The sequence below is a fragment of the Acomys minous genome (genome assembly GCF_964271855.1).
Source record: "Acomys minous genome assembly, chromosome: 9".
Taxonomy (NCBI): Eukaryota; Metazoa; Chordata; class Mammalia; order Rodentia; family Muridae; genus Acomys; species Acomys minous.
In genome coordinates this window covers 101,068,517-101,140,605 of record NC_140490.1, presented here as the reverse complement: position 1 = coordinate 101,140,605, position 72,089 = coordinate 101,068,517, and the positions used below count along the sequence as shown (strand labels likewise).

At 39.6% G+C, this 72,089-nt stretch overlaps 1 long non-coding RNA gene across 1 annotated transcript; it reads left to right on the top strand.

The window, feature by feature from the left end:
* The first annotated feature begins 11,562 nt into the window (after window positions 1-11,562).
* LOC311605284 lies at window positions 11,563-71,080 on the top strand. Its single transcript, XR_014781879.1, has 3 exons — window positions 11,563-11,716; window positions 12,804-12,948; window positions 70,974-71,080. It is a non-coding gene; the product is annotated as an uncharacterized lncRNA (long non-coding RNA).
* The last annotated feature ends 1,009 nt before the right edge of the window (window positions 71,081-72,089 follow it).

Sequence of the window (72,089 nt, the reverse complement as noted above, 5' to 3'; positions counted from 1 at the left end):
GAAAAAAATTAGCGAAACTACACCCTTCACGATAGTCACAGATAATATAAAGCATCTTGGTGTAGCTTTAACCAAGCAAATGAAAGACTTGTATGAAAATTTTTTTTTCAAGTCACTAAAGAAATTGAAGAAGATACCAGAAGATGGAGAGGTCTCCCATGCTTGGGGATCGGGAAGATCAGCATAGTAAAAATGGCCATCTTACCAAAAGCAATCTAGAGATTCAATGCAATCCCTATCAAAATACCTATACAATTCTTTACAGACCTTGAAAGATCAATTCTCATCTTTATACGGAAAAACAAAACACCCAGAATAGTTAAAACAATCTTGTACAATAAAAAATCTTCCAGGGGAAATCTCCATCCTGGATCTCAAGCTGTACTATAGAGCAATAATAATTAAAATGGCATGGAACTGGCATAGAAATAAGCTGGTTGATCAATGGAATTGACTTGAAGACCCAGAAATAAACCCACACACTTATGGGCACTTGATTTTTGACAAAGAAACCAAATCCACACAATGGAAAAAAGATACAATATTCAGTTCTGATCTAAGTGAATGTCTACGAGCAAAAAATGTGAATAGATAAATATTTATCACCATGAACAAAATAAAGTCCAAATGGATTAAAGACCGCATTGTAAAATCAGATACATTAAATCTGTTTGAAGAAAAAGTGTGGAAGATCCTTGAACTCATTGGCATAGGAGGCAACTTCCTGAACAGAACACAAATAGTTCAGGCACTAAAATCCACAATTAATAAATGGCACCTCATGAAGCTGAAAAGCTTCTGTAAAGCAAAGGACACTGTCAACAGAACAAAATGAAAGGCCTCAGACTGAGAAAAGAACTTCACTAGCCCTATGTCTGACAAAAGGCTAATATCCAAATCATATAAAGAACTCAAGGAATTAAACACCACCAAACCAACCAACCCAATTAAAAATGGGGTACAGAACTAAACAGAGAATTCTAAACAGAGGAATATTGAATGGCTGACCTTTAAAGAAATGCTCAACGTCCTTAGTAATCAGGGAAATGCAACTCAAAAAACTACTTTAATATTCCATTTTACACCTATCTATCAAAATGGCTAAAAGTTTCCTAAAATTAACCACTTGGCAAGAGTTTTTTTTTTCAAGTAGTTTTATTTTTTAAAAAATATTAATCATGGTCTCTGGCTGTTTCTCTCAGGAAAGTCTTTTGCTGCTGCAGAAAGTGACCTTGGCATCACTTTAGGGTCATTTCCCTTTATATTGTCCTAGGGGAAAAGATGATACCCTGATCTTCACTGAACTAAAGCCTGTATCTCTATCTAGATAACTCATTTGTTTATGCTCTAACATTTTGGTGTAACTGGGAACTTGTAGGAGCTAGAGAAATCCTGATTGAGTTGTTAGACGTGGGCCTCACCAGGACCCATGCCCCATTCCCATGGGAGCGGAAAAGCAAGTCAATCCAAGTCAAATGTCGATAGTGTGTGCAGAAATGCCAACCATAGCTTTCTCCCCTTAGATATTTACTGCCTGAAGACTGCTCTTCTGCAGAGACCGCTACCGCTGAGATCAGCTAACCCTGTCTTCTTGGTCAGCTGTATGTAGTAAATCTGCCTTCTTGTTTAACTACATGTAATAACCCCACCCCTGTCAGTTGTATGCAATAAACACTCTGAACTTGTGGCTTGCTGAGGCTTCTCCATCCGAGACCCCCAGCCCATCTGATCCCAGCTTTCCTGTGCATTTGTGCATTTGTCTTTTCTTCATTACTTTGCCATCCCAGCTGGGCCAGTCCCTGGAGCTAGACAGGATGTGGCAGGGCCTAAGAAGCAGAATGGATGACAGATCAGGATGTGAGAAGGAGCTACTGGTCAAACAACAAGCATGCTACTTCAAATATAGTGATGATAATTAGCTACATTCAGGGATAGATTTAAAAGCAGATCTAAGAATGCACTGTCTGTGCTTATGTTGACCTCTTTTCAGACCTCAGAGAAGCAGGGCAGATCAACCAAGTATTCCTTTAAGTACTTTTTTTTTTTCTGACAACAAACTGAAACTTCAATGAGATCATGAGACAAAACATGGTAGTACACTCATGATACTGCGTGAATTGGTTTCCAGTACAATGGCCCATTCAGAAGGACTGGGCATTTGGCAAACTGGGTTATGACAGATTATAGTGGTTAGTGGTCCTCAGTGTGAGAAACATGGCAGATGTCATCCAGCCTCTGCCTGGACAACTAGCAATGAAAAATACACGGCGATGCAGATCCACATAAAATGATAAAAACACTAGTCACGAAGTACTTTCAGGACACGCCCTTCTTCATTCTGCACTGTTTGCTCATCCGTTGGTGTCCAGCCTTCCAGAGCAAATGTGTTTTCTGATGGCTCTCCATGTGTAAGCCTAGTTATAGAAGTTAAATAAGCTGTTGCTTGCTACCCAGAGCTCCCAGCATGAACAGCTAGAGCTCCTTGTGTCATCTCCCGCGTGGCTGCGTATTTCCACTCCTACATCATTTTGATGGGTCTGTGGACAACTCTCCTGAGGAACATCATATAGCGTAGAACAATTTCATATCCTGAGCTCTGTTGAGAACATGAAAGTGACATTCTTTACTTTGGAAATTATTGTTATTTTGGACAAGGCAATCTTTGGGGCTATAACCAAACAGCCAGGATTTTGTGTGTGTGTGTGTGTGTGTGTGTGTGTGTGTGTGTGTGTGTGTGTGTGTGTTTCTTCAAACTTCCAAGGCCTCTTCAAACATTTCAGCAGTGAGAATTCTCTCTCCTCTACAGGGGAAAAATCTGCTAAGTCCCTGAATTTTCTGTGTAGTTTTAGACCATGCAGTGTTCCGTCTCCCTGTCTCCCTGTTCACATTTTGAATAATACGTAAGTTTGATAATTAAAATATCAACCCTGAGATCCACATTCAAAGACAAGACTTATTTCTCCTCATCCCATGAGCTTCGGCTGGCTGGGAGAAAGCAGCCTGCCTTTTTAGGAGCAGTGTGACTGAAATTTTCTTCTCAGCTTTTTTTTTTTTTAATGTTCTTCAGCAACCGTGCGTTGCTGCTTTTGATCTCCTTAGATGGGGGAGGGGGCAGGAGAATGAGAGAGCTAAGAAGTAAGAGAGTAGATGCCCTTCCCTTGTCCTTAAGCCTGTGAAATGCCTTGATGTTCCCAGAGAACATCAAAACGTTGCTTTTGTCTCCTGGGCAGATTGGTGCCGTCTTCTGAGCTTTTCCCGAAGTCTCATCACAGCATTCATGATTCAAAGGATACCGCTGTCCGTTTCCTCAGAGGCCTCTTCAGATGCTGACCGCAAGGCCCGGATGTGGGGTGGCTCCTGCCATACGGACATTTGGCAGAGGTCTGTTTTCCTGAGAGCAAGATCTTTTTCGGGAACTTAAAAAAAATGCAGGTGAACTCTAGCAAAACAGGCCCGCTCTTGTGTCTCTGCCCTTGATGTCTCTGGGGACCTCCAGAACCATCTGAATAAATGTGTGCTTTCCCAAACCAGAGCTTACTACTCTGGGACTCTGGAGTTCCTACTGAATCTTGTTCACTTGACTTGAGCCCTAGAAGGAAGAACTTTAGCTTCTGCCACGTGTAGGGTGGGGCTTCTGGACTGAAACAGCCCTCTCCAAAATTGTCTTTCACAAATTTATCCTTAGTTACTACTTCTGCAACTTTTCAAATTGTTTCTTAGGGAGTTTAGAGCCTTTGAACCAGCTCTAGGTCACATAATTAGAAACTGCTGCATGCTGGTCCCACAGCTCACTCAGGAACTGGACAACTTTTACTCAGAATCATTTTAGTGATTTTGAATAAAAGCATTGAATAAAACCCAACCTGAGATCAAAATTAACTTTCTTAGCATCCTAATGACTATACTTTCATGAGTTAACTGCCATTTTAATCTTCCTGGAACTAAGTGTGTTTATATCTTGTTACTTAGTTATTAATTCTATTTAAAACTCATTTTAAAGAGCCCAAGGATTCAAATACTATATAGTCTTTGAAAATCCTACATATTTCTTTTTAATTTTTTTTTCTAAAATTTAATTTATTTATTCAGGTTAGAACTCAATTGTTTTCCCCTCATTTGAATCCTCCTGTTCCTCGGTCCCTCCCTCTTTCATCCTATTCCCCTCCCCTAGGTCTGCAACCAAAGGGAACCTCCTCCCCCACCATATGGTCACTGTCTATCAAGTCTCATTTTAGTACCCTGCTCATTCTTTCTCTAAGTGCCGCCAGGCCTCCCCACCAAGGGGAAGTTGTCAAATATGGGGCACCAGAGGTCATGTCAGAATCAGTCCCCACTCTCCACACAACTGTGGAGAATGTCTTGTCCATTGCCTCGATTGGAGTAGGGGTTCAATGTTTACTGCATGTATTGTCCTTGGGTGGTGCAGTAGTTTGAGGAGACACCCCTGAGTCCAGATCCACCTGTCATGCTGTTCTTCTTGTAGGTTTCTAGGATCCTCTGGATTCTTCTCTCACCTAGAGTCCCAATAGGAAGTCCTCACATCTCCTCCAATCTCCTGGTAAATGAAGACATCCCTTTTGGGATAGTGTCCAATTATAAGGGAGTATATACCACGCGAGTCTTTTTGCATCTGTTAATTCACTCAGTATGATCATTTCTAGTTCTATCCATTTGTCTGCAAATTTTGGAGTGAAAACCCTACACATTTCTTAATTTTGAGCAGAAAAGAAGAAACTTGGAGTAATTGTATCTGATTTCACGGCACATTACAGGCATATAGTAACTAAGACAGGACAGTTCCAGCATTAAAACAAACACACAAATGAATACACAGAGTAAAGAGCCCAGAAATAAATCCATGCATTTATAGAGACTTTTTTCTGAATCAAAATACCAAAAAATACATACTGGAGAAAGGATAGGAACTTCAATATATGGCTCTGGAAAGATTAGAAATATTTAACTATTTAATACTAGAATTATTAAACTACTATAATACAAAAGGAATACTTTAATTCATCAGTATGGGCAAATATACGAAGAGCACAGAGAGTAAAATCAAAGGGTGGAGAACATATTTGTGAACTATTCATCTGAGAAAGGATTAATATGCAGAATATAAAAGGAACAAAAATAGCCTGGTAAAAGGAACTGATGACATGCAGAGATGTTTCCCAAAAGTAGACACAAATGGGACTGGAGCCAAGAACTCAGTCATGAGCACTTTCTGCTTTGGACTGGGTCCAGGTTCAGGCCCCAGTGCCCACATCGGGAGGCTCACAACTACTGGGAACAACAGACCCAGACCCAGGAGATGGTTTTCTGGCCTTTGTGAGCTCTGCATAAATATGTAGACAAGCAAGCGCATGTACACAAAACACCCTCAAGTACATGAAAAAAACACTCAGTAAAAGGAGCTAATAAGTAGATAACAATCAAAACCACAATGAAATTGTAGTCAGGATTATTATTATTATTATTATTATTATTATTATTATTATTATTATTATTATAAATCAAAGTAACAGCTGCTGGTGAGAATGTAGGGAAGAAGAAACCTTTCAATACTGATAGAATTAATATAAACTGATGCAGTAATTAGTATAAAAAGTAAGAGGTTCTCAGAAAGACGAAACTGGAAACAGCATACGATATACTATACCACTTCTGGCATATATAAGGAATAATATTATGAAAGAAATATCTGCACTTTCAAGTGCACTCCTGCGGGCCTAGTCACAACAGTCAACTTATAGATTATGGGTGTCTACTGAAGGATAAAGAGAAGAAGAAAAGATATATAGAGCAGAAAACAGTCTGGTTACAAAGGAGAATAAAATCCTGCAATCTGAAGCAAAACAAGTGAACTGAAAGATTGCTGAGCAACACTAGCCAGACACACAGCAATGAATACTATGTGTTCCCACTTATTTAGGCTGAATCAATTTGCTTCCAAAGGATAAAGTGATGATACAAGCTAGTGCAGTGGTTCTCCACCTTCCTAATGCTGTGGCTCTTTAATACAGGTCCTCACGCTGTGGTGACCCCCAACCATGAAATTATTTTCATTGCTACTTCATAACTATAGTTTTGCTACCATTATGAATCATAGAATGAATGTCTGTGTTTTGTAATGGTCTTAGGAAACTCATATGAATGAGTTGCTTGATTCCCAAAGGGGTCATGACCCATAAGTTAAGAACCACTGGGATCTTTCTGCTTCTGGGTTAACTCACTCATTATGATCATTTCTAGCTCAATCCATTTATCCACAAAATTTGGGAATTCCTTGTTTTTAATAGCTGAATAGTATTCCATAGTGTATATGTACCACAGTTTCTTTATCCATTCTTCTATTGATGGACACTTAGGCTGTTTCCATGTTCTGGCTATTATGAATAAGGCTGCTATGAACATGGTTGAGCAAATTTTCTTGTTGTGTGCTGGAGCATCTTCTGGGTATATTCCAAGGAGTGGAATAGCTGGGTCTTGAGGAAGCCCTATTCCCATTTTTCTGAGATAGCACTAGATAGATTTCCAAAGTGGCTGTACTAGTTTGCATTCCCACCAGCAATGAAGGAGTGTTCCTCTCTCCCCACATCCTCGCCAGCATGTGGTTTCGCTTGAATTTTTGATCTTAGCCATTCTGATGGGTGTAAGATGGAATCTCAAAGTTGTTTTGATTTGCATTTCCCTGATGATTAAGGAGGTTGAGCATTTCTTTAAGTGTTTCGCAGCCATTTGGTATGGTATATACTCACTTATATCTGCATATTAGCCCAAGGGGCATGTCCCATGAAAGCCTTCAAGTACCAGGAAACTGGGACTATTGGGACTCTAGATGAGACAAGCATGGGAGAATGGCAAAGTAGAAGGATCCAGAGGGTCCTAGAAGCCTACAAGTAGAACATTATGATAGGCAGATTTGGGCCCAGGGGTCCCGCTCAAACTAAGGCACTAGCCAAGGACAATACAGGCTGTAAACTTTAAACCCCTACCCAGATCTAGCCAATGGTCAGAACATTCTCCACAGTAGAGTGGAGAGTTGGATATGCCTTTCTCACGTACTCTGGTGCCTCATATTTGACCATTTTTCCAGGAGGGGGAGACCTGGTGGCACTCAGAGGAAGGACAGCAGGTTACCAAGAAGAGAGCATATACAGGGGGAGGAAGTCCCCCTCAGGAACTGTCATAGGGGAGGGGAATAAGGGGAAAATGGAAGAGAGGGAAGAATGGGAGGAGACAAGGGATGGGATAACCATTGAGATGTAACAAGAACAAATTAATAAGATAATATATATCTTGGAAAAAAAGAAAGAAAGAAAGAAAAAAGAACCACTGGGATAGTGGAGTGGAAGGGTAAGGGGATGAAGTTAGAAAAAGAGCATAAGTTCTCACGTCTCCACAACGTTGTGGAGGATATTGTAGTTTAAAAACAGCCTATACTATATTTTGATAAAGAATTAGAAGAAAGATATTTGAAGACGCTAAATACAAAGAGATTATGTCTGTATAAAGACAGAAAAGCTAATTACTTGGATCTGATCCAACGTTGCATCTGCTGAATTAATCACACCACACCCCCCCAAATATGTACAATTATCTTCTGCCAAAATGAAAACAAATAGGGCTTTCTGTCTAGTTTGCTGGGCTTCAGGATGGAAGAAAGGGATGTCTCCTTGAGCCCTCTGGCAGGAGGATAGTTGGGCTAGGAAAGCAGGAGTTCCAATCCTGACAACATAACTTTGACGGTTGTGTTCCCAACCCTGGCACGCCAATAATTTCCAAATAAGGCATTGGTCATGGCACATGTACAAACATACATCAGCACATGCCACCCACTTCCCGTGTGCTCTCTGTCTGCTTTGTGCATGAAGGGAAGTGTAGTGCTGGTTTCCAGGGAGTTCGTTCAAATAAAAAAGAGATTCTTGGCTTTAATCCCATATAAATTACCTTTTAAATCTCATGAGAATAAGTTCCCATCTCCATATATAATCAAAAAGTCTTGAACCAAACTAAACTCATACCCAGAAGGGAACAAATCCCTGGGAGCCATTTTCCACCAACCTGTTTTTATCTCCCCAAATCCATTCTGCTTCTTAGTGGAGAGATTCCTGTGAGTGTATGATTCAATTTCTCCAGCAGCTCTGATTTCTGAGACATATTTTAGAACCAGTCACACACAGTTCAAATCTTCTTACTCACACAGCATTTTTTTTGGACATACTTGTTAGTGTTCTTCAAAGCCATTTTCTTCCTCACTCCATTCCCCATTTTCCAAATCCCTTTCCTTAATGTTTATGCCTTCATTAAAAAGAAATCACATACTAATTAAAAAATATAGACAAACACAATAATAAAGTACATTCATGATTCTGCCAGAGATGTTGACTATGAATGTTTTTTAGAGTACTTTAAAATATTCACTTAGGATTCATATGTTATTAATCTACCCATAGGAACTACATTTTAAATGCTATTATGACCAAGTGTGTTCAGCCAATCCAACAGTGTTTGACTGGTTGTTGCAGATTCCCTTACTATAAATATAGAAGAGAGGGAATAATTGGACTTAAATGAATTGCATATATGTGGAAAATACATATGAAGGAATTTGGAATACTCATTTTGAGCAAATGTTAATTTTTACCAAATGCTTTTGTCCCATAGTTGAGCACTTTTCTTAACTTATGTTCTCATCCTTCCATGTTTATGATTTTTCCTATGGATTCTGTTTTCTTCCAGGTGGACACAAGCATACATATCACCCTAGAAACTCAATTTTTGACTTAATCATGAAAAATATCATGGACATTGTTTCACATAAAAGAATTCAGGCAGGTGTAACTAAACTTCTTAATTTTACAATTAAAATATATCTATTTATTCATCAAAATAGTGTGCTATTTGGGCAAATTTATTGATTGCTTATGGTAAGCATCCTTGTGGGAATGACACAGTAGCTGTAGATGGACAGAGTGCAAGATAGTTTACTATAGCCGATCACCCAACTGTAAAATGTTAGACATCACTTCATATATACTTCTATCAAGGTCAAATACTCAAGACCTAAAGGAGGCAATTTAGGATCTAAGTTTTAAACTATGATTTTTACTTTTTGAAAATATATTATGAAATAGTAGCTTTAACATTAGTAAATGAAGTCCATATTTTTGAAGTGATACTAACAAAGGAATTCCAAACTAAAAACTTTTCAGCTTGGACTTTCCATATGAAATTTGTGATACTTTTGTTGTTGTTGCAGTTGTAAAAGTATAACACTTTCTTTGATCACCTATGTTGTTTTCATGTCAGGTAAAAGATGAAAGTTTAAAAAATTAATTGTAAGATATCTTCTTCTGTTGTTTTGATGTTTCTTCTAAAACCAATAGTAACACTTCTGCAATATAATTATTTAAGGAAGATGAGGAAATGCCTTGTACATGAGGAGACAGCACAGGTATAACATCAAACAAACAAACAACAACAAATCTAAGTAAACAAACTACAAGAATGACTTCCAGATCTTTTGTCACACTCATACCCAATGTCAGTGATTCTCAGACTGAGAGGGTTTTAGTTCCCATGGAAAATTTACCATGTTTGGAGACTTTTGTTGTCCTACTTAGGAGTGACTACTGGTGTCTAGTGAATCAAGAGCAGAGATATGTCTGCTAAGTGCCCTATTATATGCAACATAGAAACAAGCATACAACCAAGAACCGCCCAGCTCCAGATGTCAGCAGTGCCATGGCTGTGTGCTCTGTGGCGCAGCCATGCTACCTGATTAAGGAATAAATAACTGAATCTGGATGTTAGCTTTGAAGACTAAATTGGAAGGTCAGAATCCTGTCCGTCCATGAGCTTCTTTGGAAAAAAGGTGACTTGGTGCAGCAAATATCTATGTTGGGCAAATTATGTTGGAAATAAAGTCTGTTTACCGTGGAGTTCTGAGACATATATAATACTCCTTAGTATGGAAGGGTCAGTTATAGTTTGGTTTCATGTCAGCCTAAGGCATGTCATAAATCTGGAGATTGTCTTAATCTTGTGGAAAATTATCTTAAAGACTTAATCTTAATTCTCTCTTCTGTGTTGTTCTGAGAGCATAGTATCTATTTTTAGTAGATATGGAGACATATGTAGATATTGATTTTACTATATGTGTCCATTGCCTAATATTACTTGATTGCTTCATTAATACATTTATACCTGGGTAGTGGCCTGTGATTTTTTTCATTAGATTTTCTTTCATTCAAGTTAATTTCTCATTTGACCTTGGGGTTACTCTCGATGATTATTAAGACTGTCTGAAGAGAGTGTTGCTGTTATTTATGTTACATAAAATGAATAAATGGCCTTACTGAGTTGTTCTGAGAAGGTGAAGTCATAGTAAATTCCTGAGAGCTTCTATGAACCAATGTCAGATGTCAGAAAATCTTGCTCTTCCACGTTACTGATTAGCATTAGGAAAATATTGTGTACTTGCTGTGAAACAAACTCAATTCCAAACTAGAGGTCAAAGAATAGACCTGATGTATGAAATAGCTCACCTCATCTTTTTTTCTACCCATAATGATTGGTTCATGAATGGGCACACAATCCAAACAAAACTAATCAGAATTAGTCTTTGGGCTTTCCTCCAGGATATTTTGGGAAAGGACTCTCTTTCCTTTTGGGTAGGATAAAGACCAGTCTATGAATGAATCTAGGTAGCAATAAACAGAGTCAAAAGATGGTAAGACAGAAACTTGACTTGAAGCTCCTGGAACCAGCTGTGTCCAAAGGCATAGTTACGTGTAAAAGTTCCAGTTCCAGTTCTCTTTTGTACGTTAGCCACTTTTAATTGAGTTTTGGGCACTGAAAATGAATTACTATAGCTTACCGTGTTGGGGAAGCCAAGTAATTTGAATAAACATACTCACTTGAAACTCATTAAAGTTAGGTAAGCAAACACTGTTTTCTATTCTATAGACAAAGATATCATAATTAAGGAAAACTGAATGTTTAAAGCCATGGATGGTAAGTAGCAAAGAACAAGACTGGCCACAAATAGAGTGGCTAGAGTCTTCCCTGAGATTCGCTCACTTTATTTAGGTTTTTAATTGATTCAATGGAGAACACGAAGAATCTCAGTCAGATCTAGAAGTATCCTAAGAAATATCATCTCCCAATTTTAAAAATTGGGAAAGACTTTAAAAAAAAACACACACAACAAAGTCACTGCCCTAAGGTATCATAGTAGTCTAGCTACTAATATATGGTAGGCAGAATAGTGTGTGGGGGTGCATCTGTTCTTAAGTTTAAAAGCAAATGTACCACGGATGTGGGGTTCATCCCCTTAATACTATGATAAAAATTCTGGAGGACAAAAAACTTCTTGTTATCTTACAGTTGCAAAGGTTTCAGTATATCATAGCATGGATGCATTGCTTTGGGCCTGACGTAGTACTATATGTCATAATGGTAAGAGTGTATGGAGATGCTCCTCACCTCATTGTGGCCAGAAAGCATATAGGAAGGGGACATCGACAAGCTATCCTTCAACTGTCATGCCTCCAATGATCTGTTGCCTCCAATGAGGGCCTATCTTTCACTAACACCCTGCAATACCATCAAAATATGAGCTCATCATTAAGTTAGGCTATTGTTTAGGCTAGAGTCTTCATGGTGCAGTTACCTCTCTACTGCTGACTATATACCAACTGGAGATGAAGTAAGACTCTAACATAGAAGCCTTTGGGGGAGGGGAACTTTATATACCAACCTTAAAAATGGTTCATCACAATTTTTGTTCATAAATGGAGAGATAGGGGTAAGAAGTTATCATTCTATCTTCAAACTGTTAAAAAAATGATTTTAACCATTGAATTTTCTGAGTCTTGGAACTTTTTAGAGTAGTCAGTTGGATTTTGGTAGGTGATAATTGAGAATATGCTGTTTTCTGTAGTCCAGTGCCAACTCAAGGATCTAGACTCTAGAGTCTAAGGAAGGGGGCACATCTTGGGCAGCTGCCTCCCAATGAAGTGATAATCAAGGCTTTACTCATTAGTCAATGCTCCAGTCACCATGACGCCACATTGTGAATCAATTTGGACAGACCTGGGTGCTGACTGCATAGGTTGTATTTAACTGTGGCATCATATCATTTTTATTATATTTTTATGGTATTCTTAAATACAGTGAAAAAACACTCTTGTTAGTACGTGTATGTCATCTTGGAATGAATAAACATATATAAATTGAGATCAGACAATTTCATATATGCCAACATTAGAAAGTCTTATGAGTACACAAAGACCACAAAAGCATTTAAGACATAGGTTCTTAACTTTCTTTAATGTATGACCATTTAATACAGTTTCTCACGTTGTAGTGACCCACAGATATAAGATTAATTTCAGTGGCACTTCATAACTGTAATGCTACTGTTAAGAACCGTAATGTAAATACCTGTTATGCAGGATGTGTTTTATTGCTTCATATTGACCCAGAGGGGTTATGCCCCGAAAGGTGAGAACCACTGGTTTAAGAGGTCCTAGAAGCAATAGCTTCACGACATAGCTTCATGTGATAACTCGATATGCCTCTTACAGTTTTCTGCTCCTGTCTCTTGGGAGACACAGTGTGACTTCCCTATTTAATAATTGCTAAAATGAGAAGATGTGAGCATCACCAACTTTCTACTGCTAAATGAGAAGAAATATGTGTGTCATCAGAATGAGATAAAAAGATTAAAAATATTGTTTATATGCTGTAATGGAATAGTAATAAGTGGGAAACTGTGTTTCATTTATCAACAGGGCATTTCAAGATACCCGTTTTGAGCATTCATCCTGTATGAGTGACAGTACAAGTTGCGTGGTTGCTCCAGACAAGAGGTTAAAGACTGCTCTTTAGTCATGGACAGCCTATAGAACTTTCACTTTTTCTGCAAGCACCACCCAGGTAAAGTCTTTCAAATTCTGTTTTATAGCCTCTGTTGCTATTTGTGTCATTGTATAGTACAGTTTGTTTCTAGTAAGCAAACTGGGCTTGGAAGGGAGGTGGCAGCAATGGTTAATCTTTTGCTCTCATTGTAAAGTGAGAAAAATTTGAGATTGCTTTCTGCCTGGTGTTCATAGAAACAGCATGGAAATCAGGTCAAAGAGACAGGTGTTAGAGAAAAATGGCACCAAATAAAAAGTTGCATTAACATAACTTTGTGAGCTGCTTCACCAAGAACAGCTTCACCAAGAAAGGTTCACTTTCTCTCTGCTCTACTGGCATGAGAAATTCTCTCATAAATCATCTATCTACTTGGACAGTTTGTCAAATAATGTTTTAAAAATATTTTACAGAGATTGAAATTTCTAAAATCAACATTTTAAACAGAGCTAGGAAAAAGTTCAGTCTTAAAGGGTGCAGTGCATTTATACTGAGGATTTTTTTTTTTTTTGCGGGGCAGAATCCTTATTGATTGATGTATCCACCTATTTCATCAGGTTTAGCAGACTTATGTCCTTATGGATTTTTCTAAGATTTTTTTTCCTCAGCTAGGTCAAATATATGAACATTTTTAGACATTTATTTAAAAATCTCAAGACTCTTTGATGAAGGGAAGGGAGGAAAAGAGAAGGGGGGACAAAGTAGTGATAGAAGAACAAGAGGAAAAGGAAGAGGAGGGGAGAAGGAAGAGAACAGGAGAAAAAGGATGAAGGAAAAGAGAAAGAAGAAGGAGGAGGAGAGGAAGAGGGAGAAGAAGAAGAAGAAGGAGGAGAAGAAGAAGAAGAAGAAGAAGAAGAAGAAAAGAGGAAAATGTGGTGATAGTGGAGGAGGAAGTTGAAAAGGAGGAGGAGGAGAAAAAAAACAACCAAGACATTTTTTTACTTGCTTTTGGCAATGATATGGTGGAGGCAGAATGAATATTTTTGGATCCTTGCAGTTACCTACATCCAAATCTCTGGAGTCTGGTTATGGAGAGATTATCATAGCTTCTTCTGGTGAGTGCAATGTGATCAGCCCGATGTATCCAAGTAAAGAATGTGAGCAGGCAAGTGGGAGATATGACAAGGCAAGTGGAAATTGTAGCATTGAGGTTGCTTTAAGGCAAAGAATTCAGACAGCCTTTGGAGGTTGGAAAAGACAAGGAACTAGATTTTCCCCTAGAGCTCCTGAAAGGAACACAGTTCTTGTGACACTCAGGTTTTAGTTCAGTGAGACTGCGTCTGTACTGCTGACCTCCAGAATGGTAAGATAACACGTTTATACTGTTGGGATTTCTGACCCTAGGTTTGTGGTAATTTGCTATAGTAGCAGCAAGAAAGTTATAGAGCAGGGAGTATCCTCCAGCATCCATCTACTTTGATAATGCAAACCATTGGCTTGGGACCCAGAAACTTGGCAACACTCAAAAGCTTTTTTTTTTTTAACTTGCGGCATAGACCACAGAGAGGTAGGTAATGTGAAATGTGGTCCAAGTGTTAACAAAATGCTTAATGAAAGCTGTTAACTGACTTGTTTCTTTAGCTATTTACAAAGTTGTCATTCCTTTGTGATCAGAGGAGCCATCATTGTGAATTTGGAGAAGAGCGTTTCCTCAACACTTGGTACTCAGCAGTCCTGGCCGAGAGAAGCACGGCTACCGGTGTTTTGTTTACCACCCAAAGCAAATTAGGTTGAATTGGCAGAAATCTTAATTGGCTTCTCAACACCAGAAAACCTCGAATTTCTTATGATGCCCTAGTAGAATAGATCCAATATCCTCCCAGGAATTGTCTAATGTCTTTATAGGGGGAGCTTCTAGGGCAATAGATACCTGTGCTGCCTACACTTATATCTGGGAGCCCACCCCATTCGTTCTGGTCAGGACCAAGGTGACTGTGACTTCCTTTATGCTGTCGTATGCATCATCTTCCCGAAACATTTAATCACTCCTTAGTCACTGCATTTAATCCCTGCCTTAACAGGAACCTCTTATGTTTATTATGTTCAATTCTGACTCAGAGAAATGTCTTTACCATTTATTCTGTTTGCTTTAAATGCTCTCTGGGCAATAGAACAAATGGGCAGTGCATTCTCACCTACCCACTGTACAAGTCTGTGTCTCTTAGAAAACCCAGTAGTTATCTTATTCTAGTATGTGCTAGAAGATGTGATTTTAAAAAAAATCATCATTCTTCATTATCTTTGGACAAATACCACCATGTTAATCTAATGCACATAAGGTTAAGTGAAGCAATTTTCTCTCTTCTGGTGAATTTCACATTGCTTTTCCTTGTGCAGCTTAGTACTGAGCTCTCTTTTAAGCAGAAACGTCTCACTGTTAATATCCTAAGCTCACAGCTCCCCCACCCTCACAAATGAAATTTTTTTTCTTCTTGTGGTATTGAGCTGTGGTGTAGACTGTGTCTGAAAATATCTTTTGTTTCTGTTACCCTTCTCATTATAGCCAAAATAGACTCCAGTCTTTCTACACCGTATCCCTTACTTCTGCACTATTTTCAGGCTTGATTATAATTATCATGCATTTTCTATTACAATTCAAAGTTTTGAAAGTTGAAGAGGCCAAAGGTACTTCAGATCTCTTGATCTGTCATGCTTACTTCAGTTAGTGTTCTTTGTGAAAACTTCCTAGGAGTACCGTTTGTGGACAAGGACTATTTATTTGAAAATTAAAAAAACTTGGATATTGAAATCTCTACTCTACTCTTACTAGTTGTATGCATGAACAAATTTCTTAGATGAGTCTTCCTCTTCCATGTCGTGGGGATTAGATTATTATTTATATCATTCTGGGCATGTCTGCATATTTATATGCATGTACACATGGATCCATGTGTTTAGGTACTATATGTATATCTGTGATATGTTCATGTATATGTCTCTGTGTATTATGTATGTGTATATATGTGACATGTGTATATGTGTATACATGTTTGTGAGTCTATGTTCTTTAGTATTGATTGACAATGCATGCTAGGAATTATTAAATAAACAGCACTAACCAGTTATGGCCACAATCATTGCATATGACACTGTATTATGTCAGATTATCTTATATAGTTCCCAGGATGATGAATATTCACTTCAGCCTCTCCAGTAAACGTTGGTAAAATAGGAAATGATATAATCCTAGCATGATTTGAACTTTACAAAATTACCTTGGTCCCTAGTGATCATGACTTTATTTCCTGACTGTTTACTAACCTTTTATAACTTAAAGTTTTGCTAGGGATCCGTGCGATGTCTTTGGCATACAGTTTAAAGAACTGAACTTCTTTTACCTTTTTGAAAATGGAAACATTTATTTGCCCTTTACTCACCTGCCAGCAAGATATCTGTTCTCTACAGTTCTTCAAAGTTGACTATTTATGGGCCACTGATGTCACCCAAACCTTCTTTTGGTCTTGTGGAGTGGATACGTCTTTGGTCTTCAACATTCTTTGAAATGTACATTTTTTTTTTTGTTTAAAAAAAAAAAAACAACCTCTTTTTTTTTTTAAACCTACTTGGGCTTTAATTTTTTTCCTCACAATATTTGCTTTCTCCTTTCTAGTCTGACAATCAACTTTCCTCTCACCCATCTAGTAATCAAAATTCTCCTGATTAAAAATTAAAGAGGTCCAATTTGAATTATTGGCTTAAGAAAATGAATCCCTTGGTTCTTGTGGCTGAGGAGTGAGAGGTCAGTTCATTTGAGTCATTACTGAATGCAGAGATGCAGGCGCGTATGATCAGAACTCCAGTTTTCTGGCCGTACTTGAACTCCAGTTTTTTCTACGTGTTTCCCCGTGGTAGAGAACATAGTTCCTGATTTTATTTAATTCAGAAATCAAGTCATTTTCTTTATCTATCAACGTCCATGTACTAAAAGTCAAGTTGCTTTTCTTTTGGGCTCTGCTTCATGCCCATGGACAGAGATGGCTTGGGCACTATGGATACTTACAGCTTCATGAGAAGTGGGAGGATTTGGAGTAGCCTATGGAATTATTATGTGGTAGGCCAGGGGAAAAGCTTTGTTTTCTGCCTGCCTTCTGCAAACTTTACTGTCTTCATAGCTTTCTGTTGCTACTTATGTACCTTCAGAAATCAACATTTCACCTTATTTGGTAATTTTTATGTGACAATGTTTATTAGTATTATTTTTATTAGCTGTGATTGAATTTTGGTACTTTTTTTCTTGATAAATGTTATTTTTACATTATTTATCTTTGTATAACAACTAGATAAATACCGGCATGATCTCTCAGCTACATGATCATCATCTTCCATGGTTGGACGCTAGGGTCTGTGTGGCCAAAAGCCTAGAGCTAGGTGCTTTTGCAGTGGGTAAACATGTGGCCATACTGTGTTCTTTGTGAATCTCTAAAGTGCGTGTTTAGACTGGACGATGTCTCTAGCTTCGTTTGTGTACAGAATTGTGACTGTAGGGTGCTCTGACTGCTCTTCTGGGTCCAAAAGACCCTGCCATTTCCATCATGACAAACAATACTAATCAGTGGCCAAAACTAAATTCTGGAAAGTCACTAACATTACTCCTCTGTTTATTGTAGGATGACATTGCTAGTGACATGTTTCTGGGACTTTGATTTTAGCTGTTCATGACTTCCTGGAGCTATCTACAAACCCTCATCATCTACAAATATTTATCCTTTTATCTGTGCCAGATTTGTGACTGATGACACAAAGAAATTGCCCATACTGCTTTTGGGCTGGAATACATGTTTTACCAACTGCTCCTTCTTCCAATACTGACACCAATTTGATGTGTTCTTTTCTTTTATTTCTTTCCTGGTCTCTTTATGATTTTTATTATCCCTGACTTCTGGATTTTTGCAAAGGGATATATTTTTTATATCAAGTAATATTTTATATAATATGGTTCATTCAAAAGGAAATACCTTTCTATGAATCTTATTTTGACAAGGTAAAAAATGTCTATGAGTGGTATTGACTTTTTTTGAGCTTGGAATTATGTTTGGTACAATAGTTTTTAAGCAATTAAGAACCTAACTGATATATCCTACTGTCCCCTAAGTTACTGTCTACTGTAGACACATTTTGCATTGACTTATGCTTAATCTTACTTATGCATTTCTGTCTGTTATTTTTTTCCATTCATTCACTCTAGAATCCCATAAAAGAGACTGAGAAATCTTCAATGAACATATTCTTGTCTTTATTTAAGTAGATCAGATCTTATTTAAATGATTGCAAAATAAAAAATTGTCCCCCCCCCCATTGATTTAGGAATATGTGCTAGCTAGTAAGTGGACCCATGGGTTGGGTTTGTGAAACTCCATCTCAATTGTAATATCTCTGGTAAGAGACACCCAGTTTTAGTTGTGACTGGTATTCAGCTTGACTGAGTATACCACATGTTCAGATCTATTCACAGCTATAGAATATGCCTGTGTGTGCTTCTAAAGACCTCCTGATCGAGGAGGCAGTAGAATGGAGTTGGCAGCCCCTGCCTGGTAGAGGGGACTGCTGCTGTAGGTCCACCCTATTAGGATATGGATTTTGGATTAGGATATGGAGCCAATTGTTTTTCTGGTTATAATTCTGTCACTTTTTGTTTGTTTGTTTGGGGGGTTGTTTTGTTTTTGTTTTTGTTTTTTTTTTGCTTTTTTCGGTAGGTAGGTGCATAAAACATATTTGATACTGAAAGCGTAAAATTTAATGTGAAGTCCCACAGCTTCTGTTCCAAATGCCTATTTTAACTTTATAGATATTATTGAGCTGTATGGACTTTAGCTTTGGTTAATTTGGGTATGTCATGTTTTATGATAAGATTTATATAATTAAGAAAGAAATAAAACATTACTGTTATATCAGATTTTGGTTCACATAGAAATATTACTTCATGTTTAACCTCACACTGGACTTCAGAAAAAACAAACTTTTCTGCCAAGATATTGTTACTTGGTATTTTAAACACCGTAAATGCAGAATATTTATGGATACCATTAACCAAGATAATTGCTATTACTTAATTTTAACACACAATGACGTGATTACAATAAGAGCTTACCTATTTTTAGGACTTCTTGAAGAACAAAATTAAAAATATGTTTTAAGTGGAAGCAGTATCCTTGAAAAACACGTAACAGTAATGTCATAGCCAAGCCTCGGGAACAAAATGAAAGGAACTGTCATTTGCTATGTTTTATTGCTGACTGGGGAGCCAAAACCAACCATACGTAATGGAATTTCATTGTATGGCAATGGAATTTCCCCCAGAGTTTTATTAAAAGCTTTAACGTAGTTTGAACTCAGCAAAGTAAATGCCGTGTCCAAGGTCTGAGTCAGCATTTTAAGCAACTATGCTAATTTCAGAGCTCAACAATGAGAAAAAAACATTACTCTTAAGGGCGTTTCCAATTTAAAACATTATTTTGGTTCCATTACTTTTGAACTGTTGTGATAGGACCTGAGTTATACTGGTCCGGGTTATACTTACGTTTTCTCTGCAGTGTTGAGTTGGTTTACTTGTTGACTGGCCACAGAAAGAGGAGCAGCCAGGTAATCCTTGAGGTAATCAGTGGTGACTCCAATGCTGGCACAAAGTTTAGTATAAATCATAACTAATTATTTTGCATTAGTGTCATGCTTTTGTTTTAAAAGGATAAACCACAGACTCCCTAGTTTCTTTTATAAAGAGGTTTTGTATATCTACATACATGCATATGAATGGAACACGAAATATGTGAGAAAAATCCATTTTCAAACTTCCCTCGTCTTCATCTCCCCCTTTAGAAGTTCTTTATTAACAGCATACTGAGTCTCATATCACTGACCTTACCCTGCACTGAGCCTGATGAAATGGCATGGTTGAATATGTATTAGACATGCCAAGGCTGCCTCAAAGGTGATGACCAGGATGCTACATAGTTACATGGAGCCCAGTTGGAGGCTGTGCACACTGAAGTTTTGAGAACCGTTATTGCACAGGTTCTTTGTCCCCAGTGACCTGATGCTGAAATTCCATTGTTTTCTTACGTTATTCAAATGGCTGCTTCCTTCCGTGAATTGTTTGGATACATGCTAGTGTAAGGTGCTCGGTATTCAGAGAAATAAAACCCATCACAGAAATGAGAGTACTGAGTTTTGTTTAAAATTCTCAGTAGTTAAAAGAATAGGTGGAGATAGAAAGATTCTCTTTGAGTACAAACGTTCAAATTATCTCACTTAAAATATGATCAACACTCCTAATTTTAATCCTTGTATATCTTTGGCCTTTTCCATTAAAATAGTTTCCTGGCATGCTAAATTAAAGATTCAGGAAATAAGCAAAGAACATATTTGTCATTAAATATCATTGTTTGACCCTTGCTCACGTATAACGATCATCTTATGAACTGTTTTCTCATTGCTTTGTATTTGTGACATTCGGAAACAATGCTTTCTCCCACTCACTCGATTTCCAGCAGGTAGCCTAAGAGGATTTGCAGTCCTGCCTGGTTTATGATTCGCATATTATTGACTTTACTCTGCAGAGAGATGAAATACAGCTTCAAATGCAATGGATGTAAAAGTTAAAGCCCTTCTTATGTCATTTAGAGATTGTTTTTAGATTAAGGATCATTTGACCTTGAGTTACAGCGGTTGCTTTATTATCTGATCATGGTGCTCCCAATAAGAGCTTGCTGAGTGCTTTCAGCACATTACCTGCCTATGTCACTCTAAAGCTTCTTGCTACAGAAGATCTCACAGCAGGGTTAGAGCCAGGTAAAGAGCTCGAATCAGCAAGCTATATTTATCAGCAATAAACAGCAGCCCCTGAAAATGTTCTACCCAGCAAATTAATCTATACAGCCATGGTTCAAAGTGTGTGACTGTAGAGCTGATTTTATGTTTTAAAAATAATTTACCAGTATTATTATGTGCAGCTAATTGTCTACTTCTAGAAAAAGGAATTCTTCTATAGCTTGAAGTTCATATAAATAGATCGGGGAAAGATGATATATTAATAGTAAAACAATATACTTAGACCCAAACTCTACAAATCCCAGAAAGGAAGTGATACCTGTAGCAACTTGAACACAGTTGCATAGATGAGGTTACATATGATTTGAAACAAAAATAAGGAAGGTTGTTTAGTAAGACTAAGAAGCCTTCAAGCTCAAGCTGAACCAACAAGGACACCAAGATCAATGGTCCATTGATGATAAGGAGGACACAGCTACATAAACTTGAACCTAAAGGTGACTCTTTGCAAACTAGAAGTTAATTGTAAAATGTGGCCACTGAAACACCAGAGCTTTAGAGATGGGATGGAGTAAGTAGCATCACTCTTCTCTACCATGCATAGTACCCTGGGATAGATCCAGCAGACAAAGTATAAAGCAAATTAAGAGCAATATTAAAATGTGATATTTTTCTTTGCATATTCTCCACAGTCCCTTGCTGCTGCCTTTCCTAGCAGAGCTCCTTGTGTGTCACTGGTTGTTATTTTGTATTTGTTAACAAAAGTGAATTTTAAATAATATTTTAGCAAATGATGACCATAGCATGACCTTGGCTGTGGGCAGCATACTAGAGATAAAATGCCCCTGGGCTCTGTGAAAATTTTACATAAGGCAGGACCAGAGGTTTGCTCATGCCATGTGGTCATTGAGATACATCTCGCTCTCTTTCTCTCTCTTTCTCTACACAACTGAGAAATTCTCACAGCTCTGGGAAAAAGGACACAAGGCAAACATGAGTCAAACAAACTATTAGGTGTTGTTTTTCTTAAGTACTAATATGCAATAGTGTCTCATCTTAGAGAATGGTTGTCTGTCTTACAGAAATAGAAAATGACTTCATATATTTTTTGATTACCACTCAAGGACAGTATTTTTAGATATTTTTCCATACCACCATAGAACATTTATCTCAACAGCAGTGTATGATAATGGACTGAGACAATTGTGTTCAAATTATTGTAATAGAGTTATACCAGACTCATCCGGGCTATGAAAGTAGTGATGTAAAAATAGACTGGTCATAATAGGTGACTCAGCCTCGTGAGGGCATGTGCTTTCCAAGGCAGCAATGGGTCTGACCAGATCAGATTTTACCTCCTGCTGGATAGTGGTCCTTGGCTGTGTGTATGGTCATCAACTGATTCGTAACAGACGGTGTTTGATTTACTAGCTGTACTGTGGAAGACAAAAAATTATAAATCCTATTTCTATAGCTTTATATGGATGCAGATAATATTTTAGTAGAGGTAAACCCCTGTGTGTGTGTGTATGTGTGTGTGTGTATTTATGTTTGTGAGTATTGAACATGTTGGAGGTTAAAGAACAATCTCTGATGATATTGTAAGGCGATTTTTACCTTGTTTAAGACAGAGTCTTTCATTGGCTAGAAGCTTTGCCACTTAGGACAGGCTAGCTGGACCACAGTGCCCAAGGATCTACCTGTCTCCCTTTGCCATCTTGCCATTGCATGACATTGAACTCACCTGGGTCCTTAACTAAATTCTGGGAACTTAAACTCAGGTCCTCAAGCTCCAGTGGAAGAGAATCTTAAAGGCATGTGACATCTTTGTTAAAATGGAGGAAATACCAGTGACCTTTATTCAAATGATAATTCTGTAAAGCAGTGTATGCAATTATGATTACAGAGTCTTGGAAATCATGGAAATTGTCTCTTAATGGATACACTTTTCAAAAAGACTGATTTCATTTTTATTTTTGTGTTTGAGTTTATGGTATGTGTGTGAGGGTGTGGGGGTACAGGATAGGGCATTGGGCCTCTTAGGGCTAGGATTAGAGGTGCACTTGGTCTGCCTCATGCATTCTGGGAACTGAACTCAGGACCACTGGAAGAGCAACAAGTGCTCTTAACTGCTGAGACATCTCCCCAGACCCCGTTTGCACATATTGTTTGTGACAAAAAAATTAGTCAGGCATAACAACTAAACTAGGTGAAATATGAATCTACCATGAAGGAGATAAAAAAAGTGTGGACAATCTTCTACAAGTGGTGGTGGGAAGAAACATTGTGACAGTGGAGGAACAAAGATTGAGTTTATAAAACAAATCCAAGAAGTGGAAAGAAGGGACCACAGTGTGAACAGATGGCAGGGAGACTACACTGAAGCTGATAACCATCGGAGGCAAATCTAGATCAGTTAACTCCTTAGAAGATGGCCACTAGTATGACAATGATGCAAAAGCATCATGACCGTTCATTTTGAGTATACATGAAACAGAGTAAAATGGAAGGGTCTCTGTGGTTCTTGATTAAGGCTGAGGATGAAAAGCAAGACACTTCTGTAGAGTCAGTAGTAACTGGGAATGAATGCTCTTGCTATCTCACAACTCTCTATAGAGAAAGAACTTTATTTAAAAAACATGAGGATATGTCACAGCTCTGACAGTACAACTGGGATCTGAGAGCCCTCATACAAGTTCCATGCACAAGACAATGACGAGAGCCTATGAAAACGGAGACATCAAGATCTATGTTCAGTTGAGCCACTTAGAAGTAATCTTTGAAGAGAGCCCCACTGCTCTTACAGATAACACTAAGCAAAGACAGATCCTTTTCTAAGATCCAAGCTTCCCTTCTGTAAAATGGCATGGTTGCCAAGGATGTCTGCTTAGCCTGGAGGTACATCTCGATAGAAACACGTCTACTTCTTGCTGCTGAAATGTGTCTTGGTTCATTAGGGCTGCTGTTGGCTTCGAGACTGGGTGGACTATAAGCAACACAATTTGGTTGCTAACATTCATAGGAGCTGTGAAGTTCGTGATCCAGACTTGTCCTTTGTTAGTACATGGTGGAGCCATCTCCCCAGCCCCAAAATGCACTCGGTAAGCTTCAGGCATGGGTTATTTAGACAGTCTGAAATGTTCAGATTTCCCTTTAAACTTTCCATCCCTTTTAAAATACAAAGTTTTATAGGTTAACTGCTTTTGTAAATACACCTTTGAAATAGGTAAGAGATAAAAAGATGGTGGAACTAGAGATTTGAGTCATATCTTCTAAAGCAGTTTGGGATTCCTTAGTTTAAAAACAAAGTCGGATTATAAAACCATCATCATTTATGACCTAGCTTGAGGGAGCAGGCTTGAGAGTTAGTCTTTTCAAACTTAAGAATGCATTTATCCAAGAATCTATTTTTATTGCTGTGGTGTGTGTGTGTGTGTGTGTGTGTGTGTGTGTGTGTGTGTGTGTGTGTATGTGTGTGCACGCTTGTGCGTGTGTGTGTGTGTGTGTGTGTGTGTGTGTGTGTGTGTGACTGTGCAGGTGTGAGCATCCATGCATAAGCAGGATATCAGGTGTCTTCTTTCCTCAGGATCTTGCTGTCTCCATTACCCAATGCTGGGACTTAATGAGTGAACAGAAATGTCTATCTTTTGACATGGGTTTGGGGATCCATTAAAAAAAAAAAGGGCCATCACCCACCAAATTATCTCCCTGGCCTAGAAGAAAATATTTAGAGGTCTAATATTTTTTTTTATTTCTCTACAAAAAACAATGAATACTTAGTCATTAAACTTGGAAAAATGTGCATCAAAGAAAATAAATATATTACAAATAATTAAGTATTCGTCTATGCTTTATGAGCTTTTATTATTTGAACATATATGTACCTAATTTTCTGGGTCTTAACTATACTTTAAAATTTTTAATTGTATATACAGTCTGCTGAAAAATGAAAACAGTACAGAAGTACATGTAATATGAGGAGATACGTCTCTTGTCTATATGCACAGCTTACTACTCTGTTCATTGTAAACTTTGGTTCCCCTTTGAAATGTGACCTTATAGACCTCTCCTTTTTCACTGACGTATTTAGGTGTATCTGTCCATGCACATAATTTAAATCTAATATATGTATACTATATATTATACATGTGCCAATATACATATCAATGAGCAAACTTGCATATTTTGTTTTTTCACTTAGTATTATATTGGGAGAACTTTTTATGTAATGAAAAAACAAAAGAAACTTGTTGTTCATTATAGAGTTGTTTCTTAATTCACCAAATCATAGCAACTGACTTTAAAATTTATTTAACAGTTAACATTTAATCAATACTACTATGGACAGCATTTTACTTCTGTCCCTTTATCTTTATCTCTTTAAAAAAGGTTCACAAATTATAATAAGATAAAAGGATATAAACGAATTCAGGACTCTAGATGTAAGTTTTCACCTTCTATTTTTAATGAATATAAGTCTAGGATTTCCTGGACTATAGAGAAAGAATTTTCTTTTTATGCTTTCTCCTAGGAGTTTATCACCCGAAGCATCCAGAGTCAGAAATGCCACCGAGCATTGGCTGCTTCCAGCTTCGGCTGCATACTCCAAACATCTGGGGAGTGCTACAGTGCTTTGATGCTTGGCACTCAGCCTGCAGACACTGTGATTTAATTGGGATGGGTGCAACCTGAACACCAGTGTTTTAAAGGGCTCCCCAGGTTGTTCTAATGTGCAGCAAAGTTTGGAAACTGCTGCCATAGTGCATACAGTCACTGGAAGATTCCCAGACACACTTGCCCAAGAGGTCAAAGGAAGGTCACTGGCAATGCATGGGTTTCTTCACTTGTTATTTGGCAGAAAGGGGATTTCTTACAGAGGTGAAACATTCCTGATAGTATTCAATACTATTAATCACCTTGACTCTCAAATAAAATAAATCCAACTAGAAAAATAGGATCAATCCAACCTAATACTCTAATACTCTCTAGCAGTGGATTTGTAAAAGCGTCTTCCCAGGCGACTGCTGGAGTGTTTGTAAAAGAGCCTTCGCTTTTTTGCAAATTGATTTTAGTCTTGGCTGCGGTGTTTGCTTGTTTAAGCATTAATGACTTGATTTGGAAAGAAATAGCTTCCTGTATGACCTGGATTAAGACGAGTCATCTTTCCCTCTGCCAGAAATTGTGTACAAATGGCTTCATGTAAACAGCGAATCCTGAGACTTTTTTTCTTTTTTAAACACTCAAACAGGCAAGGTGACACACATGGCTTAAGGGCTAAAAGAAACATGAGAACCGTTATACAGAGTTACAGTTGCAAGTGCTAAATGTCCCTTGGGACTGCAGGGAAAGCTTCCTGTTCTTTGTAGATTGGCCTATTATTGGAATACATTTGCCCACAGTTAATCCTTAAAGTAATTAAATGGGAGGAAGCGATTAAATCACCCAGAAAACAGTGACTGCTGCATCTAGAGACTCAGGCACAGGACGACTTTCATTATTGTTGAGTAGTTAGACTTGAGCATGAGTTTCACAGTCTTTCTTAAGCTACCTACTTGCTCTGTCATGTGTATGTGTGTGTGTGTGTGTGTGTGTGTGTGTGTGTGTGTGTGTGTGTGTGTTCTGGGGGGTACAATGTGTTGAGATCTAAAACAAATCTCTGGTATAAACCTGGAATGTATGTAAAGTCTTAGATTCTTTGGTTGAACTACAGTAGGCATTAAGTTATATAGTGCTAAATTCCTTTAGAAGATGTCTATATTCAAAATATATCTATAAACACACACATATATGTTCTCCAGTTTCTTGTAAATGGGAAAGTTGTGTAACTAAACTGACCTGCCATGCAGATCCCAGAACCTTAATTTTTGGGGGATAAATTTTAAGCTAACAGCATCACTTACACTTCTATTGGATTCAAGAAGACTGGTCATTAAATTTATCGATTATCTTTCTGTACTAGGGATTTTGTCTAGGACCTTGTGAATGTGATGGGCACTCTATCATGGAGGTCCATTCTTAGTCTTCCTTTTACTTTCTATTTTGAGATAGAGTCTCTCTAAATTGCCCAGGCTGACCTTTGAACTTTCCCAATATGAACTTGTATTTCAACACCCTACACACACACACACACACACACACACACACACACACACACACACACATTTTAAAGGATTGTTTCCCAGTGTGTAAATTGCTGGCCCAAGAGAGTGAACTGCACATAACACATCAACACTACACACTGAACTGAAGGATGTTCAGGACTGTATTCTCCTAAGAGAAAGTTGTTTGGAAAACCAACAATGGTCTATTTGGTGAGCAGATGAGCGGGCCACTCCAGAGTCCTTGCTATTCACTAACATTTATTCTCTCATATTCTGGGCTTCTATACTACCCTCAAAGCATCTTTTCACTCAGACAGGGCTATTTGAATTCATGGTAATAGATATCTAAAGTATGTCATTAGTTACAGCATCACCACCTAAATTCAGAAATAATTTTCTATATTTGTTAGTCAGCCTTCTCTGGCCAAATGCCACACAAAAGGTAATGTAGGGAGAAAGGATACATTTGGCTCACAGTTCAAGGTGCTCTAGCCATTACAGTGGGGTAGGGAAAACACAGTGGCAGGAATATGAGGCATCTGGTCACATTGCAGCCTCGTTCCAGAAGAACAGGAAAATGAGAGCTTGAGCTTAGACCTATCTCCTGTTGATTCTATCTGAGCATTAAAGAATGCCGTGGCCTTAAAAAGCTAACAAGTGGCTGATTGGATTTGAAAGAGAAAGACTTAAGCCAGCATTGTATAAAGCTACTAAGATATTAGTGTTTTCTGTTGTAGCAGAACTTAAGTGGACTTGTGCCTAAATCCAGGGATTCACATGCAATGAAGCAGAAGAGAAAGTCACCATTCAGATACAAATGCTGTTTATTTAATCCAGTGATGCTCAAATCTGGGATTGGCACATCATTTTGCCTGGGCTTGGTCAGCTGGCTGTATTCAGGTAGCTGGCTGGCCTCAGCTATGATGTCCAAGTTGACTAGCATCTCCATCCATGCTATTTATTATCCATGGGCAAGCCATATATATAAACCAGAGCTTTCAGAACATTGTGTTTTTGGGCCCCTAGAAGGTAAAGAGATACTGTAGAAATTCCCAGGGTCTTGCTTGAACGTAGTGCAAATCTTGGTTTTGATGCATTTTATTGGCCTAAAGAAATCCAGTCCTAGATTAGGTTCAAAGGAAGGGCAATGGACTCCATCTTTTTTTTTTTTTTAACATTTATTTATTTATTTATTTATTTATTTATTTATTTATGAGAAGTAGTTTAAAGAACTTGTAATTGTTTCATTTTCTATAATTCCCTGCAAAAGTTTCTTGTATATACTAAGTTTTTACTACATGGCTGCTGGATACATACGTGAGTGGATAGGAGTCCTGAAAAACAAAGATAAAATGTTGGCACAGCTGCTGTTGGAAATGAAAAAGGGAACCAATCATGGGTAAGTAAAAGAATTGCTGAATGGCACAGACCGTCCAGCTGAACTTGAAATTCATAAGTCTGTGTGAGAGCCAATTTTGTCCAACTGCATTTGGTAGCTTGGGAGCAAGCCCACTGAAACAGATGGCTGGGTTGATCTAGGTGAGGGGCTGGGGCGCTCGGAGACTAGCAGTGGTGGGAGGTCACAGCTACCACACTTGGCTCAGTGTCTCCTCTGCTCTCTGGTCACAGGAGATCTGACTGAATATGCTCCATAGAACAAGTTTAAATCCACGACCCGAAATAGTCTGTTCTACTGTCCCTATATGAAACCTGAACACTAGACTTCAGATCATCTAGCTGATACTGTCTACTATGTGACTTGAGCCTCATGTAAAACACAGGACACACACACACACACACACACACACACACACACACACACACACACATGTATACACAAACACACAGACATGCGCACAGATACATACACACAGACATACACACATATACACACACACAGAGACATACACAGACATACACACACACACACACACACACACACACACACACACACACACACACATACTCACTTGTCTTTCCATGAAAAGCATGCAGAAGACTCTTCAGTTTTTCAGTTCTGTCTTCCTCCCTGTGCAGTTCTCTTATAAACTGCTACAATTTTCTTTTTTTTCTCACCCCATCACACCCTGTAGTCACTCTAGCCCTTAAGAGGAGCTAGTCCATGTATATCTAATTTTGCCCAGCTCTAGCCCGAGGGAATTTCTTTCTTCTCCTGTATCATTAGATCCTTTCTTCCATTCTTCACCACAAAATGCCAAGGAAAGGATGTGAGGAGGGAATTCAGACTATGTGAAAAGCCTGAGATGGGGGTACAAATGGAATGGGAGGGAAGAATGTACTGGAAGACAGCTAAAAGAACAAGGAAGAGCTTGACTTTATAACATTTTATATATTTTTTATCTGTCAGACCAATCTTACCTTCCATTTTTTTCTTGATATTTTAGAATTATCTTACTTCCTTGGTCTTCATTGGCAAACACGAGTGATCCATTTTTCTCTTGCCACACAGCTCACAGCCAAGTCCTAATCTTAGTTCACATCTGTCTTTATTAATCTACATCCCCATGCATGGGAAGTAGCCAGTAGGGGAGAAAGGAAACCAGAGAATCAAGACCCCAATGCTTGGATAAGAGACACAGAAGCAGAAGGGGTCAAGGACTTGGCTGGTGGGTTGACAGTAAAATTTCCTAAGATGATAGGTAGGGCCTATGGGAAGCCTCAGTGGACAGAGGCTTCAAAAGAGAAAACAGTGATGAGTTGGTGCCATGGAACCAAGTGCTGGGATGAGCAATTGAAAGCTCACGCAGTACTAAGGGGAACTGTACAGAGGTCATATTAAGGGTCCTATTATCTTGACTTGTAACAGAATTACTTTATAGTCATTTTGATATTCCAATTTGAACCTCTCAATGAAACTCTTTAATTCATTCTTTAATCAACTAATGAATGATGAGGAACAAAATTAGATACTGATATGTAAAGATGCATTAAACAAGATTCATGCCATTAAATATGGTCCTTGAAAGGCAAAAACATAAAGTTAGTTGGGATTAAATCAAAAGTCATAGGTAGTGGTAAGCCAAGGTTCTGTGGAGTGCAGAGTTGGAGCTAGGGTTGGGGCAAGAAATGGGGCCAAATGGGAAGAGAAAGGAAGAAAAAGGAAGGCAGTGGGTGGCCAAATAAGAACAGGATACTATGACACAAATGCATGAAAATGTCATAGTGAAATAAGTTATTTTGAATACTTTAAAAACAGCACAAGAAAAAAGGTCAAAGAAGACAAGGAGGGAGAGATGTAAATGTGACTTAAAATAACAGCTACACAGGTATCAAAGTGTGTGTGTGTGTGTGTGTGTGTGTGTGTGTGTGTGTGTGTGTGTGTGTGTCTACCATTGATTGAAGTTTAGTTGAAACTCCAGTTTGAAAAAGATTTCATTCTTTCCTTTTGCAAGGGAAGCAGAGCCAAATGCATGCTCACTTTCTGGCAAGTGAGCCTGTGTAAACTTCACTGCTTCCTAAGCTAACCCTCTCTGCAGCCAGAAGGACACTTGTGCAATTGCCTCTATTTGCTCACAGAAAAGCTTGGAGGGAACCAGCATCAACACAGCTCTCTTTGGACACTTGAAAGTAGCCTTCCACCCTATTTATTTGAAAGGATCCTGTGTCTTAAATGTCAGGACAGGCTAGTTGGAGAGTTGTTTTATTATTGTGCAAGCTGTTTTTTAAAAAAATGTCTCACAAGAAATGATTGGTCTAGCCCTCTATTTTAGTGCTAACCACATGTGGAGACAGCATTGTGTAGTAGACATTTGGCTGAGAACATGCAGTGTGCAAGGGGAGACTTGGCTGGTCATGATGTTCTGGTCAACGTGCATTGTTAGGAACACGATTTATGCGGCTTCCACCTATATTACTGAGACAGCAAGGTCTCCCCTATTGAAGCTTGCAGAATACATTGTGTTGTTTGCAGTTGTCAGTTCTGCTTGTGCTCAGTTATTCATGCCCCTTAAAAGTAGAGACAAGGAGAGAGCCAGCCTTTTATCTGGCATCCATGGTCATCCTAGACAACAGTTAAGTAGTTTCAGCAAGTGGCCACCAGCATTTGGGGAACATGAGGATGAAGTTTGTGAGTAGCAAGCACCTAAAAAGAGTGAAATAAAGAAATGGGTTAGAATTTGATTATGAATGTGTTTTTCAGGTTATAACTTCATTTTTAAAGATTAAAAAAACGTATAACGCTCAACTCTGGAAAGAAAGTATTTTTTCCATGGTTTTGGCTATGTTGCTGCAAATAGAAGGACAGGGACTCTTCTGGAAAGCCCAGGCACTGATGTGTTAAAGAGGGACTTCTACCCACCAGGAGCTGATGCACTAAGCATTTTCACACTCACCTGAGCACCCATGAAAGCTACATCTTCATGGAATTTCTATAATATTCTTTAGGAGGGAAGGCTCAGCTATATGATGATTTTATTGGTTTCATTGGCCAATTTAGTTCCTAGTCCAATCAATGCTCACTGAGTACCTACACTTTTCAGTCCCAGGCCCTGGGCAGATCAATGAATGAGAAGGATAAAACGTGTGGTCTCATTAAACTCTGAGTCCAAGGGCACAGCCTGGGAGAACATTACAAGAACAGACTGCAATTATGAACATACACTGTGAAGGGTAAATACAGTATTTTAAGAGCCCCTGTGGCAGAAAAGAAGGAAAGTAAAATGGGGTGAATATTAAGAGTACTCAAGAAAAGACCACTGTCTGTGCAATGGAGCTGGGATAGAAATGGCTTTATCTCTTTGGGAGAATTCAGTAAAAGTGTATTCGGTTCCGGGAACCAGAGAACAGGAGGTAGCAGGCCTCATACGTGATGGTCACTACAACTTAGGCAATAGTAGAATAGTTGCAATTCTTTTTTTAAAATAATTTATTCAGATTACATCTCACCTGTATCTTCTTATTTCCTTCCTCCCTCCCTCTTTCACCCTATTCCCTTTCCCAAGACCTCTGACAGAAGGGACCTCCTCCCCCACCATATGACCACCGCCTATCAGGTCTCACCCAGATAACCTGCTTCCCTCTCCCCTGAAGGGATCTCTGGCTAGGTTTACTGCATGCATTGTCCTTGTTGGGCCCAGCAGTTTGGGCAGGCCGCCCTGTTAGGACAGCATCTATGGAACACTGGAGTTGACTTTTCTCGAGATTTTTACTAATAACTTGATTACGTCAGCAGCTAGGCCACAAGTACAGCGTTCTCATGTTGTGAGTCTTAATCACAGTAATAGAGACAACTTGGGTTGCTTAGTTTAAATATTCATTTCACGTCATTGACTTTTATTATATTTATCTATTGATAAATTCATACACATGAATAATACGTTCTGAATTATTTTCATTCCAATAGTAAATTTATGACTGAACAGGAAAACATTAAGGGAAGACCAAACAGTATTAGCTGCTAGCTTTGTACGTCTTCAAGAAGTCGTACACCATGAACAGGTCCTGGAATTGTTTTTTAACGTGTCTGTGATATTAGTCAGCTATCACCACAGCAATGCTGCATTTGTAATGTCATAACTTCCTAAGAAGAATGACATCAGGGAACTCGGGGTAGAATTTCATTTACTGTCTGCAGCAGATAGTGAAGAAGATAATCTTAACGCGACAGGAGGAAACACATTTTCCTTGCTTCAGTGCTATGACGGGTGAACAGTTTTAAGAAGCACACGTGCTGGGTTTAGGTATCTGCCATGGAGGTGTTAGAAGTGGCGTTTTTCTCTCTGGCCCAATGCTGAGTATCAAAAATGTAATTAGATACATTTTTGATGAAAGAGGTAAAAAAAAAAAAAAAAAAAAAAAAAAGATGACCTCTAGCTGGGATGTAAGTCAGGTGAATTCAAAACACCTTGGCACGTTGTTACAAAAAGCGGAAAGAGGGAACGCAGGCGTTTCACGTCTAAAGAAGGAAGAATTCACTGCCTAAAGGCCAACACAGCATTGTATGCATGGGGCCTGCCCTGGAGTGTGGTTGCTATACTAAGCGACCCTCCATCAAAGAAAACCAGTTTTACCTATCCCAGCAGATACCAGTTGCAAATAGATTTTTCTTGTTTAAGAAGCTTCCCCTTTTCAGCTCTGGCATTTTGTGGGCTCTGAACCTCTACATGTCTTCTGCATGCTGAGTCCGTAGGTGTGGCAGTCCTACTGTGCCTGGAAGACACTGTTTCCTGGAAGCCATTCATACAATCTCTTTACCTTCTCTCGCTCATGGATCCCCGAGCCTTGGGGGAGCTCCTTTGGGACCGAGTGTTCCAAAGTCCCCTTCTCTCTGAACATTTTTCAGTTGTGAGTCTCTTTATTAATTTCCACAGGAAGAATAAGCTTCTCTGATGAGGGCTGATAGAGGGTCTGATCTATAGATATAGTGATATACAGTAGACATTAGATTGTTTCTATGTTCTTTTTGTAGACTACCAGCACAGACTTTCCCCTAGGCCCACGACCTACCTAGTCTCAGGTTCTCGGCCAGTTTAGTAGTGTGAAATATAGGCTCAATCCCGTGGGGATGAATGATATCGTAATAACAAAAGCTCATAGTTCAAATTACGACTACTTCCCTGTGCATACAGTAAATTACGGGAATAGATCCCTTTTTCTGCTTAGTAGCTTGTGAAGCTGGTTTATCGTGTCAGAAGGAGTAGCAGCATTTGGAGAATTCTTATTGTGAAGCTTTCGGGCCACCTGATATCTCCTCCCTGTGCCCTCTCATAACAAGAACATCTCAACAAAACAATCCGGTTTTTGTTGTTGTTGTTTTGTTTTTGTTGTTATTTACTTATTTATTTATTTATTTTGCTCAGATGACCCAGATAACTACCTACTTTAGCGAGAGCTGCTTAGATATTTCAGCGATAAATGGCTTATTTCCACGTGTCACCTGGATGCTTCCCTTAGTCAGCTGGCCCACGTGGCTGGGAGAGCCCCAAGTGTGAGATGCAAGTGTCAGTGAGGACTTCGCGGCTTCACTGAAGAATGCCAGCCCAGCTCTACCTCCTGGATGCCCAGGGAAGCCCAATGCAGACTTCCCTCAGCCTCTGGTACCCCTTCAGTTAGATGGATTACCCATGTCACATGACAAGAAAGCCTCCTTCTGTCTTTCCAGGTGATGTTCTATCGCATGTGGCTGTAACTGTGTGGCTTTGAAGGAGCAATATTTCAGCAAGGATTTCTTAGATATTGCACGCGCACTGGAGGATATAAAAGAAAATAAAGACAATATTTCTTCTTCAAGATGCAAGTGCTTGGTTTATATGAACCCTTCCAGAGCACTTGGATGTTTTGCTGTTGACCTATTTGCAAGTGTAATCAGAGTTGGAGAAGGACAAAATTGTTTGAGAGATCCACAGGCAGGTGAAACGTATAGGTGGATTTCCTTTTGTTTCCTCACAAATATATAGTTAAATTTCATGAAATTTAGTATTTTAGAAAAGTACTCCCAGTAAAATTAAGTTGTATGTGTTTATCTCATTTAGAGGACAATGTAGAATTTGTGGTTCTATACTGGAAGACACAGATAGTGCTGCTTATAAAACAGACACATTTAGAAAAATAGTTATTTTACTTTCTTAACTGAATGTGTATATATACATATACACACATGTATAAACACATAGATATCAATGTATGTGTCTATGTCTATGTGTGTGTGTATGTGTGTGGGGAGAGAGAGAGAGAGAGAGAGAGAGAGAGAGAGAGAGAGAGAGAGAGAGAGAGAGAGAGAGAGAGAAAGGAAAAAGAAAAAGAGAGACAGAGAATCTGAGGGCCAGAGCCAGTGAAATAGATAGAGAAAGAGAGAGAGAGAGAGAGAGAGAGTATTGGAGTGCCTGCATATGTGTATGTACATCATGTATGTGCCTGGTGTCCGTAGAGGCCAGAAGAGGGCGTCAGATCATCTGGGCCTGGAATTATAGGTGGTTGTAGACCACTTGCTGTTTCTGCTCAGAACTCAACTCAGATCTTCTGCAAGATCTAACTGCGGAGCTGTATCCCTAGCATCACTGAGTGAATTTTTAGTATACTTTTGAGAATGCAAAATAAATACAAAACACATAGAGAGAAAAAAAGCAAACTTCATTGGATGTTGAATATTTACAAACTTAAAACCTTACATGATTTTTTTTCTTGAGGTCTATATGTGCTAAAAGTCTTCTCACTTCAGTTTTAAACTCCAATTGCTACAATTTAATGCCATAAAATAAGAAAGCAAGTTTTTCTCCTTTTTTTTCTTCTTCTCCTCCTTAACTATAAAATGACAGGATTTTAAGATTTAGTAGTAGGACTAAGTGCCTTTTTTTCTTTTTTGATAGAGATGTGAAGTATGCCTTTAATTAAGAGATTGCTGTTTCTATGCTTACACAGTTAAAATTCTCCAGGATAAAACTTTCAGACTTGCTATAAATGTCATAAACACGACTTTGAAGGTCAGGCTGGTGAAGCACCAAAAATTTCTGACAGCTTGGAAAGGGGATATTTACATCTGGCTCCTGGCACTCTGGTCCCTGCTACGATGTAGTCAGGTTGGATAAGTGGAGCCCTGTGAACTGAACTCGATTGAGCTTGGCATTTGACCCCGGAGGCCTTTATGTCTCTTTTTATCCTTTCTTTTCTCCTGCCTCCCACTATGTGAGCGGAGCAACCATAAAACTCGGCCGGCTTCCTGCAGGAATACTTGGCCTGGTTTCGCTGCAATACCTGTTTATACATGAATCAACCTAAAATTAACTTCAGTGACAGCAGGATCATCCTGACCCTGTGAAGTCAAGTATGAAATGCTCCAGAACATGTGACGAGCCAGATTTCTCGGTAAATGGGTTGTTCTATTTAGTTGAGTTCCTGATTATTTAAGGGTAAATTCTATTAATACTTTTTACTTTAGTCTTTGTTACTGAAAAGTCTAGGTACTTTCACGTCACTGGATGCTTATTACTTGATTGTTATTAATATTGTGATGTCCGAAGATCATCATTCCAAATGTCTAAAATCTAATAAACTTGTTGATGAGCTTCAGACTAGGCTTCAGACACATAGGATGGGGTGACATTGGCAAAGGTGGCTTAACTAGGATGAATCTACACACACACAAAAAATGATTAAAACCACCCTGAAAGCTTTTAGTAATACACCCTATTTTATATAAACTAAATTTTAATTGCAAATCATAATGACTCCATGCAATTTTGTGCTAAGCCACCTCTTCAAAGGAGCAGGGTATACTCCTTCTGTTCCCAATCTCATTTTAACAAAATAAAAATATGTTAAAGAATGTGGAAGATAATCATAAAATAATCTTCCTTCTTTACATGGGCATGTGGAATACTTCCAATGCCACCATGTTTAAAAAACATGTCTTGTTGGGCAGAAAACTCAGAAATCTAAGGACTCAGTTGTCTTCTTGTTGAGAACCTGTAGTTTATACCGAAAGAAGCATTAAAATGAATATCATGGATGAAAAAAATATTTTTCAGCCACTGGAAAGGGGAACAAAAATGGATTCAGAATACTCTGAAGACATTATTTAAATATATTGAAAATGTATAATATGTTATGTATTTTGTATATTTTCTGAGAAATCGGGAACTTTCTAAAAAAAATTGGGAATACTTCTACCTCAAGACCCAGCTATACCACTCCGGGCCATATACCCAAAAGGTGCTCCACCATACCACAAGAATATTTGCTCAACTATGTTCATAGCAGCTTTACCCGTAATAGCCAGAAACTGGCTTGAGATGTCCCTCAGCCAAAGAATGGATAAAGAAACTGTGGTATGTTCACACAATGAAATACTACCCAGCTATTAAAAACAAGGAAATCATGAAAACTTCAGGCAAATGAATGGAACTAGCAAAGATCACCCTGAAAGTTGAAGGAAATGAAAGGTGCATCAAATGTAGGGAGAGTGGGGAGGGGAGGTGAGAAGGCTTGGAGAGAAAAGGCTTAGAGAGGGAGGCAGCATCTCTGAGACAAGCTGGAGACCTTCAACAGAGTAGGATATGGAGATGACTCTAACTGAACTTCCTAGCAGCAGGGGACATGGAGACTGAGTAAGCTACCTTCCAGCCAGGCAGGACTTATAGTGGAGGGAGGGGAACACCATCTCACCTACAAAAACCATCGACTCAAAATTTACCTTGACTACAAGATGTGCAGAGATAAAGATAGAGCAGAGACTAAGGGAATGACCAACCAATGCTTGGCCCAAGCTGAGAACCACCCCATAGGAGAGCGACAACTCCTGACACCATTAATGATACTCTAATATGTTTACAGATAGGAGGAGCCTAGTGTAAGCCTCCTCCCACAGGCTCTCCACAGCAGGGAATCCAATCCCGAGGAAACTCACAGCCAAACATTAGTTGGATCTTCGGGAGTCCTGTGGAAGAATAGGGGAAGGAATAGAAGGACCCGGAGGGGACAAGAGCTCCATAAGAAGACCAACAGAGTCAACTAAGCTGGGCCCATGGGGGCTTACAGTGACTGAAGCACTAACCAAAGAGCATGCACGCACTGGACCTAGTTTCCCTACACATACGTGACTAATGGGCAGCTTGATCTCCATGTGAGTCCCCTAGTAAGTAGAGTAGGTACTGTCTGTGACATGGACTCTGTTGCTTTTCTCTGCTTTTCAACCACTTCCTCCTGGTGGGGCTGCCTTGCCTGGCCTTAGTGAACCACCATGAGTTCAGTCCTGATGCAATGTGAGGTGCCTGGGTGAGTTGGTAGGACGGGGGTTCTTTTTTTTCTGAGGAGTAGGAGGGGGCAGAATAAGGGGAAAAGGTGGGAGGCTGAGACTAGGAGAAGAGGAGGGAGGGACTATGATTAGGAAGTAAAGTAAATAAATAGATAAAATTATATAAAATAAATATGTATAAGTACATCATATTAATATAATATTTACAAATAGTATATATTTTATAAATATATTAGGCTTTATATGTGAACATTATGTTTATATATTATATAATATATTCTATATTTTATATAAAATATAGTCCATATATTCAAGACAAGGCTCTTGAAACCTGTAAAAGATTTTTTTAAAAGTGCCATTTAGCAAAGCACTCTTAAAAGTGTCTGCTGTGTGTGAATATTGAAAAAATACAATTTTTAAAATTAAGATGCTTCCTACACATCGCCCAATGTTTGGCTGTGAGTCTCAGCATCTGTTTCGAGGCGCTGCTGGGTGGAGCGCCTCAGAGGAGAACGCTGCTTGACTCTTGTCTGCAAGCATAGCCGAGTTATCATTAACAGTGTCAGCGGTTGGGTCTCTCCCATGGGATAGCTCTTGGATTGGGCCAGGCATTGCTTGGATGTCCTCTCAACCTCCCTCTCTCTCTTTATGCCTGCACATCCTGTAGGCAGAGTGAATTTTGAGTCGAAGGTTTTGTGTGTGGATTGGTGTTTCCTCCCTCTACTAGGAGACTTGTCTAGTTAGAGGGTGTCTTCTTCTGTCTCCATGGCCCGTACTGCTAGGAGTCTCTGCTAAAGTCCGTCTCATCTCCTCCCAGGATCCTACCTTGGCTTAGGTCTCTATATTTAAACACAGATACCACGCCCCATCCCAACACACACTGTTCCTCTTTTCTCTACATGCCTTCTGTCCTCCTCTTGCTCTTCGCACATCTGATCTTCCCCTTACATCTCTGTGTTTCTTCTCTTATTTTCATCCTTCTCTTCAACCACTACCTCTGTCTATTCTATTTCCCTTTCTGAGTGAGATTTAAGCATCTTTCTTCCCTCCTTGTTACTTATCTTCTTTGGGTCTGTGCATTGTAGCAGGTTTATCCTGTACTCTATGACTAAAATCCATTTATAAGTGAGTTCCTGCCATGTGTGTCTTTCTGGGTCTAGGTTACCTCACTCAGGATGATCTTTTCTAATTCCATTCATTGGCCTGCAAACTTCATGTTTTCTTTGTTTTTAATAGCTGAGTAGTATTCCATTGTGTAAATATACCGAATTTTCTTTATCCGTTCTTCGACTGAGGGACATTTAGGTTGCTTCCAGATTCTGGCTATTACAAACAAGGCTGCTATGAACATAGTTGAATAAGTGTCCTTGTTGTATGGTGGAGCATCTTTCTGTATACACCCAGGAGTGGTATAGCTGGGTTTTGAGGTGGATCTGTTCCTCATTTTCTGAGAAGGCGCTAGATAGCTATCCAAAGTGGTTGTACAAGTTTGCTCTCCCACCAGCAATGGAGGACTGTTCCCCTTTCTCTACAACCTTGCCAGCATGTGCTGTCACTTGAGATTTTGATCTTAGCCATTCTGACAGGTGTAAGATGGACTCTCAGAGTCATTTTGATTTGCATTTCCCTGAAGGGAGCCTTGTGGGAAATTGAGGGGGAAGGGGAAAAAACCTGGAGGTGACAGGAGCGTCACAAAAAGACCAACAGAGCTAACTAACCAGGGCCTAGAGGGACCCTAGTGAGACTGAAGCACCAACCAGGACCATGCATACACTGGACCTAGGCTCCCTACACAGATGTAGCAGAGAGGCAACTCGGGTTTCATGTGGGCCCCCTAGTAAGGGTAGCAGAGGGCTCTCTCTGACATGGACTCTCTTGCCAGCATTTCTGTTACTTCTCCCTAGTGGGACTGCCTTGCTAGGCCATATTGGAAGAGTATATGCTCAATCCTGATAGGACTTGAGTGGATGTTAAGGGGGGCTCCCCTTTCTGAGGAACAGGAGAAGAGGATGTGGGATGGAGAGAGGGTGACACTGGAAGGTGAGGAGGGAATGGGGCTACCACCAGGATGTAAAATGACTAAGTTAAATAACTAAGGTGCTTATTTGTTTCTCTTATGGTCTAGTTATTCCATTAGTCTGTTAATTATAAGATCTGGCATATTTACCTGTTAGATTTCTACGTGTGTGTGTGTGTGTGTGTGTGTGTGTGTGTGTGTGTGTGTGTGTGTGTCTGTGTGTGTGAACACCTGTTTGTACACAATGGCCAGAGGAAAACCCTGGGTGTCTTGTTCTAATCACAGTCCGCTTCATTCCCTTGAGGCAGGGTCTCTCAGTCAGTCAGGAGCTCGGCTGACAACCAGTGAATCCCAGCAATCTTTCCATCTTCACACTACACAGTGTTCCCACACTTCCCAAGCCACCAAATCCTCTTTTCTAAAGACAATGAGGAAGGTTTGAAGCTGCTTTGATTCAATACATTCTGTTACCCAAATCAAGCACAGATTAGTAGCATCAGGTTCACAGGAAGATGCATAACTAGAAAAATAATGAGAACCAGTGTCAGGAGGGATGTGAGAGTAGTGACTTTGGAGACAGACAGACAGAAGGTTGCAAATTACTTCTCCTATTTTCTCCCTCTGTGACCTTGGGTCATTGTGGCTGGTGAGTTTCATTTTGCTTCTAATGTGATATGTGCTAAGGGTGGATGTGTGGCTAAATTATATCTGTGTAGCTCTCTGTACATTTATAAGTTGGCACAGTGTACTTGATATTTCATTTCATTCCACAGATTATAATTGCAGAAATGACAACCAAGTTTTCCAAAGACAGTGATTTTCCCAATGTAGATTAGCAACTTGTGACATTTACTTATTCAGTTGTTGATTCGCTGATTGGTGAGATCACTGTAGCACTCATGATAGACAGATGCAAGCCTTAACTGACATCCTTCTTCCATTCCAAGGCTGTTTCATGACATTTGCAATGAAAACTTCTCTGGGGCCAGGGAGGGAAAGGAGAGGGATAAATTTAGAACGTTAGGATGCTTTTGAATTTCATTAGAGATAAGAAGTGAAGAATGATCTCATTCATGGTACGGTAACACGAGAATGAATCAGAATAGTTACTTGATGAGAAAGTAGAATTCACATAGAAAGCTCTGAGATGACGAGACACGCAGTCAAGAAAAAAAATGTGAATAGAAAACGATGAAGTGTTTTTGGTCAGTGATATTCAGGAAGCTTTGAATATGAATATTTTCCATCCAGGAAGAAGTCACGATCATTTGCTGGATGGGCCCATGAGCTCAATCAGATGTGTGCATGTGGGCAGATCGGCTACATGGTGGCTAAGCCTGCAACTTGAGAGGTTTCACATTAAACTTTGAACATAGACTTTTTCTTTCAGTGATGTGTAATGATTCATCTTGAATGTGGACAGCATGCTTCCATGGACTGGGGGTCCTAAACTGAATAGGAAGGAGGAAGTGAGTTGAGCATGAAATTTGATTGCTCTCTGCTCTGAATATAGAAGCAATGTGATTCATTGATTTATGCTTATGATGGCGTGCCTTCCCTGACATGCAGGACTCTGCTTCTGAATCTATGAATAAGAAACCCTTCTTTCCTTTTAAGTTACTTTTGTCAGAATTTTTTTTTCACAGCAGTAAAGAAAGCAACTCATGCGAGATATACTGGCTTGGATAAAATGTCCTCACAGGTTACTGTGTTGACTTCACATCTAGATGGCTCCTCTAGATCATGAAAATACTTCTTTCATCAATGGACCAATCCATGTCTCTGAAGGGAATGTCTTCTTTCTCTCTGTCCATCTCTCCTTCCTCCTTTCCTTTCCTCTCCTGCCTGCCATGAACTAAGCCGTTTTGCAACACTCCATGTGTCTCACCTGAGGCCCAAAGCAATGGAGACTGTGAGCTAAAATATGTGAGGCCATGAGCCTAACTTAACCTTACCTGTTTTAAGTTGTTTTCCTCAGATATTTGGTAAGGACAGAGAGATGTCTAACATATTGTGACAGTTAACAGTATAAATTTGACAGGTTATAGAATCACTTAGAAGATAAACCTCTGAATCTTTCTAAGCAGGGTTTTCTAGAATTGGGCTATTAAGATGGAAAGAGCCACCTTAAATATCAGTGACACCCTTTCATGGCCTGGGTTCCCAGATTGAATAAAAGAGAAGCAGATCTGCTGAACACCAGCAGTTACTGATTTTTTTTCCTTGTTGAACACAATGTGACCAGTTGCTTTCTTCTCCTGCTACCAGGCCTTCTATACCCTGATGGACTGTACCTGAAACTCTGGACCCAAATTAAGCCATCTTTCCTGCTGTCCTCTCCTGCTCCCTGGTTCTCTCCCTGCCCCCTCCTCCCTTTGTTTGTGCTTACCTTCTTCCTCTTCTCTCCCTCCTTCCTTCCCTTCCTCCTTTTCCATTCTTAAATTGCTTTGTAACCTATTTTCTCAAAGCAACGAGAATATACACATGGTAAAGAAACCTTTACAGAAATAGTTCAAGACCCATTTCCAAAGCCACCAGCTAAACACAAATCATTAAAGCATCATGTCTGATGGAGCTTGTCATTAGTCTTGGCAGAAAATAGCCTTTTGTCCATTTGTCCGTTGTTCAGTCCTGTGCTAGCACAAGCAATTGACATTTGTGGGCTGTGTTTCAAGCCATTTATAAATGACCAAGTGTTGTCACTTATACATAAGTCAATGCTTTGAGAGACACCATTTAAGATACTACTTTTAAGTTCTACTCTACTGGCTATTTTCTTCTCTCCTTCATTGTACCAAAGGCAGTTGTGAGAACGAACATCACGGGTGAACCAGTTAAGGTCCTGTGTCCAATACAACCTCATGTTCCCTGTTTCTGTCACCAGCTTATTAAATGGGTGGGATATTGTTATTTAGTTGTTTGTTTATTTCTGCATGCTTTTCATCCTCAATCTTGTTTATCTAGGAAGACAATCAACACAGACTAGTTGTTCAACTGCAGATTTTTATATTTAAAAAATCTGCCTGAGGTGTCTTTGTGGGTAGTGGAGTGAACAGGAGTGTCCTTTCAATGGTCTTAATCTGTAAATTTGGATGTCCAACACTATTACTAGAGTTGTCAGAAACACGGGTTCTTGCATATACTTCATACTGGAGTACCAATGATTGCTGAGATGAACCATGAACAGTTATATTGACCAAAAATTTCTGAAATTCTTTTATAATTAACACATTAAATCTCACTAAGAGTCCCAGGATTCTCTGCTTCCCTTCTGCCATTGCATGTAGAGTAACCATGGTCTTCTGGTGAGGAGTTGCCCACATGTGGACAAAGGGGGATGGAAGGGTAGTTGTTAAAGGTTTTTCTGATATCAGTTTTGCTGAAGAGCCAGTATGAATCCATGCAGCGATTAGGATGAGCTCTTAAAGGTAACATGTAAAGCCAACAGCGTGAGTGGGGCTGTCTCTGACTCTTTTGCCTGCTCTCAGGACCCTTTCCATCCTACAATGTTGCCTCGTGCAGCCTTGATATGAGGATTTGTACCTAGTCTCATTGCATCTTGCAACACTGTGTTTGGCTGATATCCCTGGGAGGCCTGATCCTCTCTAAAGGGAGACAGAAGAGCAGTGAATCTGAAGGAGGTTGGTGATGCCGTGCTGGAAGAACAGAGGGAGAGAGGTTGTGGTCAGAATGTATTGTATGAGAGAAGAAAGGGAAAAGAAAAGAAACCTTTAACACATATGTATTGGTGTAGTCTTATTAGATTGCAAGTTCGCTATGAGTCTGATCTTACATATTCTTCCAGGGTCTGTGTATTAGAGGAGGGTACACAGGGAAGTGCTATTAGGCGAGGAAGCACATAAGAAGTGGAATTTACTGGTGGGTCTTTAGGTCACTGAGGCTATGCTCTGAAAGGGGACAGTAGGGCTGTAGACTTGTCCTATCCATCTCTGTTTTTACTTTCTTTTTATGAGGTTAAAAAGTTTCCTGCTGAGATGTGGCCTTAACGCAATGCACTGTCTTCCTACAAAACCCAAATGAATGGCCCTTTATTGATCATGTTGTGGGACGTGCCAAGTTGTCAACCCAAACTAACTATTCTCTTTATGTGTTGATTATCGCAAGAACTTGTTAAGTATGAGAAAGCCGGTTAATGTAATGATGGTGGTTAAGATAAGAAAATATATTGGTGGGATTTCCGTAGAGATGTTTGGGGCATTGGGTAGAAATGCCAATTTCTCAGACCATTTCCTTCTGTGGTTGCCAGTTCACTTTGAGACTAGACTTCTTAGCACAGACATTCAAGCCATACCCCGAGGAACTCTAGAGATTTATTTGTCTGTAGCTATTTATTGGTTACTTAGTTTTGAGCTATATTTCACACATAGAGAAGAAATTGGTTTTCCTTCCTGTTACAACAGAAACTCTCACTCTCTGTTAGATGCAAAAACATAAGTGTGGAATTTATTTCTCTGGCTTTCAATATTTCTTTAAAATATTCAAAAAGCAGATGGGTTCTAGATGTTGAAAAATAAGTTAACTTTTTATTAGTCTTTCCATCACCTGCTATTTTGATTCTCTGGGACCGTTTCCCTCTTGTTTGGTTCAGCACTATCATAGCCGTCTCCCTGGAACAGAAATAGGAAGATCCATAACTCATCATTCTTTTTCCATAACCATGTCGAAACTAGACCACACACACACACACTCCCTGAGTTATATAACCATGTATGCTGGATACTTGCTTGGCTAATTCTATTCCTTCGAAATATTCCATTTTGGTTCTCCTAAGATTGAAAGAAGGAATTGAGTAACACATGACTTCAGTCCTCTATGCCACTAGGAAATGACAAATTCTAAATTCTCTCCCTACAGTGTACTAAAAGCAGGTATAGAATGAACAACATGGGTGCACCCATTAAAGTCCTGTGCCCAGCATGGTTTCACGTTTCCGTCCCCAACTGTGTTTAATGGACACAAAGCAGGCGTGTGATTTCTTTTCTGCACGTGTTTAGCTCTCAAGCCTTCCTGCATGCCGTCAGTCCTCAACCTTCTTTATTTAAAAAGGAGATCAACATAGACTAGTTGCTCAATTGCAGACTTTTATATTTGGAAAAAAAATCTCCTTGAGTCATCTTTGTGGGTAGAGGAGCGAGAAGGGGTGTTCTTTCAATGGTTTTAATTCGTGAGTTTGGATGTGCATTGCAGCACTATTATTAGAATTGTCAGAGGATTAAAAGAAGGAAGCATTTTACAACAACATTGCAGTGAGTGACAGTGGTTTTGAAGCTTGTTCAAGTCACACAGCTAGTAAGTGTGAGATCTGGTGCCTGTGCCCAGGCCCTTGATGTCAACACTTGCTGAGTCACCCCATGACTTCATCATATAAACTATCTATCATTTCTTTTTTCCAGGCATCCATAATATTTTATTCTTACAGCTGCCACAGAACTCATGATATGATATTGTTTTTTCTGTACTCAGCCTCCAGAATGAGATCTAGCAAATAATATTTACTGAAAAAAAAATAGAGTTTAGTTGAATATTTAAATGTAAAGCATGTCTCTACTTATTCCAGGGGCTAGGTGTTTCTTAGTTAATGGGTAGAATTTTTTGTAGGTTGTTGTGTCCCTTGGGACTCTGACAGTGGCAACAAATCTTTTGTAATAGAAACTAGAGCCTTCCGAAATGTAGTTGAGCCATATCTTTCCTTTTATTTCTAGGTGCTTTCTATTTATCTTTTCTTTTCCTTTCTCTCCCTTCTATTTCTTTTTTCCCCCCTATGTCATATTGATGATTTCTATTTCACTCCTTTGAAGGACCTCTTCTCTTTGTTTGCTTTATTAAAAAGCAATATCTGCATATAAATCTCAGCATGATGGATACATATGACACAAAAGGACACACGATTAACACTATTCCAGGTAGCACCCATATTTTCTAAGTATAATGTTGTTTTGAAGAATTAGCAATGACCTGAAACCCTGTGCTGAGCCTTTGAGGAATGTGATTGGTGCCTCAGTGTCCCTCAGTCTTTAATTCCTAAAATACAAGGCTCACAAGACATGATCAAGCATACCACATGTTATCAATTAGTGATTCATCATTAATGCCAACAAGGAAGGCACAAAGACATTCCAAAATCAGGTACTGTTTCTTCTGTTCTGTAGGAATAGACCCTATGTGTCAGTGTGGCTAGTCTTTGGCTAGAAAGATTACATCTGCTTCTATCTAGTGCCCAACCATTATTTTACTGTGGTGAAAAGAGTCTGAATTTTCATATAAACATTTCTGCTGTTGCTATCCTTCAAATGCATATAGCGCTATTGGGGCTTATATCTCAAATGCATATGGTGCTGTGGGAATATGGCTCTCAAGCTTGCAGTAGATTTCAAAAATTAAAAATAGTGTAAGTAACCTAGGTGGAGTAATGTTTGCCTATAAAGCCATCACACAGAAGACTAACGTAGGAGTATCCAACATGCGTGGGAGTAGCTCGGGCTATAAAGTGAGTTCCAAGACACTCCAGGCTATATATGCAAGATGACATCTCAGAAAGATGTTTCTTCATTTCATATTGCACTTAATTAATTAGTACTGTGCTTAATTAACTACTGCACTCACTTCAGCTTATGTGATCACTTCTTAGTTCTAAAAAAAAAAAAAATAGAAAAGCCTTTTCTTCCCATTCTTTCTCTTAGGGTCTTAGCTTATCTCCCTGTGGCGGTTATTTTTATTATGTATTATTTTTAAAATTATGAATCCAAACAGACTTTTGGATCACTTATTACTTTACCTGCTTTATCCACATACTTTTTCTTTAGGTTGTTCCCTTAAACACAGAAAATGTTCTGTAGGTCTTAGCTAACCTCTTTTCATTACGAGGCCCCAGCTTCTCTGTCTCTGTATCTCTACCCTTAACCAACTAACTGCATTTCATGACTGTGTCAGTTGTGGGACTTTGTAAAATTCTTTGTGGTAGGGACCTTCTGGGAAGAAAATGTATATAGGATGCTTAGTAATTCTAAAAATAAGAAGCGCCATAATTTTACATAATTGTCACTGTGATGGCTTATCTATTGCCTCAGATCTTAACTGGGATTGACTTCCCCTACTTCCTGTCTTCTCTAACCCACCACATTAGACAGCACTGGTGCGATTATCTCTTTCTCGCACTGGATTCCAATAGTGGACTCATTTTTGGAAGACATGAGGTTTCATGATCTTAAATGAACATCAAGATTGTAACTAGTGGCAAGACAATTCCCTTGCAATTAATGATCTTTCAGGGCCATAAATCCCCACACCCATTTTCAAATCTCTTGGGAGTATTCATTTTAACAGAATTGTGTTTTGATATTATTTAGACACAGCTCTCCAACTTATTGATTAAAAAGTCCATTTGGGAAATATATTCCCATAAAATATAATTATATTCATGTATACAAACATATATACATTATATATACATATATATATATATACATGTACACACACACACACACACACACACACACACACACACACACACATATCTAGTGTCTTTGTAGCAGAGGCCATGGTAGTTGTTAACTCCATACAATAAAATCAAAGTATTTAAAAATGTTTTTTGTGAACCTCACCATTGTGGACTTGACTTAGGTGTAGGACAAGAGCATGAAGAGAAAACCTTGTTATATATCCTGGATATACAATGTTAGTGAGAAATAAGATATTGCCTCAGAATTCGGGACTGGAATATAGAAGGACCTAGCTTACCTACGTGGAGCACTCTCAGCCACATTTGACACACTAAGATGGGTTACATATACATATACATGTATAGTGATATTGGAAAATGAAATAATTAACACAGTCAGTCACAAGTCTATCTTCTTGGCAGAATTACCAGCCTCCTAGGCTACAACACTTTTATATTAATTTGTCTATTCTTGATGTTCTTTTCTACCTTGACCTCATCTTCATCTTCTTGCCTTTTTTCCCCACTGTTGGCCTCGTTTCTTGTGCCTTTAGATCTCTGGAGAATGTCTGAGACAAGAGTTCCTAGCTGTGTATGGCAAAAGTTCACCTGGGTTTTCTTAACATGGTCGTCATAATTTCATGTCCAGAGTTGCTTTCTTTCTTTCTTTTTTGTTTTTTATTATTCATTATAATTTACTCATGTTACATCCCGACTGTTATCTCCTCGCTCCTAGCTCCTATCTTCCTGTTCCCACCCTCCCTCCCTCTTCTGTCCTATTCCCCTCATGTCAGAGGCAGTCCCTGCTCCCTCCTTCCCCACGTGGAGAATGAACTGTCTGTCAGCTACATCTGAACATGGGATCTAGGTTCTCTCCATGAATTTTCCTTGACTGGTACATCAGTTTGGTACAGGCCTCCCTGGGTCCAGATCTGAGGCCTTGCTGGTCTCCCTGTGGAGTTCTTGGGGTACAGAGCTTAACAGAGAATTATCAACAGAGGAATATTGACTGGGAAAGAAACACTTAAAGAGATGCTCAACTTCCTTAGTCATCAGGGAAATGCAAATCAAAACGATTCTGAGATTCCAACTTACACCCATCAGAATGGCTAAGATCAAAAACTCAAGTGACAACACATGCTGGCGAGGATGTGGAGAAAGGGGAACACTCCTCCATTGCTGGTGGAAGAGCAAACTGTACAACCACTTTAGAAATCAATATGGTGCTTTTTCAGAAAATTGGGAATAGTGCTACCTCAAGACCCAGCTATACCACTCCTGGCCATATACCCAAAAGATGTCCACCATACAACAAAGACATTTGATCACCTATGTTCATAGCGGCTTTACTAAAAATAGCCAGAAACTGGAAGCTACCTAGATTTCCCTCAACCAAAGAATGGATAAAGAAATTGTGGTACATGTACACAGTGGAATACTACTCAGCTATGAAAAACAAGGAAATCTTGAAATTTGCAGCAAATGGATGGAACTAGAAAAGATCATCCTGAGTGATGTCACCCAGACCCAGAAAGATATGCATGGTATAAACTCACTTATAAGTGGATATTAACCCAACATAGATGTCCTCTGAGAGACTCCACCCAGTGGGCCATAAGGACAGGTCCTGGGACTTGCAGCTGGACTCTGAGTGGAGTACTGAGAGTTCTTTGAGTTTTTGGAAGAGAGTCTTTTTCCTTGTGTAGTCTTGGCTGTCCTGGACTCACTTTGTAGACCAGGCTGGTCTTGAACTCACAGAGATCCACTTGCCTTTGCTTCTCAGAGCTCTGGGATTACAGGCGTGTGCCACCACACCAGCTTAGAGTTGTTTCTTTAGATTTCAACAACCAGTTATTGCATTTTTGCATACCCAAAATTGTCTCAGAAGTGTCATGCTTAATGTCTCACACCCACATCTGCTCTCATTCCTAGGGTTCCAAGCACAGAGTAGGCACTTTTGATGCATACTCTTAAAACTCTATTGACCCACTATTACCCTCCTTTATACCATTGCTGGTTTGATAATTGACATTTCTCATCACAATGTATGCTGTCCAAAGACACAGCTAGTATAGATTCTGCCTCTCCTCAGAATATTTCTCACTAGCCTTTTTCTGGTTCACAGAGTACCCACTGTTAATCTGATTAATATACTCCACAGACAGATGAGTCCCTGTTGCTGTTAATCAGATTAATATCCTCCACAGAGAGTAGGGAGCTGATGTATGGGAGATATCATTTCTTCAGCTTGGTTGTTTCTCTTGCAAAATAGCTGCTTCCAGTCAGAGTCACGTAGGGATTTCTAGGCTTCACCTGGGACTGTGCATTTCTGAGAGAGTGCCTGTCCTAAACAGATTCTGCTACTTAAGGTTCTGGTATCATGTATGCCCTGTCACTAAGGAGACCTTGATGAGAAAGAACTCTTTTTGTGTCACTAACCTGAAGGTCAAACACTGTGGCATTCCCCCAGGTAACTTCTAAAGGAATCTTAGAATTAGCCCGTTGTTTCTAAAGAGAAGTAGAATGATTTACAAATTGCACATGGTGATTCACATACGGAAAATGAGCAGATAACATTGTAAAGGAAAGTAAAACAGACTCAGGAGAAAAACTACAAGTGAATAAAAACAATTCAGTTAGCGATAAGGGAAGTAATTAAAGGACAAGCCCCTTTTGGATTCCCGGAAAGGCGCTGGATATTAATATGCTGTTGTCATATTAGAATTGCCTGAAGTACTGAAATGTTTGTCTCACAGAGTTGGAGTTGTAGCTCTACCTACTTCCCTTAACACACATTTGTCAGCTTAATACTATTCCTCAGCTGGATCCTGGTGAACTAAGAACAAACATCGTTTTCAGCACTTGGTAGGCAATGAATTTGCTTTTACCCCAGTGAAGAATTAGAGAGGGGGCCATGCTTAGTTTGTTTGCAAAACTATTTTCTTATGAAAATATCCATACAGTAGGAGCAAGAGAACAGATGGGGGCTCTTCCTGTTTGTATTCTGCTAGGGTTTCACTAGGTTTAGACCTAATTCTCTTTTTCCATTAATGCCTTTAAGATGTGTAAAATTGCTTCGAAGACATTCATTTAGTGGAAGCAAGGCGTCTTACAAGATGTGGCTGGGAGATCAGGACCTCTTGAAAATCACAAGAAATGTTGATTAGGATGAATTAGTTGGGGTTGGCTAGGTCGCAGTGCGGTGATAAATGTCACACACTTGTACATAAAGGATATATCGCTGGCCACAAAGGATTGGCTGGGGTCTTTGTTCCTCTGTCATTATTGGCCATACTTAGTGATTCTTTTTATATACAGAATATCACTATTTAGATTAAGAGGAAAAAAAAAGAGCTTGTGGAAACATCCATAGTAATTATCCATAATAAATCCTCTGCTTGGAAATGATTTTCATACTACACATTTGCTGGTCAAAGGAAATGATGTAGACACAGCTGAGCTCATTAGGATGAGGAAACACCAGCCTGATGCAACTGGAAATATGTATGGAAATAAATAGGCTTATAGTCCTTACACTCCAGGTACTTACAAGAATTTCATTCGTTATGCATTCCAAATATAGTATCAAATGTAATTACTAAAATACATTTTGTTAACTTTTACTCTGTGGTAATCTAGATGGCCTTGATTTATGAAAATGTATACAGATGGTGCCTCACTTCCAAAGATTTGACTTGTGATCTTTCAATTCCATGATGGTAGGAAAGTAATATGCATTCATTAGGAAGCATGCCTTGAATCTTGAGCTTTGCTTGAGCTAGACATTATAGTACTGCATTCTGCCAGAATGCTAGGTGGTGACAGAGAGCCCCATCTCCCTAGGGCTGTGGAATCACAAGGAGGAACGTGTTATTCAGTGTCCTGCACTATGTTGCTGATCTAATCATTTCAAAAGCATTTGAACTACTGCATATTCAGTTTAGGGGTTTGTAGGCATGTGCCCATACTACAAATTGGTAGTCATATGCATAAAACTTGACTTCTTAGCAAAAAAGATGGTACTTTTCTCTACTCCTGGGAGTCTCCAGGGCATTAATCACACCTCACTATGGGGCAATCATAGAAACCCAGTTAGATTAGCATTGCCCATTGGAAAACTCCATCAAAAAATGATGCACAACACGAGGCAGCAGAATCACTGTTGGATAGTTTATGACAAGCTTAGCAGTGGTGTATGGATTATTGATTGGGTGGGAGACAGAGAGAGAGACAGAGAGAGAGACACACAGAGAGACAGAGAGAGACAGAGAGACACACAGAGAGACAGAGACACACACAGAGAGACAGAGAGACTGAGGAAGAGATCAATTGTTTTAAGGGAATAGACATGTTATAAATAAAGTCCCAAGTTGAGTAGGTAAAATTTCCACTTATGAAAATGTACTTTATGAATATGTCTGAGGGTCAGGAAAGGAATAACCATGTTTATTGAAAGCCTGATAAGATGGGCTTCCCTATTTCTTTAAAAACCGACATTCCCTTTCTACATTTACCCCGCACATCCTTCCCTGCTCTTTCCAGGAAGCGGTAAGCTTTTCAGCAGTCTGCCAGTCTTAATCCTGCTTCTAATTTTAGGGTTTTAAGTCCCGGCTTCAAAGGTACTCAGGCAGTAGACTGAGAAGATTGAGGGAGTGCAGAGGATTAGCCTTAGGCAGCTGTATGACAAAGCTGTCTAGTCCTTATAGATAAGAGGGAGACAGGTGGAGATGTATAATTCGTTTCACACACATCTGTCTTCTAGACCCCTTCATGAACTCAAAGGGCTAAAAATGACTCCCCCCCCCCAGTATACCCCATTTTTTTTTTTTTGCATTCTACCGCTTCCTTTTATTTTTAGGATGGAAAGTAAAAATACTCTAATCCTCACTGTAATGTTAGGTGAGGCTGGTTGGTTACGGACTGCTCCGAAGAATTGTGTCACTGGGATTATTGTGACTCATAATCCATTTATGCCCAGTGACACATCAAGCCGTTCTACCCTACCCAGTGAATGGGAGAGCAGCTTCCATATCCTTTCACACTTTGGGGAAAGTCCTCCATATTTTTTACACCATAGACTGGAATGAGTCATGAAAGGTGGTTTATTGATAGCCTTCAACTGCAGCATCCTGTTTTTTATGGATTTGAAGTCCAAATGCAAGTCACTGTGGTTTTGATTGAAAAGCAAGCCCCCCCCCCTTGATGGTTGGATATGTGTGTATTCTAATCTACACTAACACTCCCTTAGTAGCTCTCTCTCTTTTTTAAAATAATGATTTGGTAATGGGGGAAATGGGCTTAATGATTTTTTTCTCTAAAACTGATATGTACCTGTATTGAGTAATAACAAGCTTTGTATTTAATTTACTTAAAGAAACAGAGGAACTATTACTTTACCCTTTTTCACATGAAAACTTTATTAGCATAAGAGAACATATTTTTGTAGTCTCAAGTAGTGAGGGCCAAAAGACCCAAACCAAACCAAACCAAACCAAACCAAACCAAACCAAACCAAACCAATCCAAACCAAGAAGAAGAACAACCAACCAACCAACAAAACCCACGCCAATAGCTATAAAGTTTAATTCTCTCTCTGTCTCACTCTGTTTGTCTGCCTGTCTCTGTCTCTCTCCCTCCTTCCCTATCTCTTTCAAGTTGTTTATTGCCTATAGCTTTATCTAGGGTGGGGCTCCAGGGAGGTTTCTTTTGTAGACACCAGGATGGCAATGCTTGTTGAAAATTTTAGGTCTTGTTTAGGCAACCATGTTGTTGAAAAGTCCTGGATGTTTCCCCATCACAGTTAGCGAATGGTTATCTAACAGTGTAGTCTGCTCCAGAAACATACACATGCAAGGACCACTGCTCAGGCTCAACAGGTTGCATTCCTAGATAGATTTCCTTATACATATAGACAATAACAATGGTTAAAGAAGAGGAGGCTGTAGATATGGAGAAAGATTTTGGACATGGGAGGAGTAGGAGAGAGAAATGGTGTAATTAGATTTGTAAAAGATTTTTAAGTCTAAAATAGTCACACACACACACACACACACACACACACACACACACACACAGGCGTGCATGCCAGAAGTTCATGTAGCTAACATAGGCTTTCAAAGAGAGGACATCTTACTTAAAATTAAATAAAATCTTGAGCTTAAAAACTCTAATGCTGCATGTTACAAAATGTGTTTATTTGTCTTTTCTCTGACTAGATAGAATGTAGCTCATGGAAGCATGAAGATGTATTAATATCACTGTGTTATCCTTATAGACATTAGATAAGAGCATTGTTCCTAAGAACACTGTCCTTTGACAATACACAGCCTTCAATGCACTTTTAATCTTCGATGTGCCTGTGTATACTACAAGTAAATGCATGTTTTTGAGATAGTTTATTTGTAATTTTATCACTATTCGTAAAGTTTAGATAAGGAAAGCATAAAGTGCTTCTCAAATACTGTGTTATTTCTGGAGCAAATTTTGGTCTAGTCTACACAGATGGTAAAAATCTCTATTATTTTTACATTTTGGTTGGCCCTGCCCAGATAAACATATTACACAAAATTAGAATCTCCACAAAAATCCACACAATCAGAACTATTCATAATCTTAAAAACAAAAAACAAAAAACACCAAAACCCTACTTATTGAGATAATAGTTGGTAATAAAAACAGGTAACATGGGTGGAATGCTTATTATGAACCAGGACTTACGAACAATTAACAACATTGTAAATGACTTCATTCTCAAAAAACAACTTCAATATATAAAAAGTATATAAAACAAAGAAACTGAAGCGTTGATTTGACCATGTCCTCATAGCTGCCAATCACCGGGTGGGGATTAAGATCCAGGGGTCGCAATTGCACATGATTAACAATGGACTGTTCACTATCCTACTGTTCTGTAATGACACCAGCATCATGTCCAGGCTGACCTCTGAAGTTCCTCTGAGGTGTACCACCTTTGGTTTCTATCTTGAAAGTTTGAATTGTGATGGCTAATGGTCTTGGACGTTTAACTTTGGGCCCACAACAAGAACTGAAGAGCAAAGTCCCCACTCACATAAACTCGTTAGTTCTGTGGAATGAAGTTCTTAGTGACAAGTGATACTGGCTGTGGTCTTGTGACAAGAAGATGATTTCCGTGTGACTGCCCTCTGTAGCCACCACAGTGGTAAGGAAAGTCCTGACATATGAAATAGGGAAGCTGGGAATTCACCACTATAGACACCACTATGTGAAAATGACTGGCTTACACTTCGATTTAGCTGGTTGCTTCATTACAATATTGTTCAGTTTATTGAGTATAAGGTTTCTTTCCACAACTATAATACATTCAGCACATCACATATGAGAACAATTAAGGTGTTTAGTTATCGATTGATTTGAAGTATATAGCCATGTAATTTCTGTGACTCAAGAAAAGTGAATTATAAATTTGTAGAGATCAAAATAATGAAAAGGGTCACCAAACTGATACCCCAGAAACCATAAAGAACCCAGAAACAGTGGCGTGTCATAGTTGGCTGAGATGAATTTGGCTCAGGGTAGGCCAGCTGATGCTATTTCCTAGAAAAATCACAGATCACTATGTCAGAAAATCACTAAGAAGGAGCTGATGTGAAAGCCAGTTTTGTGGGGTCTAAAGCTTATATCATTGGATTAAAGCCTTTTAAGAATATAATTCAAATTATGAATTTAGTGACTGAGGAAGGTCCTGAAGCCTTGGCCCAGAACCTGTTGTTATCTGTCTGTGTCTGTGCTCTCTCTGTGCCCTCCCTCTCTCCCTCCCTCTCTCCCTCCCTCCCTCCCCTCTCCCTCCCTCCCTCCATCTCTCCCTCTCTCCCTCTCTGTATGTGAAGCTTAAGTTTTATTAAGTAAAGTAACACTATGCCTAGATCTTGAGGAGATGAAATGAACCATCACATGGAATGTCAAAAACACCTAGCAATATTCTTGTGGTAGAAAAGAAGCCTATAAACATTACCCTAAGCCTTCAGTGAAGGAGGAAAAATAAACCGATCATAGTGCTCTACATGCATAGACCAGAGAGGCGAAAGAGGACAATGGCTACTGTGCACTGTGTACAGAGTGCCGGGCAGTATGCTCAGCACTGTGCTTACTTAACCTTCATAGCAGATAGGGAGCAAACACATTTGTTTTACATATCACGAACAAATATACAAAGGTGACTTGGATGTTTGTTCATGACAACATAGCCAGGAAAGGCTGTACCCTTACATATTAACCATGGCATAGGCAAAGCAGAAAAATTCAAAGAGAAAAGAATGTTCACCATGAAGCTGAGCATACATTGCAATGAGGGACAAGAGGAGACTTAGTTTAAAACATATGAGAGACTAAGGAAAGCAGTTCCTCAGCTTAGCTCTGTGGTTTTCATGCCATCTCAGAGCAGACTGGAATATATTTGCTTTAGGATTGCATAGCGTTTGTCTTTGACTTGCTCTCTTTCAGTGTGGAGAGAGCCGTCAGCTATCTGGGACGTTCTTGGATAATCTGGTACCATGTGATGTGCAGGAAAATCTTCCCATTTTCCCAAGCTACAGGTCCAGAAGCAAGTATATGCCCACTCCCCAACCTCCCCCAACCCATCTTGGGATGTGACCACAGAGTCTGTAATTCCTAGAACAGAGAAGCAGGTCTGTCATTGGAAAAGTGAACAATGACATCATGCCTCTGTCTTTATGAGGCTTTCTGGAGGCAATAATTCCACCAAGCATGATAAATGCTAGCTTTTTTTCTATAAGAATATAACAAAGAATATGGTAAATATGACAAGACCATGTTATTTAACCTTTGGAAGGGAAAATCCAGCCTCTTAATAGTATACAGACCACAGGGCTGCTGGGGTGGGGTGAAACAGAATGACATTTCGGGACTTTAAGGGACTGCTGTTCGCTATTGCAGTGCCAAGTTGAAAACTTTTCATTCGCATCTCAGGAAGATGTCCTCGTGCTAATTATTATCCTGGGCCTCGTGAATGTTAGCATTCAAAGGGGATATGGACCTTTGGAGATGTGGTGAAGGCGTTCCATCTAGATGAGTGTATAATGAATGGGTTTTTGCAATGGACATTAGATGCCATCACTGATTTCTTCCTTGTTATATGCTTTTTAATGTTTATCTGTCCTGCTCATATGGGCAAGTGTCAGAGGACACTCACGAAGAAACTTTCCATTCACGTCTCTGGAAGATGTCAAGTGTTGGTCCTCATTTTCTATTTTCTTTTTGGGTGAGACAACTTGTTCAGTGCTGCATTTGGGAAACTTGCTGGCCTGGGACTTCTGGGGGGGATTTCCATCTCCATGCCTCGCTTATTATAGGTGAATTTGGATTTCAGATGGGCACTGCTGCCTCCAGTGTACCTGGGTTCTGGTGAACTTAACAGTGTGGTTTTTCAACTGAACTCCTGTTTCTATGATGGGTGAAAGCTTAGATTGCCAGATTGAAAAAAAAAGTCTCATTTTTACCATCAAGTTTTTGGACACGCCCACAAATCTTCTAATTTGAATCAAATGGCAAAACCAATTTCCTTGAAGGGTTGTTTCTGCTATGTTAGTCTTCAAGGCTGGATGAACCTATACAGTTTTTGCTTAGTTCTCATTCTGCTTTTCATTTTCCAGTACAAATGAATTTTCAGAAACACTGTTTTCTTCTTTAAGTTTCTTTGTGAGTTGGTCCAAGAAGAATGGTTAAAGAATTCTTGTCACTGGTAAATAGCATCCATTGTGACTCAAAACCATATCTGAAGTCCAAAAACTGAGGCAGCAGCTGTCGGTTACTCATCATTTGATCAAATATACTTAGTAGGGGTCGCTTGGTGTTGGGGGTTGGTCTGGTGCTATATATTCAATTGTTAATTACTGCTCCCCCAAGAACTGGCTATACCCAGATGAGGGCATTCTCTCATGCACCAAGTGATGCTGTGTAACTTTGCCTCCCAAATTATCGCTGATTGGGCAATAAAGTTGCCTATACCTGGGCTGGGCAGAAGAGAGGTAGGCAGAGTTAAGGTTTGTGGGCTTTGAGGGTCGTAGAAGGATTACAGGAGAGGGTGGTACAAGAGAGGAAGGAAGAAGGAGAGAGGAGATGCTGCTATGGATAAGGTGAACAAGAAGCACATGGCTGGGAAGAGTTGGCCCTGAAGATTGGCGTAATGGAAAGAAGAAACTCATGTGAACATGTCCAAGTATTATAGGAAGTTTGATTAAGAAGTAGCCCAGATAGGAGAGGTTGGAGCAAGTGGAATGGTATATGTGGCTAGGGGATAACAAGGTAGCTTAGGGGGTTTCTATCTGCCCAGCTCCAATGCTTTAAGGTTACTAAAAATCCAACATGTCTCTGTGTCCATTATTTATATAATAGCGGGTTAAGGAATAACCGCTGCATTAATAATCATATGGATCAATATTAATTATTAATAACTTTCCACAGCTTGGCCTCTGTTTTTAATTCCAGTTTCCATTCATGTCATGGAGGAGACTCTTCCTGATGTGTCTAATGGTCATTTGGCTTGCGTGAGTCAAGCTGCATGAGCTCACTTGGATGAAACAGACATGGGCTAAAACCTAATGCAAACATTTTGCTGATGCTTGGAACAACTTTAGGACCAAAAGAGTTTCTACTCTGGTTTCCCTCGGGAGCAGGGATTGAGAAAGACAGAAAATAGCTATTCTTGGAAATCCAGTCACTGGGCAAATGCCATAGGGCAAGGGGCTGAGAAAAACTTAAGGCCTCCTCTTTCATCTGAAGGCAGAGCTCATTCTCTCTGGATCTTCTGGGTCAAGCTTTACAATTCTTGATGGGTGGTGAGGGAGGAAAGGGACAGACAGACAGACAGACACAGAGAGTGATAGAAACAGAGAGGAGAGGAGAGGAAAAGGAGAGAGAGAGAGAGAGAGAGAGAGAGAGAGAGAGAGAGAGAGAGAGAGAGAGAGAGAGAGAGAGAGAGAGAAGCTAAGGGCTCATGGACTTTAATCCCAGAATAGCTGCCCAGTTTAACTCTCTTTCCCCCTGAACACTACTGATTCCCTGGAAGCCCTTTCTCTACTTGCTGCCTGGTTATTCTTGTGTGTATATTTTTCCTAGTGGGAGTCATAGATATTATTAGGGAATAGTATCTGCCTTGATGCTTTTATTTGCACCATACTCTAGTGGGTTAGGATTTAAAACTTCTTTCAGTTTCTTTAAGAGCTTTGATAAAAATTCAAGTGCTGTAATTACCTGGTCACAATGAGAACACTGAAGAAACATTGTGCAATTGTTGGTTAATTGCTTTGACACCTTTCCTGCAGAACTCAGTTTCAATGGCCACTTTTCATTATCTTTGACCTATCTCTGCATGATGTTACAGGGCAAGTTTTATCTTCTGATTAGGGAAAGCTTCAGTTTACAAAGATGCTATCTATATTTGCTACTCAGTGAGTCACACCAAAAAAAAAAAAAAACCCCTCAAACTCATAAATCGTTTTCCAAAAAGAAGATCAAGGGAAAAAAATCATGGTTACAAAATGTGCCATCTCTGAAAACTAAAACGGGACAAAAAAGACGGAGCACCTTTGTTCAGGACTCCTTTGAGCCAGGGCTGTTCTTCATAGGGACACAGAAGGGTAGAGAAGGAATACTGATTTCTCTCAGGCAGAAGAGAAGCTATGCACATCGGATCATGTGCTAGTGGAAAACCTCTCTTTCAGCTTAGGAGATTGCCTCAACCATGAGGTATTTACCACCCGCCCCCAATCTATGAAAAAACCCTAGATAACATCACACACTGCTGTGCCTGTAACTGAAGGAGGGTATCTGAGGCTCACTGTAGGCCAGGTTAGCTCTGGGTTCAGTGAGATGCCCTGTCTTAAGGGAATAAAATGGAGAATGACAGAGTGAGATGCTGGCTATCCTCCAGCTTTTCTTCTGGTAGCATATACTATACACACTACACACACATCCCAACAGAAAAAGAGAAAAAGTATACTTAAAGAAAGGAAAAAGGAAAGAAAAGCATCATATTTGGTAGAGATGAAATACCCAGGATATCCTTTCATATTAAATATAGAACACAATACTCAGAAGCACATACACACACATACAGACACACAAAGCACAAACACACAGACATATACACACATAAACACACAGACACATAGTACAGACACACACACAAACAACACAAACACACACATATATATATACAAACACATAGACATGCACATGAACACACATATACATAAACAAGCATACAAACACACAAACACAGATACACAAACAGAAACACATACATATAAACACATACAGACACATACACAAAAACAGACAAACACAAATACACACACACACACACACACACACACAAACACATAAACACAGATATACACACACAGGCACACATACATATCAGACAGACACAGATACACAGACACACAGACACAGACACACACACACACACACACACCTCATATAGCCCAGGCTGACTTTGAACTTGTGATATAGCTCACTATGTAGGTTGTCCTTGAACTCCTGATCATCTGGCCTCTGGCCTCTCAATGCCTGGATTGCTAGCATGCTGCACTGTGTCCAGTTTTGAACAAGATGCTGTACCTATGTGTCTTAAGGTAGTAACCAAAGTAGGAAGGACGAGTTGAGTAGATTCATTTCAAATAGTGAAGATGGAATTAGACAATAATGGTAGAATGGGTGGAATTAAATGAGCTAGGTTATGTGCTGTACATACCAGTGCACAGTAGGCAGGCGTTGCTGACCTGTTCATTTTGCTTGAACTTTACATTATTGGAAATCCATGAAGTCATTGAAATCCAACTGGGAGTAGAGATAGGAAAGTACCAGAAGGGGGTAATGACTATCTTGGCAGTTTTCTTGTAGAAACACTTTCATCAGGGTCAAAAAATGAGAAGAGAAGTGTGTGTTGATTGCACCAGAATCACATGACTTGGTATGGTTTTACTGGAAAATTAAAAAGCACAAAGGAAAATCCAGCACTTCAGGTCCCTTGCTCTCTCTCCTGTGGAGTCCCCCAACACTGAAATGATATAAGTTACTCAGAGAAGAAGAAAGGGTTTTCAGCAATCCATGGGGGAGGACCAAGGGTCAAGTGTGGGAGATACTACTGATAATGAGTGGGCCCCTCCCTTGGAAACTTCAGAGGTAGTTGACAGCCAGCCTTCAGGGTAGAGGATGCTTTGTGGGAACCATTGCCTGCCAGGAGGAAGGATCTGTGTAAACATTCCTCTCAGGTTTGTCGCAGAGAGCGCACACTTACACAAGTTTTCTCCCTTATAATTCATGGAAGAATTATAAACTTTTCTGGACTATCCTTAATTTCTAAATTTGTATTCTGAAAATTAGAAGAAATGAAAGAATGCCTGCATCTCTTTGGGTTAATTCTGGAGTCTGATAATGTTAATACTGACCGGGAGCTGCATAGAAGGAGAAATATTAGAAAGAGTTATGCAGGGTGGAGTCTCTTAGAGGACATCTATGCTGGGCTAATATGCACTTATGAGTATATACTATGCGTGTCTTTCTGGGTCTGGGCTACCTTACTCAGGACGATCTTTTCTAGTTCCATCCATTTGCCTACAAATTTCAAGATTTCCTTGTTTTATTTATTTAAATTTTTTAATTAATTTATTCATAGTACATCTCAATTGTTATCCCATCCCTTGTATCCTCCCATTCCTCCCTCCCTCCATTTTCACCCTATTCCCCTCCTCTATGTCTGTGACTGAGGGGGATCTCCTCCCCCTCTATAAGATCATAGGGTATCAAGTCTCTTCTTGATATCTTGTTATCCTTCCCCTGAGTGCCACCGGGCCTCCCCATCAAGGGGACGTGGTCAGATATGGGGCACCAGAGTTTGTGTAAAATTCAGTCCCTGCTCTCCACTCAACTATGGAGATTGTCCTGTCCATTGGCTAGATCTGGGTAGGGGTTCAATGTGTACTGCATGTATTGTCCTTGATTGGTGCCATAGTTTAAGCAGAACCCCTGGGCCCAGATCTGCCCATCATAACGTTCTTCTTATAGGTTTCTAGGATCCTCTGAATCTTTCTATGGAGTCCCAATAGGATGATCTCACATGTGAGATTCCCTTGTTTTAAATAACTGAGTAGTATTCCATTGTGTAATATACCACAGTTTCTTTATCAATTCTTTGGGGGTCGGGGACAGATGCTGGGACTCACTTCTGGACTCCAGATGAGAGTGGTATGGAAGAATGAGGGGATGGATGGAGCCAGAAGGTTCAGGAGCCCCACAAGGAGACCATAAGGCCTGAAGACCTGGACGGGGGCGGGGGGGGGGGCTACACAAACTGCATGCAGTAAACCTAGACCCTCTGATCAGGTCTAGCCAATGGACAACTCATTCTCCACAGTTGTGGGGAGAGCAGGGACTTCCTCTAACATAAACTCTGATGCCTCTGATTTGATCACTTCCCCTGGGTGGGGAGGCCAGGTGGGCGGGCACACAGAGGAAGGGGAAGCAGGCTATCCAGATGAGCCCCGATAGGCTGTGATCATTTGATGGGAGAGGAGGTCCCTTTCTGTCAGAGGGGAATAGGGCAGAAGAGGGAGGGAGGGAGGGATACAAGCCAAGGGATAACATTCAGGATGTATTCTGAATAAATTATAATAAATTAAAATAAAAAAAGAAAGGGAAGTGCTTTAGCTGGGACTATGCTTGACCCTGTTGCCACCCCAATTGCACAGCTCCCATTTTCATCGTTCCTTGTCTAAATGGTGGAAAGCAATTACAGTAAGTGCTTAATGTAATCACTTTGCATCTATACACAGACCCTTGAGGCTTCCCTTATATAGTCCATCAAAGTATTCATGATTATCTGCCTTGCAGAAACATATATTTCCTGAAAGGGTTTGTAAATGGATATCCTCAGGTTCCGGCTCACAAAACTCATTGTTCCCTATTTCTGTATTTCCCTCTCCTTTTCTTTTTTAACATTAAAAATATTTTCCTTTACTTAAATATAAAACACATTACAGCTTTCAGGTAAACTTCAAATTATATGGTATCTTCCCCAACTAGTTATGATTGAATATATCTCTAAGAACTGAAAATAAAGCAACGTATTCTACAGAGTGACTCAGACTTTCTTCTGTTACCTCAAGTCAGAGTTCTGCATAGTATTTAGTTTCCTTAAGTCTGGCAAATAATTTAATTAATCACTATGAATAAATATTACTCTTATTTCACCTGCTTTCTCTTCTGAGCCAATTGTTAATACTTTTCAGAAGAACATTAATATAGCCAGTCACAAAAAGCCAATGCAAATTAAATTATTGTCAATGTTCTAGATGGTAAAAAGTCTATTTATAAGTGAATGCTGTATTAAGTGACCTATCATAGCAAAAATGAGCAGTTCAGTTCACTGTATAGAATTTATATTCTTAATATCCTTTATGAAAGTTTGAAAGTATAAATAGAGAAGAAACATTAAGACTTAAAAAACACCTATCAGTGTGTTTTATGAATGACATGTTAGTTACGATTAATCATGTTACCCAGCGCCAATACTCATGATACTACTGTATTCAAACAAAAGGAAATAATTTTTTTTCCATTTTGAAAACTAATGAGAAGGCAAAATTGCACTCAGAAACAAAAGAATGCCCTCACAAATGCAACCAGATACCTCTCACAGAGACAGTGACCACCAGATGAGCTTCACATCTTATTAACCATGACCTACACCTTGCATAACTTACACCTTCAGTGAGAACTTATGTGAATTACACATCGATGCAGCAGTTTCACTTTAGTGTGTGGAGGGCTTCTTTTGATCCATCATGAGGGGGCTGGAGAGATGGCTCAGAGGTTAAAACCACTGTCTGCTCTTCCAGAGGTCCTGAGTTAAGTTCCCAGCAACCACAAGGTGGCTGACAGCCATCTATAATGTGATCTGATGCCTCCTTCTGGCCTGCAGGTGTACATGCAAGCAGAGCACTGTATATATAATAAAAATAATTAAATAAATAAATCTTTAAAAGATCAATCAGTCATGAAAGGCTGCAGACCACAAGAGCAAAGATTTTGACTGTTAGGAAAAGAAATGAATTTATTTTTCCAATCAAAATTATTATTATAAAACATAGAAATTACGATCGTGAAGGAAATAGAAAGGTAAGCCAACTACGATCTGAGTCTTCTGACTATGGCTCCAAATACAGGAAGACAAATGTTTGTCTATAAAACTTTTTCATAGATTCTACCAGCTAGAGTATAACACAAAACTTGCAAAGCTTCTCTGAGAGAGAGAGAGAGAGAGAGAGAGAGAGGAGAGAGAGAGAGAGAGAGAGAGAGAGAGAGAGAGAGAGAGAGAGAGAGAGAGAGAGAGAGATGGCAAACTCAGGTTTGACATACTAGAGGAAAATTGTTTTGTCTATCTTGGAATTAAGGTCACAGCTTCACTGGACCAGAAGTTGAGGAGAACTTATGACTCCATTTCCTCTAAATACAAGGCCTGATGCTCTCAATCCAGGGACAAAAACCTATGATCAGCTTATTGTAAATAGCTTCTGAAAACAATGACCTTTAACCCTAGTTTTTATTTCTCTCAAGACCTGGGACTTCATTACTGTGACCAGGCCCTGATTGTGTCCTCAGTCCATCCCATGTCAAGCTGATTTGCACCTTCATACATTCGGCCCCAAGGAGAGAATAACAGATCACTCAGTACAAACCCATCACTACTCCAGGAAAATATAGCTCACAGATGCATTCTTTATTCAAAAACATTTAGTAGCATTTTATAGGGAGGAGGTCAGCATATTATCTGAGAAGAGATTCATGTCACATTTTGTTTAAAGATTTGTTTCATTATTTCACAGTCACACTTCGGGAGGCCAGAGTATAATAGCTTTTTCTTGGCCCCTGAAACGATTCTTTTCCTTGTGCTTCATGGAGAATTGAAATGAATTATTCACAGGCACCTGTGAGCATTAAGGAAAAAATGACCCAGTTCTTGAATAATGCCAATATTTCCTTCATAGTCACTCTTATCAGCATAAGTGTAGGCCATTTCTCTGCAAGGAACTTTCCAGAACATTCTTTCTGTCAATTCACACATTCAAGCATGCTCAGCCTCTAGTGCCACTGAAATAGCTTTATCTGAAAGGATGTCCTTCTTTCCCTCACACACCCTCTGACTGTGGTAGTTGATCCATTATCATCCCTTAGAATTCTGTGCTCCTTTTCACCTCTTCCCAGCATCTGTAGCTCATCTGCATCCTGACTTTAAGATTTACAAGAGGAAGGCTGGGTTTACAAGATGGCTCAGCAGTTAAGAGCATTTTTTGCTCTTGTAGAAGACCTGAGTTTGGTTCTTAGCTCACAAGCTCTAATGACTCCAGTTCCAGAGGATCTGGTGTCATCTTCTGGCCTCACTGGGCACCAAAGACACATGTAGTGCACATGTATACATGGAGCCACTGACACCCACATAACATAAAAATATTAAAACTTTAAAAAATACTTTACTTGAATAAGTTCCCTTTTATCTTCAACCTGGCCTTGTGCTTAAAAATAGATAGTATGTATGTAACAATGATTAATAAAGGAAGAGGCTATGAATTTGAAAGAGAGCAAGGAAGGATATATGGGAGGGTTTAGAGAAAGGAAAGGGAAAGAAAAATTATGTAATTATATCATAATCTAAAAGTACAAAAGAAACAATAAACAAGGCAATCTTGGGCTGAATGACTGCATCATTCTGTAAAGTGTCTATTATAGAAGCATGAGACCTGACTTTGGATGGCTGATACCTATGTAAAAGAAGGTACACAGCACACACCACACACACACACACACACACACACACACACACACACACACACACACAATTTATACCTACACATAGACACATAGATACACACTAAGAATAAATAGGTAGCCTAAGGATATTTTGAACACAGAGTAGCTAGCCTAAGACTGTTTGGTATGCCACATACCATATTAGTCCGTTTAAACTCTACAATATATTCATGAACAGTGTGTTAGTAATACTTCCATTTACAAATGGGGAAACTAAGGCAGGATAAGGTTTCATAATGTGGTAAATCTCGCTTGGGTAGTACATTGTGAATCAGGTCAGTTCCTAAAAAGAATGTGGTCAACATGGCAAAAACTGCAGCTATACAGCCTGTATTTAATGGGACATACCATGGATTACTTAAATAATCAAATATGTAACACTTGTAAGTCTTAAAAGGCATGTTTTCATGAAACACCGTTTAATACATTCTCCTTCATAAACAACCTGTTGTACTCATTTTTTAAATTTCTTTGATCTGAAAAAAAAAATATATATATTCATATATAGCCTTTAAATTTTTTTCACACAATGGGAGGAAAAGAAAAATCTATGAAGGCATTTTCTCTCTAGTTAAGGCTCAAATCAGCAGCCATACATCCTAAAAAGTGTTGTTATGTTATTTTTGAGAAATGATGTGACATGCCCTAGATTTCAAATGCAGATGCTTCAGACAACCAAGTCAATTTTGGAATCAAAATCGCTATATAGGACACTAGCAGGCAGGAGTGGAGTGGGGAGGCAGCACCCAGCTCTGTGGTTGGAAATCCTATCCTGGAATATTGCCACCTAGCGATGCCTGTCAGCTGTCTGCCCCACACACTTCAGAAACAATGCTCCTCAGAATAAATGAGATTCACTTTGGATTCAACCCCCTCCCTTCCCAGATATCCTAGTAACGAATTGTTCCTGCAACATTTGAAGGCCACCCACCCGTGCTTTAAAAAATAATTTACTAAAGAGGACAGACGGGTAGCATTGTGAAAGACAGCAAGATGAACAGCAGGGGACATGTCAAGAACTCATAAGCACAGAAAAGCCACAGGGGCAGATAGCGCAGAGAGAACGAATGACAAGAAAGAAACTGAATGAGTTTAGCCATTAAACAGGAAAATTCAAAGTTTTTTTTTAAATAATAAAAGTGTTAATTTGTTTCTCTTTAATATAGTTGGACATTTCCAATATCCTATAGGAACAGTTCATTTCTCTTGCTGTTTCCCCTAAGAAATGCTAGTGGCCTTGTTTGATCTCATTACCTTTTACTTTCTTGAGTTGCCTTAGTATCCTCACGTGGAACCTAGTGAACATAGGGTATCTAAACTCAAGGAATTTTGGTTTCATAGAATCCTTTGGAATCCTATTAAATAAATAGTTAGCCATATTTTGGGAATATATATTGAGGTAGATGATTGTCATTTAGTTATCTTTGTAATTCAAATCAGCATCACTAACATATTAAAAATGGCAACTGCAGTAGTCATAACATATTTTTTAGTTTATGTTTTAGAAAACACTTTATATCTTATTTTCTGTTCTCTGAACAAAATTATATTTGGAAGTCAAGGTCAAGGAACCAGTCTCTTTTCTATATGGCATTTGAGATTTTTTTCATTTTTTATTAATTTATTCATATTACATCTCAATGGTTATCCCATCCCTTGTATCCTCCCATTCCTCCCTCCCTCCCGCTTTCCCCCTATGCCCCTCCCCTATGACTGTGACTGAGGGGGACCTCCTCCCCCTCTATATGATCATACGGTATCAAGTCTCTTATTGGTAGCCTGCTATCCTTCCTCTGAATGCCACCAGGCCTCCCTATCCAGGGTACGTGGTCAAATATGGGGCACCAGCATTTGTGTGAAAGTCAGACCCCACTCTCCACTCAACTGTGGAGAATGTCCTGTCCATTGGCTAGATCTGGGTAGGGGTTCGATGTTTATTGCATGTATTGTCCTTGGTTGGTGCCATAGTTTGAGCAGAACCCCTAGCATTTGAGCTTTGAGTCTAGAGGAACTCTACAAAGTTCTTAGTTACTAAATGCCTTGTTACAGGATCAGAAATATGGTAAACGGTCTTTCATGAAAAGCTTTCTATATTATTCTAAAGATGTAAAACTATGCTGTTTTCCTACCAAAATTCTATAATGGGGCTTGAAATGACATGTACAATGCTGGGAAAGAAGTCTTATTGCCCCCAACATAGCTGGGAGTTTCTTTGGAGGAGGACTGCGTGCTGGCATCTGAGTTATGTAACACATTAATAATTTTCTCTTTGGATTGTAGAGGCTGAGAAGAAACATGTTCTTTCATGGTAAGACTTGGTTGCCCAGTACCCTTTCCAGTGTTAGAGCCCCGTGTAGCTACAATTAAAGTAAACCAGTCATATAACTGCTTGAATATCTTCTTAGAAAAAACAAAAACACTGTAGGGATAGATAGAGGGTAAGCCAGATATTGAAAGAAGCTTCATTTATAAGCTCCAGAGAGCTTGGAAATTGGAAAATAGAAAGATTTCCATTCTTTTAACTGTTCAATAAAAAATGATCTGGTATCAAGTTTGTGTCAGATCACATATCTTAGGTGTTAAGGATGGAAGTTAGACACCAGCCTGTCACCACAGAATCTTTATCTTCGAAATGTGTGAACATCCACTTTGCTCTTAGGCCACAAAGGCTACTTACCGTTGCCCATGCGTGCTTTCAGCTCAGAATTACCTTTTATCTAGTTCAGATGAAAGTAACCCTACAGCAGAGCTTCCAGGAGGGCACATCTCCATAATGTCTATATTTGAAATCTAGGACACCGACCTTTGGTTTGCAAAGGAGTGTGGTCTAGCTTCTGACAACTTGCTTTTAGTGTGAACCAGAAAAAGAATGACCAAGTTGACTGATTTAACCAAAAAGAGATAGAAACAGTCATGCACGTGGATAGGAAAATTTTTGGTTAGTTCAACTTGCTTTTCCCAGACCCTTCACATGGCAATAGTCAGTGATATGTCCAAATTTTGTAGATGGGAAAACTGCCGTATAAAGCAGGGAAAAGGGAAGTGAGGAAGAGATAAGTTAGCAGAATTTTCAGCAATCCAGGCAAGAGAGTTAATGATTCATCTTGGTTGGCAGCTGTGAACACAGAAGAGAATGAGTTAGAAAGAAGCAAGTGACCAAAAACAAAATTCACAGTCATCGGAAATGCCTGTGAGAAAACCAGGAGGGAGACAGAGAATATGTGACTAGTCTGAAATTTCATTTCATCACCAAAAATACTGTCCGCACAAAGAGCAATCACTTGAGAAGAAATGATGGGAAAGTAGGAACATCAGTCTGTATAACCCAATGAGATAAAACTGACATAAAACAGGGAATATGATATTCTGACTGAATCTAAGCAGAGATTGGGATTGTAGAGGAAGGGAAGAGGTTGATGATTGCTAGAGAAAGAACAAGGCAGCCCACCAATAAAGGAAAGCAGGAGAGGGTGGGGACATGAGGGAAACCCTCACTGCAGCAGGAAGGCTGCACTTACCATGCAAGAGCGACACTGTCAGTCAGCTGTTTGAAGGTGCTCCCTTGGTAGCTGGGTGTTTTCCCATAGTAAACAAGAATACAACTCAGGAAATGTAAAATATTACTGTTATATTAGTTATTACTATAACTTTATATAGAATATGACGAGCAGGCTGCAGATAGCCCAGGACCTGTGAGAATCCAGCTATTCAATCAACACAAAACATTTGAGACTAGACATATTAAAAATGGATTCCCTGGCCAATAAGGCTTGAGCATAACTTGAAATATCAAACATATGTTAATTTTAAAGGGAGATTAATCATCCTCAGAAGCCTTCCATAATTACCGTACCAATCATGACAGGAGCCCCGAGGTAAGAATTTGTATTCCCCTTTCAGATTTTTCATATAAGGAAACAGAAGGTAAAGTAAAACAAAACAAAGCAAAACAAAGCAAGGCAAGGCACCCCAAAACCCAACTTGTTCAAGGGCCAAGACTTGCTGAAGGTCACAGGTTTTCTCAAGGTCATAAGCTTATTTAAGGTCACCAGCTTGTTCAAGCTGGGACTCAAATTTAAATCTACTATGTTCTCAGGAACTGTACCAGAGAACAGTAAGCGCAAGATGCCATCATCTCATGAAGAACTCATTCTGGTTGTTAAGAGAGGGATTAATAGCAGAACCGAGTCTGCAAATGATTCACATTGAATCATTTGAGTGTGTGCCGCTGCTCTGATTCTATGTTCATTTGGTAGTATTTGGAACATACTTTGCCTGTTCGTGTTGGTTCCAGTCCCGCGTAGACAGCATTCTTTTTTGTGTGTTATGGTATTTGCATCTCTCTTTGGGAATATAAGTTAGGACCCTATCTTCTGAATGCAGATAACATCAACCGGTATGCGTGCACAGTCTGTGGGTTGCAAGAAAACAGGTGATCTTTTACTCGACCATTTGCTTGTTTTATTGTTTTATTTCTCACGATTGATAGATAATACCAAGAAATAAAAGGCTTCACAAAGAAAGATGCATTTCTTGTCCTGAACCTAGTGCTTTATGGGAAGTACAAAGAAGACATAAAGACATCGAACAAAGCATCCCATAAGTAATTACCACTTGTAGTTGTTCTAAGTCCTGTGGTAGGACACAGAACAAATGGCTTCACTCGGCATGGGAAATCAGAGGTGTTTCCTATTGAAAATTTCTGCATTATAGTTTGAATATGATTGATTTCCTTGGAGCCCAATAGGGTTTTCTTTTTGACATGTTAAGGCTTTAATTGGGGAAGTAAATTTAAATGATTAGTGCAAGGTCTAAAATACGTTTGGAGAACATGGACTTGAAAAGGACAGTGGGAGAAAGCAAAGGAAGGAGAAATGGAAAGTGTGTGTTTGTGTGTGTGTGTGTGTGTGTGTGTGTGTGTGTGTGTGTGTGTGTGTGAAACAGGAGACGTGATGGTGAACAAAAGACATAGCCTTTAGGATACCCAGTACTTAGAAAGAAAGGAAATAGAGAACTTGAACCAAAAGGAAGAAATGATCAGAAGGGAAAGATGGGCTCAGTTCATTAGCTCTGTGTTCAAGGGAAGACGAGATTCTAAAGAGCTGGGAAGATTGTCATGAGGATCTGAAGCTATGGGCACGTGAATTAGATGAGGAAAATAAGTCAAAGTGAGCTAGAGTTGTCGCTCTGCTTGAGTCTTACAGTGTTTGCCCTGTACATGAAACATACTGGATTCAGTCACATAACCAGCTCTCTCATTCTTTCTCCCTCTCTTGCTTTTTCTCTTATTCTTTCTCTTTCCGCCCCTCTGTCTCTGTCTGTCTGTCTGTCTGTCTGTCTGTCTGTCTGTCTGTCTGTCTGTCTGTCTCTCTCTCTCTCTCTCTCTCACACACACACACACACACACACACACACACACACACACACTAAAATAAAAAAAAAATAAAGAGAGAATAAGGAATAGGATGAATGAATTCTGAGTTCTTGATTCTTGCTTGGTCAAAGGTGACATTATTCCCGCTTCCTAAATGAAGACATTAGGTCTGCACAGGAGAGAGGAGGGCACCAATAAAAAATTTGAGGCTCTGAATACTAAGAAAAGAAAAAGCATCGCTTCCTTCAGCTTTCTGAGCAAGTGGATGAGATGATCAATTTCTAGTTTTCCCACATTCAAGCACTCGAGCAATCAAGGCTTTGTGAAAAGACAGGTAAAACCAGTCTGCACTTAAAGCTTGCAGATAATCACGATCGCGGCCGGTAAGTGAAATACGAACCTTTGTACCCAGAGCTAAGCAAGTGCACTAGAGCGCAAGCACAGTACAGAAAACAGGGCTATCAGCGCCGGGCAATTGTCTCCAGGTATTTAAACAGTCAGGTTTGATTACAGCTCTGGAGAGCTCAGCACTCAACGAAGCAAAGTACAGGGTCTGGCTCTCAGCTTTCCCACTGATGAGTGAAGTGGTAGAAGCAACGAGCCATCGCTTCCACCACCAATGCAGTCCTTTCCTTTGCAAAATGAAGTCTTTGGGGAATCATTAATTCGCTCAGAGTCCATGTTGAACAGGTTCAGTACAGCGCACAGACCTAAGAATATTAAATAACTAGAAAACCCCATTCTCTGTTCCCTAGTGACCTACAGGGTCGGTGGAGTGAGGTCTCAATGCCGTTGAACCGCAGTCCTCTCAAAAGATGCTGAGCTGTAACACGGAACTACCGACAGTAGGATACAAGGGTGCCAGCAGGTAAGGCAAAAGCGCTGCTGGGGCCATGGCTGAATGAACGAGAGTTGCTAAGAGGATCAGATCAGGATGGAAATTTCCAGAGAAGGAAGAACTGCCTAGGTGCCTGTCGACGTCTCTCGCAGCGTTAATATTTTTCTGTGTTTCCTTGTTGTTTGTCGGGGGAGAGGGACTCGAACAAATGTAGGGTATGAGTGCGGGGGTGGGGTGGGGTGGGATGGGGGGTGGTTAATACCTAGAGACAAGACAGAAGGAAGTACTTTGGTGAACGGCTCTAAACAACGCAAATGAATTCAGAGTGAATTCCATGGAGGAGAAGGCACGACACGTCGTGAATAATGAAAACATCCTTTGCCTGCTTTATGCTTATGTCTCCCATAAGGTCTTAGAGGTACTTTAAAAATGGCTCGGCAGAATTGGAAGTCCTACTTAAGTGGCCCCGGCTAGAGTAGGGCTAGGGAACATGAGCTTCGTGAAGACATCTGCTTACTGATTGGGGGGGGGGGGGTAGATGTTAGCAAGCTTAACTACTTCTGAGCCTTGGTCCCCTCATCTGCAAAACAGGAAATGGTAACAACATTTACTTTCCTGTGTAATAGTTAAATCTACTAAATACTGATACCCAGGCTGTCCCAGCCTGGTTTGGTGTTGCTTATTTTACCTGCTATCTACAGAGAGTCCTCCACCAAAGTGAGATGTGTTGTGGTACAGGGTGGAATAATTTAGGATTCTCCCTCATCAGCTGGGCGCCGATGGAGCTCGCCTTTAATCCCAGCACTCAGGAGGCAGAGGCAGGCGGATCTCTGTGAGTTACAGGTCAGCCTGGTCTACAGAGCGAATCCAGGATAGCCAAGGCTATGCAGAGAAACCCTGTCTTGAAAAACTGAAGAAACAACAACAACAACAACAACAACGACAAAAACTAAGATTCTCCCTTATGAATGGGATCTAAAAGGGGCGAGTTAGAATCTGTTTTTGTAACCAGAGCACAGACTTATGTCCAGTG